Source organism: Plectrocnemia conspersa, unplaced genomic scaffold (assembly GCF_051122295.1).
Source record: "Plectrocnemia conspersa isolate PC_06_02 unplaced genomic scaffold, ASM5112229v1 ptg000001l, whole genome shotgun sequence".
NCBI classification, from domain to species: Eukaryota; Metazoa; Arthropoda; class Insecta; order Trichoptera; family Polycentropodidae; genus Plectrocnemia; species Plectrocnemia conspersa.
This window is the reverse complement of record NW_028277165.1, coordinates 23,391,283-23,454,630: the sequence shown is the minus strand read 5'-3', so window position 1 is coordinate 23,454,630 and position 63,348 is coordinate 23,391,283. Positions and strand designations below refer to the sequence as shown.

The 63,348-nt window shown below is 30.9% G+C and overlaps 6 protein-coding genes and 1 long non-coding RNA gene across 31 annotated transcripts in view; 2 read left to right on the top strand and 5 right to left on the bottom strand.

The window, feature by feature from the left end:
• Window positions 1–8,634: 8,634 nt before the first annotated feature.
• RpL30 (ribosomal protein L30) lies at window positions 8,635–9,568 on the bottom strand. The gene is made up of 4 exons (XM_088189185.1): window positions 9,541–9,568; window positions 9,415–9,461; window positions 9,187–9,332; window positions 8,635–8,863 (listed from the first exon to the last, which is right to left on the bottom strand). The coding sequence occupies exons 2-4, from the start codon at window positions 9,433–9,435 to the stop codon at window positions 8,677–8,679; spliced, it is 354 nt and encodes a 117-aa protein (XP_088045311.1). The 5' UTR covers window positions 9,436–9,461; window positions 9,541–9,568; the 3' UTR covers window positions 8,635–8,676.
• Window positions 9,569–10,462: 894 nt separating this feature from the next.
• Window positions 10,463–11,148, top strand: mRpS14 (mitochondrial ribosomal protein S14). The gene is made up of 3 exons (XM_088183111.1): window positions 10,463–10,623; window positions 10,687–10,910; window positions 10,977–11,148. Exons 1-3 carry the CDS (start codon window positions 10,549–10,551, stop codon window positions 11,074–11,076), a joined length of 399 nt encoding a protein of 132 aa, XP_088039237.1. The 5' UTR covers window positions 10,463–10,548; the 3' UTR covers window positions 11,077–11,148.
• A 1,913-nt stretch (window positions 11,149–13,061) lies between these two features.
• Window positions 13,062–13,926, bottom strand: RpLP1 (Ribosomal protein LP1). The gene is made up of 3 exons (XM_088187487.1): window positions 13,785–13,926; window positions 13,216–13,471; window positions 13,062–13,151 (listed from the first exon to the last, which is right to left on the bottom strand). Exons 1-3 carry the CDS (start codon window positions 13,854–13,856, stop codon window positions 13,138–13,140), a joined length of 342 nt encoding a protein of 113 aa, XP_088043613.1. The 5' UTR covers window positions 13,857–13,926; the 3' UTR covers window positions 13,062–13,137.
• Window positions 13,927–17,256: 3,330 nt separating this feature from the next.
• Window positions 17,257–34,603, top strand: LOC148239286 (protein MBD-R2-like). Of its 25 annotated transcripts, none has more exons than XM_088202061.1 (17): window positions 17,257–17,373; window positions 18,770–19,008; window positions 19,071–19,778; window positions 21,865–21,991; window positions 22,067–22,230; window positions 22,300–22,704; window positions 22,777–23,551; window positions 26,860–27,037; window positions 27,106–27,187; window positions 27,385–27,870; window positions 28,054–28,308; window positions 28,375–28,435; window positions 28,503–28,593; window positions 29,524–29,762; window positions 29,835–30,256; window positions 30,326–30,448; window positions 34,227–34,603. In XM_088202061.1, exons 2-17 carry the CDS (start codon window positions 18,777–18,779, stop codon window positions 34,349–34,351), a joined length of 4,473 nt encoding a protein of 1,490 aa, XP_088058187.1. In that variant the 5' UTR covers window positions 17,257–17,373; window positions 18,770–18,776; the 3' UTR covers window positions 34,352–34,603. The 25 variants fall into 25 exon arrangements, with proteins under 25 accessions (XP_088058187.1, XP_088058171.1, XP_088058243.1 ...); XM_088202045.1 differs by having other exon boundaries at window positions 19,071–19,922; XM_088202117.1 differs by lacking the exon at window positions 27,385–27,870 and adding an exon at window positions 17,506–17,627.
• Window positions 22,571–28,126, bottom strand: LOC148239287 (uncharacterized). The gene is made up of 2 exons (XR_015811977.1): window positions 25,267–28,126; window positions 22,571–25,086 (listed from the first exon to the last, which is right to left on the bottom strand). It is a non-coding gene; the product is annotated as an uncharacterized LOC148239287 (long non-coding RNA).
• Prosbeta1 (proteasome beta1 subunit) lies at window positions 34,595–36,543 on the bottom strand. Its single transcript, XM_088202200.1, has 4 exons — window positions 36,473–36,543; window positions 36,008–36,305; window positions 35,802–35,936; window positions 34,595–34,941 (listed from the first exon to the last, which is right to left on the bottom strand). The coding sequence occupies exons 2-4, from the start codon at window positions 36,288–36,290 to the stop codon at window positions 34,664–34,666; spliced, it is 696 nt and encodes a 231-aa protein (XP_088058326.1). The 5' UTR covers window positions 36,291–36,305; window positions 36,473–36,543; the 3' UTR covers window positions 34,595–34,663.
• Window positions 36,544–62,572: 26,029 nt separating this feature from the next.
• Window positions 62,573–63,348, bottom strand: part of hb (zinc finger protein hunchback) — a 6,335-nt gene continuing 5,559 nt past the window's right edge. Inside the window, exon 3 of the mRNA XM_088185761.1 lies at window positions 62,573–63,348. This exon is cut by the window's right edge and continues 979 nt beyond it. Within this exon, the coding sequence (XP_088041887.1) occupies window positions 62,705–63,348 (644 nt within the window). The 3' untranslated portion in view covers window positions 62,573–62,704.

Here is a 63,348-nt window from a genome sequence, read left to right as displayed (position 1 = left end):
TAATATAATTTGACGCTTAAATCAAGCCGCACTGAAAGAATTTAATATCCTCAGAAGGCAGCTAAGTGGATAGAACAATATGCAAAAGACAAAGTATATACCCGTCACAAAAACAAAAATACACTAAGACCACTTGCACGGCAATGAATAAACTATTGGTCATTATTCAGTGATGAGGTCCAATGAATAAAAATTTCTACAAATAGATGCTATGTATGTCAAGAAGCGCTAATATACGATTATATAAAATCTTGATAAGGCCAATGCCAGGGCCAGTGGAAGGAAAAGATCATAAGAAAAATTATGAGAACTATATTTTATAAATTTTACGAGCTTCAAATATTTTAACTTATATTAGAAAATTTGCATAGCTTTTTCATTAATCACTTCATAAATTCTTAGCACCTCTGCAACTCAGTGCTTAAATTTTAAAAATATTAGTTTCCATCCATTTGTTCCCTTAAAAATTTTTTAATCATAAATTTTAATATGAGTGTTTTTTAAAAATGTCTTCTAGTTATTTTAAATCAGAAATACACACGACTTTATGACTATAGAGCCATTTCAATAGGCACGGCAGATTATTGAAAATAATAATATATGTATATATATATATATATATATATATATATATATATATATATATATATATATCATGAACCGTTTACACCATAAAATAAAATCTCATTTCAAGCCCTTTCTACCGACGTGACACACAAATCCGTTTTAAATAAGCTATCCATAAAAAATGCAAAACGGCAATATCTCGTAATTTATTAAGCCCAACAAAAAATGTATAGGATCTGAGTGTACTATTTAAATTAGAGGATCGCTTTAGATATTATTTCTTTAATTATAAGTCCTCAAGGTAGTTGTTAATAGGTATTATAAAATATAAATCTGTGAATCGTTGAAATGTTTCTTAGCAATTGTAAAACATAGCTTTCAATCAATATATATATTCATTGCTACTCAGACCTACACCTTACAGATTACCTATTACGCCATTCCGGTCCTTTAATCCTGCCTCAAACCTTTTACTTTTAATCGCAAGCCAAATTAGCTCTTTCGTATTGGCTTTGAGTCGCAGACGAGTTTCTGAGATAAATTTTAATATATGCTGGCCTGTTCGACTTAAGATCAAAAATATATCGTTTTTTGCTAAAAACCCAAAAAATCATTTATGCTTAATTTTAATAATTCAATACAATACTTATTGAATTTATCGGAAAAGTATTGTTATAAAATGTTTAAAGTAAATTATTTTAATCACATATTGACGAACGTTGCTATTTATGTAATTGATTATTATCTCATATATCAAAAACAATACGAGTAGTAAACCTTAAAGAGTTTTATAAAACTGTTTTTTCATTATGTGATTCCCTACAATTTACATTGCTGTTTGCCAGAACTATTCGTCTGTGATGTATAAAAAAGCATTTCTTAAATGGCCTACTACATTATTTATCTGAGCAGTAATAGCATCGTTTTCGGGAGTATCGCCTTAGAAGAAACTGAAATAGCCCTTTTTTAATACAATAAATCTACCAACTTTTTAATCATGCAATTGTTATTAAACAATTAAATTTACTTACTCTCATCCAATATATAACAAATGTAATATGTTTTTTAATAATTAATAATCAATTAATTAAAAATCATTTACTATATATATTTATTTACCATATATTAAATATTATTATTATTATTAATGATTTTTATACACATACATATGCGTGTGTTTAAAAAGTCACTGTTTTCGTTGCGCGCAAACTGCGTGTGTGTTCCGGGTTCCGGAAAAGCGGGTGCGCTTCCGGGTAAATGCGCCGCGGGCGCTCGTACCGGTGGCGCAGATCGAACTGGGCTAGGGGATACTAGCCTCTTCAGCCTCCGACCCGTCAGGGGTAGCAAACCCCGTAGTGACTACGATAGCCCGTTTTTCATTCTTAGTACCGCCTCAACCCTTTGAGTAAAATTTCGCTCGATATCAAAATCCTCAAACAAACTACTTTTTGGGACGGTCTCTAGTTCAGATGTGTGCAATTTATTTGACTATTTGTACAAAGTTATGCAAATATATGTTTTAAGAAATGTAAATAAACTACAGCAAGGAATACTTGTCATTTTGCTAAGCTCAGCGTTAAAATTATATTATACATATATAATAAATATACTTTTATAAAATTAAATATTGATATATATTTTTAAACAAAGCACTAGCTAATCAGTCATGATTTACGCTACTGTGAACATGAATACAGGCACATTACCTGGTGGCGCAGACCCTCAGCAACGCAGTTTGAGAAAGGCTTCACTCCGTGGATGCAGCTCTGAAGTCTCTAGTCTCTGTGGAGCACCGTCCAAAGTCGAAAAATTGCCGTTAGGACATATGCGGGTGGATTCTTCGAACAACAGTCCTCAAAAATCCTCAAACAAACTACTTTTTGGGACGGTCTCTAGTTCAGATGTGTGCAATTTATTTGACTATTTGTACAAAGTTATGCAAATATATGTTTTAAGAAATGTAAATAAACTACAGCAAGGAATACTTGTCATTTTGCTAAGCTCAGCGTTAAAATTATATTATACATATATAATAAATATACTTTTATAAAATTAAATATTGTTATATATTTTTAAACAAAGCACTAGCTAATCAGTCATGATTTACGCTACTGTGAACATGAATACAGGCACATTACCTGGTGGCGCAGACCCTCAGCAACGCAGTTTGAGAAAGGCTTCACTCCGTGGATGCAGCTCTGAAGTCTCTAGTCTCTGTGGAGCACCGTCCAACGTCGAAAAATTGCCGTTAGGACATATGCGGGTGGATTCTTCGAACAACGGGGATGAGCGGCTAAATTTAAAATTTTAGCGAATAGCGGCTCGTGGCTGTGAATAGCCAAAGCCAAAACCTCGGCGTCATTAGACCCTAGACTAAATAATTCGCTTCCTATTCTGATTGACAAATCAAAGTTCGTGATTCAAAACCATTGATATCCTTTCAGAAACGTATGACTAACCGATATTTCTCTCTATAATGTCGCACAGTAAACAAGTCTGTACGAGAAGATCCAGGCTTGTTGACTCGCAAGCTTTCTGCTGCTATAGCGATACCAAAATCAACTTTGCGTCGAATTTTGCAACTGGACTTGAAACTACACAAATATAAAATGTGCAACGTGCTATATATCCAATGTGACTAAGCCGGTGGTAAAGGAAATGTTTTCTAGTAAACTGATATTGGGTAGATGTGCTGTCCCATGCCACTCCCTCCACAGCTCTCTTGATTTTTTTATGGGGCTATCTCAAAAGTCATATTTACTTGAATTAAACAGCAACCTAGATGCCAGATTCGAGGATTGCCAGCCGCGAAATGATGAATTGTTTCTAAGCCATGATTTTCCGAATTTAATTTTTAAAAGTGCAAAAAAATATGGCCCACCCTATGCAAGGGATATACAAAGATAGTAAAAATGGCAGTGTGTTTATAATAGCTTTGTCAATTTCTGTTTCTGAAAAATAGAATATTCTTCAGATAATTTTACGGGGGTTTCTAATCCCCGAACATTAGTCACAATATAAAGGTCACCATCACGATCACTTGAACAACAAAAAAATAAATCACTCACATTAGATTATCATCAATCCGTTACGAAAAATTAGACTAAATATTACAGAAGAGAAATATTGTTAATAGGGTTCTCAATCGAATATTTTATTATTCAAATTATTTGTACAATTTTCAACTATATGAATATTTGAATAATTGATCAAATATTCGAGTATACTATCTCGAATCTTAGAATGAAACAATGCGTATACATGAGCATTACAGGTAGTCGTTTTTTTGTGCGCTCCAAAATTAATGATATTTTGCTTCGAAAAGCGAAACAATGAGACGCGTCTTCTTAATAATAAAAATGCTTTTACGCCTTTGAAAAATATTTATGATTAGTATGTTTATCGGTGGTATCTACTATGACCGAAATATATAGAATTTTTTTGTTGATCAAAACAAAATTTTAAAAAGCCCACCCTTTATTATCGTTTAACGCTTATCTCAAAAATAGGTGTGCGTCGCGAAATTTTTGTATTTGTTGATTCAAGACGCAAATATTTTATTTCAATCCATAGTCACTGAAGAACTTATTACTTATTCACAGATTTTTTAATGATTTCTGTAACTCTGTGCGCGTTTGATGTGAAAAAAAGGATGCGTAAGACTTCAAGGCTCACCAAATTCATTGAGGTTCAATGTTAAAATATCAATAAAAGTATCGTAAGTCAATCACAAAATAAAATGCTTTTTTTTGCACTCTGTAATGTAAATGAAAAATCTACACCTTCGTATTATAAATAATACATATCACAAAATAAAGTAAAAATTATATAAATAAAATAAAAAAACTTTTACACTTTATCGCAAATATCATATGTACATTTACACCCTCATCGAGCTTTTGTCCATTTATATTTTTATCCATATATCTTTTAGAGCTGGAGGCGGATTACGTTTTTCAATTAGCTTATAATATTACATTAAAACACATATAGCACTTAATGTGCGATGCACACAAATTTTCATTTAAAACGTCCCTTTTTCCAATGGTTTTCCACGCATGTCAGAAAAGTTTCGCGGGTATGAGGTTTGATTTTCCGAGCAGCTCGCGCAAACCTTTTTGTCCGAGCATTGTGAATGAAATCTTGTTGTTACTATTACACAATATAGTAACTGGTTTTCAAACTTCTGCTTGACCCCGGGTTATTTATTAATTGAGATGAAATGAAAATTTTAAACAGTGACTACTCGACGGATGTTTGCATAGCGGCTGTAAACAACAAAACAAAATATAGCTGTACCGAATAATTTCACCGGAAACTTTGAAATCTGAATATTCAACAATATTTTAGATTAGATTAATCAAAATAAAATATGATAACACCCACACCTCACTTTATATGGCACAAGCTTTATCACCCAGATTCGCCTACAATTTAACATTTATATTTCACTGAGATATACACACTCATAAGTTCGTCATACTCATCCATAAGGAGGCAACCATAATAATTACATTTTAAAACATTTATTAATTTAAAACACGTCCGCTCGCCTTTAAATTCACTCGCGGCTGATTTAATTTACTTCTAATATGTTTTATATTTCGTTATACAATTATTGATAACGCAATTCCTTGATTATTCAGGAACTCGATATCGCACTATTATCAAATATAGATTGCTAAATTATACAGTTAAGAATATATATTAAAAAAATAGTATACGAAAATGTTTTCGCTTTCACGTTATATTATCTTCAATTTCAAGAAACCGCAAATTATTTCATTAATCAATTATTGAAGCGAGAATGGCCTTGTTTGTATATAAATAGCAAGGTTTTCAAATTATGAAGATAAATTGCTATGACGGTCGTATTAATTAAGTTATTGTATTAATCTAAATGTCTTATTATACTGATTGAATATCTTATTGTACCAAGTTAATTGTTATAGTGTTATATTAATGAATACATATTATATTATAAAAAAATATTAATATAAATAAAATAAATATACAGAACATAATTTGTATATATCGTAACGGATGGAACCTTGGTCGGAAATTGTCGGAAAATCGAGTTGGTTAACATCGATTTTCATTGCTCATGAAAGAATAATGAGAAAGTTTTAACTTTAGCCTTAGCCATGTATTACTTTACTAAAAAATAATCAGAAATTATTGCCTTATGACTACATTAAACGAATAAAAATATCCCAAAATATATAAAACAGTCTTTATGATTTTTAGATGATTTCTAAATAAGACATCAAAAAATATTTTAATACAAATAAATATTTTGGATAGAACTCGTAAATAAATTAACTTCAGTATTTTTTTATAAGATTTTTCACATGATAATTGCGTTAATTTTATGACTAAAAATAGTTTACTTAGTTCCAGTGTACATATGTCACATGTCTAATAAATCATTAACCGTTGCTTCCAAATTGAAGTGTGGTCAATGTAGCAAAACATCGTGATAAAACTACTTATTACTAAATGACATTCGATAATATGTATCTTACTATACTGTGATGAACTAAGATACAATTTAAAACAATTATTTTAACACAAATAAAAATATATGCCTATAAGTTAGAATTTTATTTTCATTTCTCCCTCAAGCGAATTGAACACAATAATAAATTAGGATTTTTTTATAATAATAATTTAGGAAAATTGTATTCAATTTACATTCATGAGTAAAAATACAAAAATTTCATTGTGCGGCAAATTTTACATATTTTATAACTAAATATTCATACAAACTTTGCGCCCAAATGCATTTCTACACTTTATGCAATTAGAAATTTTTATTTCTGGTAAATATCAGTTTACGTGTAAAATATAGTAAATTTTCACGATTCGTGGATTATAGTATCTTGGCATTAGCTTTATTTACATATTTAATTAATGTTTGTGAGGGTCCAACCAACTGCAACATTAACTGTAAGGTTACTCAAACGAAAGTTTCAAACTTGTGTAGAGGTAATAAACAACTCGTTTTGACAAAATATCAATCAATATATTAAATAACTCAATTCTAAACATTTGGTAATAATTGGAGTATTTCAGGGACTATCTGGGCTTGCGCAGCTCTCTTTTACTACTCGCAAGTACCGGAAATACTACCCTTTTATGCATAAAAAATGCGCAATAGACAAATTCTGCCCAAAAACCCTTATAACGACGATCTTTGAAAGTTTCATTTTAATGCATAAACATATTTAGTTAGTAGAATCAACATGCGACGCAATTGGCCCACTAACATCCTCATATGTGATTCGCCAGAACTATCTCGAATCAATAGTATAAAAGATGTGATACTTTGTCATACCGGCAGATGACCAGATAATTTGAAATGATCTGAGTCGAGCCCAAACATCATTGAATCATCCAGAGGACGTCACGGTGACAATCTCAGCTTCTAAAAAATAGAACTAATAATAAAAATAAACTATTTCCAATTATTCTGGTGTCTTTTTGGCTGCAAAGTCACAACCATTCGAACTCAAAATCCAAAGTTAAAAACCTGCATCTGCAATTACTTGTAATTAAATTGCTTCGCCGTATCGTTTTAAGATGAAGGATAAATTTTCCTTTTATAATAAAACAATTCTCAAATATATTCATAATACAAAAAAAAGTTTTTTACGTAGCTTGCAAAAACTAAAATATACCTTCGCATACATAAATCTACCTGATTATTGCAAACGATGCCGGAATGAATTTAAGATACTGAAAATCGATAAAACTTCAATCCACAAAAGTTTTTACTTACGTTATGTAAAGATTATTCTTTAAAAGTTATACACTGCACAACTTCAAATTAAATTTTTCATAAAAAATACATTGTGCTCAGAAGTAAGTAAAGTTGACAGGTCTGACGTTTATTTTAAATATTTTATATAATTCGTATTTATTATGCCAATTTTTATAATAACAGCGACACTCCTAATTTTCTTTATAATATTATTTATATTTATCATTTAATAAACTAAATATTTTAAGGAGTAAAGTTAATATAAAAATTTAATTCAAATTAGATTTAATGCATTATATTTTAATTAAGTGCTAAATTGTCCCTGTGAATTCACCGTTATTTTAGTCAGCGATTATTAATATGAACATACCCAAACAAAAAAATAAACTATATTGCTGTGAAAAAAATATGATCTCTCTCTCTCTCTCTCTGAAAATATACATTATTCATCAAATGACAGATGTACCTAAAACATTTCAAATAAAGCTGTAAATAAAATACTCAATTTAAGCCTTCAAGTTTTCATTAAACCTAATTTCCAAACCATTTATTCTGTTCAAAACTTTGCTAAGCAAATTATAATAATGAAAAATATATTTTAGCTGATTTATTATTACAACAAAAAAATCCTAGTACTAATACTGTATCACTGAAATGGTAGATGCTCATCTTGCTGCCACCGTATTATATAATATATAGCTATATATATAGAACAGGAAGCACAAAATGTGGATATCCGTTCTTCATAAACACGGTTAATATTTTCCTGAATAGAATCTTCCACATATTTTCATAAGAGTTTGTTTAATAATCCAAGCAACACTGTCAATTTTTATTTTAGCAAATATCTTAAAAATGTAAATAAATAGATTAGCTCCAGACATTCTTTTAGTGATTTCGATTTAAATCCTTGCCTATTCATCAAACGTGATAATTCATATTTAATTAATCATACCGAAAAAAAAATATAATTAACCACTCCCAACTCTTTACCATTATTTTTGATTAATGAAACAAATGCGTTCCAATATACAGGAAGCAATAGCTATAGATCACTAATATCTACTTTATAGCTGTAATCTTAATTCTCGTGACTGGTTAAATTTCAAAACTCAAATAAAATATTCACCGTTGAACCTCTTAAAATTACATAAAACCAGAGTTAAACCGACTAATGATGACCATAGAGAAACAACTTGCAGCCCTGATAGCGATAACTTAAGATAAATAAATACTTTTATCGGACTCAATTGTAAAATATTAATATGGTAGATGTATGATGATTTTAATTTAAAAGACAAAAATTGTTTTTCAGTTTTTATTAATCATAAAAAAGGATCAATAATTTATGACGTCGGCGCAGCCTCCTTCTTCTCCAAGGACCTAATGATGTCAGAATCTCCCGGGTCCGTGATTGACATTGTGCACACACGGTAATATTTACCACAAGCAGTGCCTAACTCAATATTATTTCCGGTGTAATGGTGAACACCGGTTCTGGCGAGCATGGCATAATACTCGATCTCAGATTTTCTGCAATAAAAACAGCAATTACTATAAATGCACAAAAGCTATATTCATTTATTTCACAATATCATCGAGTAAAATCAATTACCCTTTGATGAAGTACCAATACATGAAGCATTTGAGTCCGTCTACATCGACCACTCCATAGATTTCCCATAATTTGATCAATTTATAATAACACGCGTGATCATCAAACGAGTATTTTAATTACACGATTGGTGATAATGCGCGATTCAAATAAAGAAACCATACTTCTTAGTCCTACGACTCCATATGCTTTCATATACGTAACAATTTCAGTGGGAAAGTCTACTTCTTAGTAGTCTCACCTTAGCGGGGGGGTGTTATTTGCGATGATGACGAGCTTGGTCTTTCCTTGACGAAGCATCTTCAAGGTCTGTTTGTAGCCGAGGAAGTACTTGCCGGACTTGATGACCATGGCAAGTCTGGAGTTGATGGACTCCTTATCCTTTTTCTGCAATGTGCAAAATCAATCCATTAAATGTCATTCTCATAAAAAGTTAGGTTAGGTACACGTGTCTCGTGAAAAAACTCGCCTCTTTTTTTGGGGCCACCATTTTGAGTTTAGTTGTCTGACTGAGCTCTGGAATTAAAAATAATGATATGTTGATTGAATTTGAATAGAATTTACGGATAAACAAGAAGAGCCGACGCCAACGTACCACAGTTAGCCGAACCGAAGGTGGAAAGGAGGAATGACGCCGAACGCACAGTGTTGCTAGAATTTAAAACGAAAAAATTATTATTAATTTTAATTAATATTATTTACAATGCATTCCACGCCTAATTATGCGTATTATTCACGAACGTTTCTACTTTTTAATATTAATAATAATAATATATTATTAAGCATATTAAATTGAGCCATTGCTGTTGCAATCAATATCTAGATTTTTTATCTTATATTTCTTTAATATGCACTTCTGGTACTAGCGCCTCTTTACGATATTGATTACCATATTAATGAGCATTTATATGGTAATTTATACCGTTTCCGGTTATTATGTATTGTAAAATTTATTTAAACGCATATTATACATTCTTTATGTGGTGTGTACTTAAAAATTACATATTTCCTTGTGGAAAAACGAGAAATTGCGAATGAAAAAAGTGATTCACAAACTGTAACTTGCAATAGTTATATTAATCCGCCTATATGGCTCACTACATCACTCATAGAATATTTTTGTTCAGATAAATAGTTTTATTATGCCAAGGCGGCATCCATAAATTATGTCACAGATTTGAGTGAAATTGTGACAGTGCGAAACAAACAGGAGTCTATCTCAATGACATCTTGTAACATAGGGGGGAGGGGTAACAAAATTACTAAATACCTGTGACATCATTTATGGAAGCCGCCTAATGAAAGATTCATTGCAACTGTAAAAGTTACATGTATTATGGGGCATGCATTTTTATAGGCAAATTCAAAGAGGGGGAAATGACCTAACTGCCTCCTCTTAATGACGTCCCTGAGTATAAGACAAAATAATTTGACATTGCTTTGTAAAATGCTAGTGTAAAAATATTTTATTTTTTGTCAGTTTTGGATTAATTTAGTATAATAAAAAAAAAACAATATTCTTTATGCTCACTTAGTTAAGTGCTTTGCCTTTGACGTTAACATATTTTAGGTTAAACATTTTCGCCGCGATAGTCTCTCCAAAATGAACCTCTCCAAGCTGATATCGGCTTCAAAGTTCGTCGTTCAGGCTCCGACTACAATTTTAAGTGTATTTGGGGTAAATTTTTCTATAAACGTTTAATATTATGGCACTGCTTCTCTTTTAATGAAAATATTTTAGTCCCAACAAGTGAGAAACAAAGTATTCGATTGGAGGACGATCAAGGACGTGAAGAGACGCAGAATGAACGTCGAATACTTCAACGATCGCTTAAGAGTCAATTCGCTGAGGAGAAACAACATCCTGCCGATAGAGTTGCGGGAAATTGCCGATAAAGAGATTCACGCGTTCCCTTTGAACTCTACGCGCTACCGAATCAATTCTAGATGCGTTATCACATCCAGGTACTAGTATACTTAGTAAATTGATGTAGGTTTTCTTTTTATGATTAAAATTAAATTGTTTTTTAGACCCAGAGGTATCGTCTATCCATGGAGGATGAGTCGAATTATTTGGAGACATTTGGTAGACTATAATAAAATGAGTGGAATACAAAGAGCAATGTGGTAAATTTAATTTGATATATATGTAGTATGTATTAAACGTAATCGTTTATTTAATAAATAAAAAATCTTTAATCTACTTTGTAATTATTATAATCGACATTTAGAATATAATTTCCCTTTAGCTTATAATTAAGATTTGAATTGTTGAATTTCTAAATACCGAGTTCAATGTTGCAATCAAATTAATTTTTACTTCATTAAAAAACGAAAATCTCGAGCTCATCTTATTTACTTTTTTCCATTAATGAAAACGTCATTTTTGTCTAAATCAGTTCAAAAGAATCTTTATAAAACAGTAGTGAACATGTAATAAAATTAATCCCTCACTCAACTTCAAGCAATTTTTTTCTATTTTTTTGCCTATTTCCATCACTAGATAGTTTTACGTTATTTTTTAGATTATAGAATTATAATATTAGTGGTTACGTCGGATTATGGTGTATTTCAATATATAAATGAAGATATAAAATTATTATGAAGCAGATTACTACACCAGTAACAAACTTATATCATTAGTTATTAAAACTTGAAATAATAAATAATCAGTAGTGTTTTTTAAACGTGGAAACCATTTTTTTCTTCAACGGTGAAAAATGCTTTCATCAAAAGTGGAACTGGCCCTTTTTATTATGATATGAGTTAATTATTCCGTCCAATTATAGATAGACGAGTGGCTCAGTTGATGAAACCAACAATCTCTTTAGCTATCGAGTAGTATTCAAATTAATATATGTAATCCGTACTTGTACTAATTGCTCTGCATATATGATTTTGCAAAATTCTTTCCCCGATTGATTCTCGTAACCATAGATCATATTTTTCAACAAAAAGACTAAATTCTAATAAAATCTGTTTCCAGTTGATTTGGGCGTGACCACACAAAGTCAAATTCTGTTTAGCTAGGAGTCTTTCTAAATTATTTGTTCTTAAGATTTATTTTATTTAACTTAAAATAATAAAAGATTAATTTCATAAAAAAGTAATTATAAAAGTAATAAAAACAGGTCATTTAGGCAAGACAACCGAAAAAATTGTTTGAAGTTACGCAAGAGATTAATTTTATTACATATTTAAGACGATCCTTTCGAATGAATCTCATAAAAAATGAGACTTTCAATTATGGAAAAATGTAATCAAGACACGCTCAATGTTGTCATCAAAATATTTAATACATCATAATGCATTTTGGGCACATATTTGGGAATGAGTGAATAACAATGCACAAATCGGAGGGTAAAAATTTAACACGCATTGAATCTGTACACAGAATTAATTTTTTTGATCACATCCGAAATTTGCTATTTATTTTCATAAAGGCCGCCACCAAAGTCCTAATTTTTAGTTATTATTATCGACATCAAAATGTCGACAAAGGCTGTTTTGAAAAATTCAACGATCCCAGTGTTTTTTATAATATAATATTAAAAATAAATTTTGTCCGGAATTATCAAGCAATAACCATCTTAGCTTAATATATTGGTGACATATTTAGCTAAAGGGTTGAATAATCGACAAAACATAGAAAATCGTGCACACTATTCAATGTTATATATTGTATTAACGTTTCTCTCACCCTCGAGGCTCGACTATCTGTATAGACTTGTCCGGCTCTAACATAATATCTTTTGGATAAAAAATCTGTTTGTTAGTTTAGTGTTGAAAAAACAAAATTGTTTTATTCGATTTAATATTTCCTTAATGAAACTTGTCACTAAAGGAAACGTGACACAATTCAGCACAGTAAAATGAGAATTATTTCAATATATTTATTTGGTGAATATACCAAATGGTGATCCGCTTGGATCTTTAATCGGTTTGCAACTGATCAGCTTACAGTTCGCCGGAATACTACACAACATGCAGTGTATGGGAGCTGAGGAAAATCTCTTATGTCTAGGCCTCATATTAACCGCTCAGAAAGAAATAGAATAAAATCGTTGAAAATATGTTCAGACAAATAAATTACTTCAGTAATATAAATAAAAGTCATTTATCAGTTTTTTTTCTTATTTAATGTACATTAGAACTGTACAAAGTATAAAACCGGCGATCAATCATGAGGAATTTAATCGAAGAGACCTGAAAATAACAAAAATAATTAATAACATATTTTTTCACAAATGAAGTTAATTGATATATTTACCGAAGCCCATATCTTCATCGGACTCTTCCGGCTCTTCTTCCTTCTTTTTCTCTTCTTTAGCGGCTGCGGCTGGCGCAGCAGCTGCAGCTGCTGGTGCAGCCGTAGCAGCCGCCGCCGGTCCAGAGCCTACTCCCGAACCGATGTTGGTGATCAGGTCCTTGACATTGACACCTTCCAGAGCCTTTGCGAAGAGACCTGGCCAGTATGGTTCTACGGTTACATTTGCCGCCTTCAAAATGGTGGCAATTTTTTCACCCTGTAAACAATGATAATAATAATGTTATAAAATAATTTGTATCAAAGTTCACCTAAAATATACTATTGCGCATTCTGCCAACAAACGTCATCTTATTTTGAGGTTATGAATACACGATATAAAAGTTGCATTATTCCACCGAAATCATCAATATGAATCATCATATACGTTCATCGAATATCATTGAAGTGATTCGTGATCAAACCCGTCGTTGATGATGACCGGGAAGCCAGATTATGTCGGATTCGGCGAGTGTGAATACAACTCTTAGGAATGTAAAAGTTGGTAAAATAATTTCGCGAGTAAAACTAACCGTGACGGCGACATCATCATCGACAAGGATGAGCGCGGAGTAGACGCAAGCGAGTTCAGCGGCGGTCGACATAGCGTGCAAGTTGCCGGGAGGCCTTAGCTGCTGGAGAACAAGCACGCGGCGGAAAGACCGAACGGTAGAGACAGGGAGGCCAACGTAGCGCTATTACCAGGCTTGCCACTCGAAATAAAAATGCAACTTAATGTTTCATGATATTTTGTAAAATAAATATCGGCTATTTAAATTAATAAACACTTAAAATTATGAAATTATTGTTAATAAAGCTAAATAAGAAATATTTATTTGTAATAATTTTATATTTTTTCGTATAGATAGAAAAATAAAAAAAATCCAACTGAAAAAAAACGAGCGATAGCTAGTATGATAAATACATCATAAAATAAAATATAATAAATTATTAAAACTAAGATTAATAAACAATACTAATTAAATGTATGTAGTAGAAAGTAGATGATCCAATTCGAGCTTCCTATATTGCCAGCACTGTAAATCAGCTGTCAATAATCCCGCGTGTTCAAAGTGTCAAATTCTAGTTTGCAACAACACATTTACTAAATGAGTCGCTTAACCACCACTCAACGCGATAAAATTATTTTACAGAAATAATAATTCTGTACGACTTGTGTATCGAAATTTACAGGAAGATTGTGATCAGTTTCATTTTTCTACTGAGCGAACAATTCGTAATGTAGTGAAAAAATTGAAGAAACTGAATGCATTGGAGATAGAGTAAGGCCCGCAAGCTTTTGTACTTTTCTTATGGTTCTCTTTGGCCTATTTTGCATCTAGACTTGCACCACCTACACCCGTATACAATTTAGTTATCACAAGAACTGAAGCCCAGAGAGCATGGATAGCAAAGAATTTACACATATTGTGTGTTCTAACACATGCAACAGAAAGCTTTCAAAGAAAATGCTATTCTCTTATGAGACGCATTTCCACCTCTGGATGGAATTGCCGCATATGGGGCAAGAAAAATCCTCATGTGATTCACAAGAGACCATTACATGCCTTACATGCCCAAAAAGTGACTTACAGAGGCCCAACTAGAATAAATCTCAACAAGAACTTAGGGACGGTGATTGTGACAATTATACACAGATTGAGCCACTGCAGTAGTATTTTATTGATGATACGACTTTTTTACATTGTTTTTAAGTACGGGGCGCGCGTCAGAATCGCCTGAAGATTGCTAGTCGAGAGAATTACTGTCACGCAGTGCTACTCAAGTGCCGACCAGTTTTGCCCATAATAAATCTAAATCAGCCCCCACAAGAATATATTTAAAAAAAAACTAAAACCGACCTCAAATAACGAAACTGAACTAAATTAGTTGTTTGCAATGTATGTACTAATGTATTTAAGGTATAAGTTCCTTTTGCTTTTTTTTATTCAAATATGAAATAATAGGAACGAAACATTGCCTTAAAAAGTATTTTAACAAACAACAAACGTTCATTTCATTCTATGTACAGAACACGTTGATCGGCTAGAATTAAAAGTGTAAAACCATTTGCGTTAAGTCTTCCTTCAATAAAGAAGGCAATTAACATGGTACTAGAATTAAATTTAACTGTAGAGACTTGAACCGATTTGAATAGTATAAATACATACATAGTCTTTTAAGTGCCTTGTTCAAAAATTTCGTTTAAAATTCTTTTAAACATTAAATTACTGAAGCGCAATTTTACAAGCTCGAAATACCACAATTGATGAAGCAATAACAAATCTTTTTAGTGTTTCAAGAGACTTGGAAAAAATATTCTTATTTTGGAGGTTATATTTAGCGAATGTAAATTAGTAGCGGTAAATTTTGATATTCGATCTGAATTTTCAGTCTGACGAAAAATAAAGAAGCCAAGAAATAACGAAGAATTAACTACAACACCAGCTGAATTGTATAAATTTAATGTTTTCATAGATTGTTTTATCGGTAATTTGACAACTAGATTTGATGCAGCAAAATAAATAAATAATACACTCAGCTTCGTGTGGTAATTTTGTGACTAGAATAACGACGAGTTTCAGCAAAGTACAAAAAACTACGAAACAAGTTTGACGACGGGAGGTGACGGGTGCCAATTTAAAACTAGCAAAAAATATTGAATATTAAAAAGTAATAGAAGATAAGGCTCCTTTATAATTTATTAAGAAAACAGCAGCTCATCGGTTTTATTTGTTTATTATTATGCCGTATTTTTAATAGAAAAAATAATTGTAATTGATTTATGTTTTATATTTGTAATGATTATTGAACATTTTTACTTTTTGATAATTGTGTTTGGCGACAGGATGTGACGGGTAGTAATAAAGATACATATTGAGCAGCTGCGGCAGTATTTTTTTGAAAATTTATGTAATTACATGTTAGAATATATGAGTGTGAGTGGAGGGCGCGCAAAGCCCGTACCGGCCGTGCGAGCTCGCCGAAGCAACACCACCTAGATACAGAAAGGTGTTGGCCGAAGTCTTCAAGAGAATGTGCTTACGTCATGCCAGTGTTATCAGAGTGCCGCCAAGTTTTGGCCATAATAAACCTTAATATAAATATATATAAATGGCCGCCCTACATATTTTTAATTAATTTTTATTTTTAATTTCTGCTGTAAACTAATATTTGTTATAATTTTACACTTTTTATATGTAATATCTGTATTTAATTTTTTATGTAATTTATTGTATTTTTCTATTTTGTATTATTATTAAATATTTTTAGTATTCAATGACTGTGTTTAATTCCTTTATATATATATTTGATTCTGCTTACAGTTAATATTTGTCGTAAACATACACTTTTTTTTATATATGAAGTCTATATTCAACCTTAAATTGATTTCTGATTTATATTTGTTGATAATTTGCCATTTTAAATTTTTGATAGTTGTGTTTAATTTATTTTTAAATTTGATTTCTGTTTATTAATAATTTAATTGGTATTAATGTATAATTCTGCACACATCCTTTCAAATAAGTCTCTGTTAACTCGCACCTATTATTATTTACTCAAAAAATGGTATTATGATGTTGAAAATATGTTTTGCGTGAAAAGTTCTCAGGTCGCATTATTTTACGGTTTGGTGACGTCAACTAGCCGTTAAGATCATGCGATTTATCACCTTTGATTTTTAGCCGAGATACCGCCCGAAATGCACGAAAAATTTATCGAAACTATCAGCTGCTACAAAAGGTTTAGAAGAGGTTTGTAATGTTTAAAATATAATTTAGGCAGTCGGTAAATAATTTTAAAGGTTCTGCTAAAACGGAGTGTTATTTTACTTGGCGCTGAATAATGTTTTTCTAGTTTGTAAGTTATAGTGTATAAAAATAAAATTACTCGAGAAAATATTAATACGCAATAAAATGTAGCTATTCCGCATATTACGTAATGGCTCGTAATTGCAGAGCTAGCTCAACCACGACCGCGGGGAGGGTAGGCAACATTGGTTCCAGTCGCCGCGTAATGGCCGCGTAAGGAGGAGTTATGGCCAATCGATTAACAACAACATCGGCTGGGGCTGCGTCGTTCTCGTCCTCCCTGAGGGACGCCGACTTCGGCGGCGCTGCCGTGAGTGTTTTCCCTGGGTGCCCGCTCTCCCCGCACCCCGCTCTCTTTCGTTATCGTCTAATCTCGAGCGCTTCAGTTGTCTAGCCTTTCTACGCATAACCTCTAACCTTGCAATGACTCATTCTTTGTTAGCGCTATTGTGCCTCCGATGTTAGTTCCTATTGCGCATTTGCATCGACGCCCGGGTTGCGGATTTTGCCTTCTTGCGCAAACGAGCAACAATGGCGCGAAAAACAAACGTAAAACCGTGCGCGGTGAGTGAAATCATAATACGAATGACCTAACCTCAAACTAATATAAGCTTAAGACTCTCCGAACGCCTAAACATAAACAACACCAATGCGAACCGATGGGTCGATCTCAATACTCGATACTGCGAGTTCTAACTAATATTTTCTAATATTGAGTATGATGGGATGTTTGTTTAGGTCAGTAATTATGTTAATTAATAATATTGATTTTGCTCTTATAGTGTAGTTTAATTGACATATTTTTTTTTAAAATAGTAGATATTTCAAATTTTGCACTACGCTATTAATTCACTATCCACATTATTTAAGGCGAGTAAAATTTGGTTTGTTGCCAATTGGCAACACTATTACATTAAGGTTTATAGAATGTAAATCACTTCGCCGTGCAGATGACCTTAAAAAAATCTTGTAGCTGTTGCATCGCTGGTGCTCAGTGTCTTGTGATTTGGTTAAAATTGTAACACCCTGGGCTTGAAAATTTATTTTTAAAACTTCTTATATGCTAAATTATCTAATATTGTAAATTTATTCTTTAATAGTTAAACCCTTCGAGTAGTGAGTTAATTTTACACATTTCTTAATAATTATTTGTGTTATTTTTTTATTATTTTATTGCTTTGCTTTATTTTACTTCTTTTTTATATTAGTATGTTTTAATAATTTAATTTAACACTTTTCTATTATTATATTTCGTTAATTTATATTACATATTTTTTAATATTATATTTGACTTTTGTAAAAAAAAATTGTATCAATTTAGAGGCTCTCAATATTTTTTGTAATGTTCATTTATTTCGTACTCCTGAATTTATTGGTATTATTTTCTATAAAATCATTAACATTATTAAATCAAATTTAAAAAAATACTATATGAATATAAGGTTTTTTATTTATTATTTCTTCAGTTCTGTATGTAAATATATAACTATCTAGGGTACCTCAAAACAGTGAAAGATCGATCACTGTTTATGTACAGAAAGGGTTAAGTGTGTATAGGCTCTTACACTTAGAATATACTTATCTACACTTTAAAGTATCGATTGTATTGGGAAACCGTCTATGCTAATAATGCATGCGCTTGATTCACATTTCTTCATTGTTCATCTTAAAATCCATAAAATAATTTTAGATCTTGTATTTTCCAGGATCAATATGAGCATAAGGAAATGCTATGTTGACACATGTCAATCGTCAGCAGACAGAGAACAAGATAAAGGAGTCACATTTCACAAGCTACCGAAGAATTCTGTTCTAAAAGCCAAATGGTCAATCCAAACTCGCCTCAGTCCAGAAGTTGATCAAAAGTGGTGTTTCGTATGCTCGAGGCACTTCAGAAAAGTCGACTTTGAACCGTACAAAGCGTCAAAGTTTGTTTTGAAATCAGGTATGTTACTCTAATGTTCCATAATGGTTTCCTATTGTTAATTATTTAAATTTTTTGTTTAGATGCGATTCCGACCATATTCTCGTGGGGTGTGACGCCACTAGAAGAATTGGATAAAGTTTTTTCGTCTATGGACTCGAAAATATTATCGGAATCTATTGACTCGAATAAAAAGGAACAAATGGAAATGGACAGCTCGGACAGAAGAGAATCGGCCGATGAAAGAAAAAGAGATGCAAGCGGAGAGAATAACATCGAAGATGTTAATGTTAACAGTGATGCATTACATAATGCAAATAATAAGAGTATCGAACCTCATACTAAAATAGTAACTGATACGGATCAGTTCGAAACGTTTTTAAAAGAAACGCAAGAATCTATGGTAGCCGAGTTCAATCGAAACGATTCGAAGAATATAGATAGCGATAAGAGTGCTTGTTTTAGTGGCGAGTCTGATTCCGAGAACAAGAAGATACATGAGAGCAACGGAACGAGCGCTGACGACAACATCATCGATTCGGTCATACATGAAGAGAGAATCGAGAACGGTTCATTGCAAAATCAAAACTCGACCCTGCCCGAGATCGAGAGTATCTTTGAAAACTTGTTCGAAAAAGAAAAAGACAATTCTGAACAATTAAAAGAGAACTCTGTTAATTTAGATCATACGAACTGCGATAACGTCTTAAACGATGACAGAAAACAAGAGTCGAACTTGATTTTAAAAGGTTTGATGACTGGCCCCTCGAAGTCGATACCAAAACAACAACGTAAGTTACCCGCCGGCCGGCCGAGACGTCGGAGCCCTTTTAGAAATAAGAATCTTAACCCAAAGACAAAATTTGCAAAGCGTAAAAAGTCTAGAACTGTAAATACAGATAGCGATTCAAATGTATGTCCGCAAAATGATAGAGGTAATAACTTCTTATTTGTTTATTTTTAGGATAAGTTAGGTTTAGATTTTTAATATACCGGTATAGCCTTTGATCTTATTCTAATTAGCTTAATTATTTGATATACAATTATGCATACATATTAGGTCACTGCATAAATTCTGTCCTTTCCAAATTATGTACTAAAAAAATTAATTAACCCTTCAGCACATGATCTTTTATGGTTCCTATTAATTATTAAAATAACAAAAAAAAGTTTTATATTTAAATTTTATTAGCTAAAATACAGTTGATTCATATTTGCATCATTATGTATTTTGACACACATTTCAGGGTAAAAAATGGATTCAACATATATAAATGTTTGGGAATTGCAATGTGGATGTTTACACCACAATTGAGTGTCATTCCAAATTGGAAAATGATACGTTTTGTCTAGTCGTACATCTTGAGGTTGTGGCATTGATCTATTTGGCCTTTTTTGATTTCAAATATGTACACATAGATGGTCTTCCCCGCTTTGTCTTCCCCGCTTTCTTGAAGTCAAATTACCAATTGTACACAAGTGTCTGATCATTTTTCTACCAACAGTTTCATTCCTATAAAGTCGCATATTAGATATTAATTCTATTGACGTTATATTACATATTCTTAAAAAAAAAAAATTCTATTTTCGGAAATTTAAATGGTTTTGTTGGATTTTTCTGAACACTTATCTAATATTTTCTAAAATAATAATATCGGCAAATTAGCAAAATATACTCAACATCGCACAGTAGAAACGGACTTAATTTTTAGTTTATGTGCTGTTTGTGTCACGCTGTGCTGTTGACGGGTGATTCATATATGAATTGTCATGCATTTGCACACACTACATGTCTTTTGATACGTACGTCGTAGCGTAGTGTGATGCATATATGCATCACCATGTCCTGTATGGTTAATATGTTATTTTTTTTATTGATGAAACTGGGGTCACCGAAAAGACTCGGGTATTATACATCATATCAGTAAACTAAACTATAATGAGCATGATCATTATTATTTATTAAAAATGATGCATACTGTATACTATGAATTCTTATACATATTTCCATAAATTGTAATCAGTAAGGGAGATTCCTAAATTATTTAATTTTTATTTCATAATTTTCCACCCTCGTCGAAGCAGAGTTGCTGTCCTAATTATTTCTCTGTATTTATTTTGTTCGAATTTTTAAGTCTAATTCTGTTTCAACTTGTAAAAAAAATATTAGGCATATTTAGAACTACTCTTGGATATTCCTATTATATCTATATAGTCAATATGATTCATTCATTTCTTTAAATACCTATATACCTTAATTTCTAGAACCATATTCCCAAGATTTTTGTACTACTTTATTGAGTATATTTGATCCGTCCGATATTTTAGTGTAAATCCACAATGGTAGTCTAAAGTTGAGTTCTACGAAAGGAAGGAGGTAACCCATCAGAATTTTATTTAGGACTTATCTGTAAGTAAATAATATATTACTTTGTAAGTCAGTATTTTTTGGGCTTCAATTTATGGTAATCAAAGTTTCGAAAAAATCTGAGATTGTGTAATCCATTCTTCTCTTTTATACAAACGTGTGGATGTAATATGTTACTGAAAAAATATTTAATTATTTCAAACCTAATTTATTCCCAAATATACTACAATACTAAATAGTGTGTAAAACTCACTTTTTACAACCTTTACGGTGTATTTTAAAGATTAATAAAAACGGATAGAAATTATGTGACTACCTGTATGTTTGCTTCTATATTGTCTGATTTTAATTTGAGTATACCTGTATATGATTTCCATTTGATGTAATACAGAGGAATTGTTATGTAAATTAAATAGTTGACATGTTTTATATTTTTTTTTTTAGATAAAACGTATGTGGATAATACAAGAGATAAGTTTTAAATATATTATTTTTTTCTTTTAATTCAGCTATGCTTATACCGGGCGCTCGAGTTGAAGCTAAGGATTTCAACGACACGTGGTACTTTGCACGGGTTTTGGAAGTCGACCAGGATGAAGATGAGGTGCTCATACATTATGATAAATGGTCATCAAGGTATGTATTAATAGTTACATATAATTTTTTATTAAGACAGTGTAGATATATACTTAAAAATTAAATGTTTTAAAGGTTCGATGAATGGATAAACATAAGCAGTCCTCGGTTACGGTTGATTCAAGGACCACCTCCCACAACGTCAACGGAACCTACTTACGCAGTAGGGGAACGCTGTTACGCTCGTTGGTCTAATAATCAACGATTTCCTGCAACTGTAAGCAAAGTCTTACAAAGCGGTTCGTATTTTGTATTCACGTGTTTGTGATAATGTCTGACATTATTTTAAAAATATTATTTATATTTAGGGAAATATGAGGTTATGTTCGATGATGGCTTTAAACGCACCATGAAATGGATCATGATGTCGAAAGGCGGCAATCGGCGAATATCTTCGAATCCACCGTCGCCTAGTGCGGCGATATCTAAGTTATCAGAAACCATAAACGAAACCAACATTCCTGTCCCTCCTACGACTCCTCCGCCTCCCTTACAGAATCATCTCTTCGATCCTAAACGAGACCACTTGGGCACGAAAGAAGAACGAAGGTCAATGAAAAAGCGCATCGATGTTAAAACCTTATTTTTCAATCGTAAAAAGAAGCGAGAACTCGAAATGGATAAAAGTATTGAAACCAGTCCTGAAATCAAAGACGAAGTGAAAAAAAAGAAAAAACCAAAGTCTCCCCCCTCCGATGAAGAAGAATCGAAAGGTTTGTATATATTATTTTATATTCACATAATCATAGTATGTACTATTAAATGTATTTATATGATAATTATAGAAAAGATTAAAAAGAAACCTGGAGCACTAAAAGGCTTCACCAAAACAAAACAATTAGACTTAGACGATACGGATTTGACTGACGTACCAGCCGACCTGAGCGTGTCTAATTTAGATTCCGATAACGTAACTTCTCCCCAACCTTCAGATTCAAACGTTGATACGTTAACAAAATTAATTCCTCCAGTAATAAGCAGCAATTCACAAACGAATCCGTCAAACACAAATTCAACAATAACATCACCGCTTAGTACAACACAATCTGATTTATCGGTATCGAGGCCAATTTTGAGTGAAATATTAAGTCAATCACCGATGAAGTTAGAAAATTTGCAAAAACCTGATGTTGCTCCTAAACTGCTAAATAGTCCCACCATACCTAACAAATTACCTGTGCCGGTTTCCGTCGCTTCGCCTAAACAATTTAGCAGCACTTTGTTAAGCGAAATGTTGAGAGACAGCTCCAAAACGATTCTCACCATGAAAGAGACCGAGTCGGGGCCGAAACTCGCTCTCACAAGTCCGTCGCCGATAGTCGCCAAGCCTCCGCCGATAGATCCTAATCAGTTGCGCGCCGCTGAAAAAGACTGGTGCTGCTACTGGGTCAACAGCCAACCAGTCGGTCCACTTTTGGACACGCAGCTATCTAAAGAATCGTCAGTTAATAGGATCACTGTTCAAGTCGAAGATGCGAGACTGCCGCCTGGCTGGACTAAGCTTTTGACGAGGAAGAGTGTTGGTACCGCTGAGGGAAAATGGGACGTTGTTCTCGTTTGGTTAGTTTGTTTTATTTATGTGTTTATGTTTATTTTTTAGGTATGCAAATTAGTAATCCACTATTTTTCATCAAATGGTTTAATATTAATATATATATGATTTTAATAATCATCATAATTATTTTTTAAGTTTTCCTTGGAAGTAGTATATTCTATTCAATGAAATAACCCATGTTTATGTTTCTCTAATTAATGTTGCAATTAAAAATTCTCAAGAATAATCTATGGGATATGGGAATGTTTACAATAACGTTGTTCACTTGTTTCGGTTTTAATGATTCGAGCGGTGCGTGTACATATGAGTGAATTATTGTTCAGTGTGGTTTTATACCGGTTGGATCGAAATATTTTTTTAATTACAGATTAGTACCGTTCTTAATTCGAGTTAAATCGAACAATTTGAGTTAACCAAGTGTAGATAACTTGTTGAGTGTATATTGAGTAGCTTGATGTTATATTTATTAATTTTTCAATTAAAAAAAGGTGAAATTTTTAATGTAAAACGTGTCTCAAAAGAAATGTTTTTATAGTATACTTTGAATAATTATTAATTACTAATAATCAAATTACTCTATATAATCACTATATTTTTTGTGCATTTTTGTCATGTAGATGTTCATTCCTGTAATTTGTTTTTCACTAGCATGTATATGTGTAGTATTGGTTATAGTAATTTTTATACATTTTTGCTTTGTGTGGTCCATAGCTATTATATGTTAAATTTCGCTGGGATTGTAATCCTTTGGTGAATCCAAATCTAAAAAACATATATGGTTGCTGATTAGATCAGCATTCGCCACCTTTCGTATCTCGCGGACCACTAAACTCAAAACGTTGAGTTCCGAGGACCAAAACCATGCTTTTTTTTCATAAAAGTAATATTCTAAATATTAGGTTATTCGGAAATTAATGTCGTTTTTAAAATGATACAATAAAATGCTGTTTTTTTATTCCTGGTTAATTATGCAAAAAAAAAGAATCGCCCTCTTTAGATAATATAAAACTTTAAGCCACTTCTCCTTCAACTTTTTTATGCCTTCTTTAATCATTTTCCATCCAAATAGTGTTTGCATGGGAACCAGAAAAGGTGATAATCGCAAGAGTATAGCATGTAAAGTTTTACTTTCCAGCCTAATATCTTTATTTTATCCATCGTCACTTTAGCAACATGTGGTTGCATATTGCGGTGTTGTAAAATCTCTTGAGTTCTTTCGATAATCAATTGTCTTTTTCTTTTTAATTGATTCTTTAAATGGTTTAACTGCTCACAATACATCATTCCTGTAATCGTTTGACCGGGTCGAAGAATTTCATAGTGTATGATTCTTACACTATCCCATCAAATACACAAAAGTAGTTTTTTGCAGTCAATCCAAGTTTCGCTGTTGGTTTTGCTACCTGCTTCTTTGATAACAATTATTTTTTACATCTACGGTTGTCATATAGCACCCGTTTCTTGTCTCCGATCAACAGATGGTGTAAAATTTGTATTTTTTCTTCAAGATCTAGGATTTCTCGGCAAATGCGCACACGTGCTGCTTTGTTCTAATCGCTCAGTCTGTGCAAGATCCACATGCCTTGCTTCTAATTCTTCCCGGTTTTTTCATATGATCATGAATGGTGAATTCGGAGAATCTGAGTTCCCTGCCAGCTGATGAATATTTTGGGTTGGGTTATTTTCAATACGCCTTCATCCAATTTTGCAGGTCTTCCACGTCCATAACTGATTTTAACTCTTTTACTGCAGATGGCTCCTACAAAAGTCATCAAGAAAATCGCCAGTACTCATTGGGCACCTAAATGTGCCATAAACCTAAGCCTAATAATATGGTTATTTAGTATAATTTTAGACTAAATCACTTGAATTTATTGAACCATAATATTATTAAAAATATGACATGAATAGCTGCCCCCTCCACATATTAACAAATTTCAAAATGGCGCACAAAAATATCAGCTGCAGTGAAAGAGTTAATATCGAAATCTCCCATACAAATTTCGTTAAACCATCTGGCACTTTTGAAGACCTAATACATCCTCCAATACATTACAAATGTTTTTTGTTACAGTAGTTGCACGTATTAAAAAAAAACTCAAACAGCATGCAATTTCGTTAGAAATCTTGTCGGTATAAATTCTATCATCGCAAATCGGTGAATTTTAATTTTATTTTTTTGTTCAAATAAATTACCCAAATGTTGATGAACTGAAAACAACAAGACACGTGTTGACAACGACAGGCAGAATGTGACTAATCATTTAAACAGACCCATGTAAAAAACGACATTAATTTCCGAATAACCTAGTATAAAATAGTACTTGTATTGATGTGAGGGAGGTTTAGTGCTCGCACACTTATTGCCGCCACAGCCAATTACAAAGAATTGGAGTAACGATGCGCTATAGCTTAAACAAGCTGCAATCTGTCATCTAACCAAGTTTTGAACAATAATAAGATTCGGTAACTTTATTAATAATTACATTGCTAATACTGGATAATTGCATCACTAATACGCAAGTTTATTCAGCGAAAACTGAATTAGAATTTAATAAATAGATTTCAAATATTTTCAAATTATTCCACGGACGATCAGTGGTCTGCGGTTTACTGGTTGGCGAATGCTGGACTAAATCACTTTTGATAACATCATGTGTTTAATCTAATGATTAAATCTTCATTTGTCTGAATATATAAAAATACAATGACTGAAATTCAATGGGCTTCACTACTTAAAAATTAAATGACAGAGACTGTTGCACTTTGAAAGTGTGGCGGCCATTTTATGCTACTACTGTGTTTTTGTGATGCATGCCTAATTCATACAGCACCCGTTGACCATTTTTCAAACTATATGTAACAGTTGCCAATCCATCTTCTTAGATAAGTTATGCTAGACCATTAATAATTTTACGGCGGTTTACCCAATCGCGACAACCCAGGTAGGAGATCAAACCTAACCTCAATTTCAGTGTGATGAATCCTGACTAGTTGGGTCGTGGTTAATAATGAGCCGAAACTCCTAATGATTTTGCTGATGACTGGCTGCTCTATTTATGTAACTATACAGTGGTGTTTTGAGTTTTCACCCCGCTTTAAAGGTTTTCTTGATTCTTGTAATGTAAATCGGTTTATTTTGTTTATTATTATTGATTAGGTTTTTATTTAAAGTTTAATAATGTACCATTGTTACTCATTTATTGTAACAGTTTTACTCATCTGTGAGAAGTTGTGGATTATTTATTTACGTACTTAATATGTTTTTTGGTTTATTATTTTATTCATTATTAAATATGTTATTGCATTCTAGTCCTAGTGGACGACGATATCGGACAAGAGGCGAAATGGTGGAGCGTTTCAGTGAAAACGATCGTGACGAACTGCTCCCTTACGCGCTCGGTCTGATGGACTTTAGCGCGCATCGGAAGCAAGCTCGTCGACGCGGTTGGGACGTTACATTACCGACATATAATAATTTTAATCATCAGGTTTTAATTTTAAATAAATAAAATACTTTGCGCGTATGATAAATAATGACGATGAATTGCCATTTTAGGGTGAAAGTGTGAATAACGGACAGTTACTGGGGAACCAATCGAACGTATCTTCGAATAATTTGAATCATGATAATAACTTTGGTACGTCCAGTTTTAAAATACACGGATACTCTTTATGTATAAGCGTTCTTCCTTCACGTTTTAATCTTGGCTTTGGATGGATCTATATATATTTATATATTATACTTTGAATATATATTGCGCTTTTTAACAATTGTTTGCTTGTCGTTGTATTGAAAATGATGTATTGAGTGGTTGTTTTTCTTTTTAATTTTCAGTGTATATCGGATCACTGAAAGTACAAATTATTGAAAATTTATTGCGATGCCCGAAAGAAGGCTGTTTTAAAAATTTTCGCAGAGAGAATCTCCTGCAAATGCATATCAAACATTACCATCCTGAGATGTGCAGGTTCTTCGGTGACACTCCGAACGTGGCGGACTTGGCTTACGCGAGAACAGTCATCGAAGAGCCGCCGTCGCTCCCTGTTAAGCCCAAAGCCGATTACGAAAAATCTTCCGGCAAAAGCAAAGACAAACACAAGCACATAGTTCCATATATTAAGTCAGAACCCGACACGGCTGCTATAAAAGTAGAACAACTAGACTTTGACAATTATCTGTACATAAACCAAGACCAGAATACGTATTCGATGGATTCTGAGACAAACTCGTACAATCCTACCGTTCCGGTGAAGGAGGAGCCGATCGCGGCACCGGAAGATATAAATACTACCAACATCGGAGAAGAATACCAAATGTTCGGTCAGTGGAATTTGAATAAACAGAAATTTAACCGACACAACTTTACAACATTCGACAGTCATACGAAAACATTCACGCATTGTAAAAAGCTAACCACCAAAGTGCATTCCGACAGTGAAGAAGATAGCGTTGTAAAACAGCACGAACAGACTAGCAGTTTTATTTGTGCTCAATCTTTTGCAGGTAACGTTAAAAAGCCAAACAAAAAGAGACCGTTAGAGGGCGGCGGCGACGAAAACAAGTCAAAAAAGAAAAAGATCAACTCGTATAATTCGTGGAATTATTTCACACCGGAACTTGACGAGACACGGTCCAGCTTTGGAGTGTTGGAAAAGATAAACGACTCCGCAGGCAACTTTGGCGCCGTCGGCGAAGATATCAAAGATGGTATAAAGAAAGAGAAGGATAGCAGTAACCAATCGATGATTGTAACAGAGGGTATTAGAGATTCATATAATTGCTTTATAAAAAAAATATAATTATTAACTTAATTATTTGTTTTAGGCGGTGAAAGAATTAAAATTGTGCATATGAAGAGAGAAGAAGTTATTAATTGTCGTTGCGGGTAAGTTTTTTATTAAAATATTTGTAAATATATTGAAAATTTAATACAACGTTAATTTTTGGCATAGATTTGGTGAAGAAGATGGTCTAATGATTCAATGTGAGCTTTGTTTATGTTGGCAACATGCTATTTGCCATCATATTGAAAGAGAATCTGAGGTTTGTAATGTTTTAAATTATTATATACTAGCTTCTATGCTAGCTAGCATTCGAGTTATTAATTTTAACCCTTTGCACTCCAAAGACGTTTTCAGAAGTTTTTCAGCAACTCCTCAGAACTTGTTTTAAAAAAATAATCAACAAGCGACTCAATTGTGAGTCGCTGGCGTTTAAGTGGTTAACCCCTTCTCAGTCATGCCCGAGTTAACTCAGAAAATTGTAATTTGTGAATTCTCATTTCGAAAATCAGCAAATTTCTCGAAAAAAATTATCTTAGCCTTTTTTTTTGTTAAAAGTTAAATTTATATGAATATTTTTAAACGTATTACAACGGCTGCATATTTTTATACCATTGCATAGAAAAGGATGGGTCCTTGCAAGAAATTTTTTGAGTCATTTTTAAAAAAGTACTGTGACCTTTACCTTTCACTGAATTATTTTTGAAATAAACATTTTAAAAACAAACCATTACCTGGTGTTTCCAAAATAAAAAAATAGCAAAATTGACCTAAATTATTTAAAAAAACAGCTTGAAAAATATGTCGAGTCCACTTTGACATTGGAGTTGCTGGTAAAACAACCAAACTCAAGTAAAATTTGAAATGGGAGTTCAGAGGGTTAAGGATTATTCTGTAATACAGTAATCTGCTTGGATTTAAGGAATTTAAAACTCAACTGGATTAATAACTGCCAAATTTTTCGCACCAATTGAGTTAAAAAATGTGCTACAAGTGTCATTATTACATTGTTCGTTTTTAAAGCCAATTTTTACTACTAGAAAAGTTATTTAAATTACATTATTATGTTTAATTTCAATAATTATCCGATTTAGCAATTCACAGCAGAAAGTTGTAAAAAAAACAAGAATAATAGATGCATATTGAACATTATTGTGTTGACCATTTCCTAATTATTCTAATCGAATTTTAGGTTCCAGAAAAATACATATGTGATATTTGTCTTAATCCATTAAGAGGTCGTCGCTCACAAAAATATCTACACGAACAAGATTGGCTTTACGAGGGTAAACTACCTAGAGCATCGCCCACACCTTTACCTATAGACGCGACTCGTGCCAGTTTACTGCGTAAAAGCCACGAACTTGCCGCTAACCTCTTGCAATTGAGGGACTTCATGCACTCTCTGCGCTGTAAGATCCAAGTTGCCGAGTGAGTATTTTCAAATCATAATTTTTAACATATCACCATTACGGAAACTTATGGATATGTTGTGCGATTTAGGAAAAAGGATCATCCAAAGCTATATTTATGGTCGACACCTTGGGATGATAACACAGATACAAAGGACTTTAAATCTATCCAGAATATTAAAACCAAAGAGTTAATCAAAATGGAAGATATAAAAATTGAAACAAATTCCATGGATATCAACAGATCTGAACCCATAAACGAAGACTGCATTAATCGATTGCCGAACGACATTGTCAATTCGGATTTAATGGCTTCGGCCATTTTGGACAATAATCTCGTTAAAGAAGAAGAATTGAAGACTCATACAGTTGAAGATATTCTCAAAGATCCGAAGTTGGAATTGGTAAATGGTACAAACTTGTTTGGCAATCTGTTGGCGAGTCCCGGAGGTACCACTATCGATTTGCCGATTACTAATTCGGAAATTGAGGCTTTGACTAAAGCTGTTAATTGTGAGTTGAATTTTTAACTGTGTTATAAATTAAAAATCGATGTTTTAATTCATCCGTTATGTTCAATAGTTGTTCCACAACCGGAGGCTGCAATAGAGCCGGCCGATTGTAGGCTACGACTTTTACAGCATGTGGAAAAGTCACAATTGTTATTGGAGGCTAGGCTCGATTCTATTGAAGCTCAAATAGCTGGTGAGTTATTGGTTAAAATTATATCATATCATATACTATCAGTGGTATCAAAAGCAGAGAAAAAATCCACTGTAAGTACAATTTCCATGTAAATCAAATGTTTTGGAGATCCCCTAATTTAAAAAAAGGAAAATGGAGAATGCTTGATGTTGAGGCATCAAATGTGGTAAAATAATTTTGTTCCCATATTTTGTTAGAATCTTAAAATTTATGACTAAAAATCTTTATTATGATTTTTACGAGGATGATTCAATACAAATTTCCCAATTATTAAAATTTTATTTTAGACCTTTGTGATCTGATTTCTGTGGGATTTACTTTTTTCACTACTCGAAACAATCAGATTCATATTCTGAATTGGTTTGCAGAGAGATAGCTTTACACACTCGACTAGAACCTCTGTTATGTAGGGTTTAATAGGAGTGTGAACTTTTGCCGCATTGGTATGTGCATTTGTGTCTCGTGAATTAGTTTTTAACACACTAGAAGCAAGTCAATCAAAACATCTTAGCTGTGAAATATTTTAAATCGGTTTTAATATTAACATTAATCGACATATCATTTTTTTTACCACATGATGTGTTACGATAAGTTGTTTCTATTATACAAAAAAAAATTTTGAACTATAATGAATTAAAAAACAATAATTGCCTAAATATTTCGACTTGTATTGGTACATATATATTATCAAATTATTTCCTCGGTAGTTTTCAATCGGTGGGTTAAATAAAATCAAAATTAATTCATGAAATTTTAAATATTTGCAAAAAAATTGAAAGTCTTGAAAGGTAATTTTGAGATCATAATAATATATATATAAATAATAAATTAAATAAAACGCATATAAGTATTTTTTTGCATGCACATATAAATTTCCATAACATTGAAATAATTATGAATAATTGAAAATAATAAAATTCCCTTACCAAATCAGCAAATTAACGGATTATATTCACCAAAGTAACAGTAGCAACATCAGTAATTTAGAATATAACTAAATAATATTTAATGAATATAAGTTGTTTAAATATATTTACATTATCACTTTAAATTGAATTACACATAGTATTTTATAATATTTAATTTTAACACTTAACCGGCGGGTCGTTTTTTTTCCGCATGATCTGTAAAAACTTAACCGGCGGGTCGTTTTTTTTCCGCATGATCTGTAAAAATGGGCTGTTTCGCGAGAACTTTGCGCAACACAGATTTATAACAAAAATATATGATAACTTTTGAATTGAACGCAATTAAAAACCAAAAATTTATCAAATGCTCTGCATTTTATTGGTTCATATGTTAAAATTATTTTATCAATGGTTTTCAATCTGTGGGTTGCATAAAATAATAATTAATATCATAAAATTTGCTTTATTCTACTTTATTATATCTCTAGTTTAAAAAAATAGATAATAATTAATTATGTAAATAAAATGAACTATGTGAATTATCATATGTAAATTATATTTCGGTCTTCTGTGGGTTAAATTTGTTATGCCAAGCTTTGTCACGCTATAAAAATAATTTAAGATTGTGTTTTATTACTTTAGCTTGTTATGCAAAGAGTTCTTTGATTGTCCCTCACATGTGAAGCTGTGGCGACAATAAAAATATTTTTGCCTTGGAATATTTTTTTTCTTGTAGTACAAACCTTCATTCATAGATGTCATCACAAAACACTTAAGTTTTTGTGGGTAGAAACAACTGGATCCCTCCTTAAACTTCAGAAATCGTAAAAGGTAGTTATTACCCCCCCCCCCCCCCGCTGGCTACCATCAGTGGACGAAATCGGTAAATACTACCCGACCCGCCAGTTAAGTGTTAATATGATATTCATTGAAACAGCTACCTACCATAAGAAGAGCTACTTCACAGCATTTACACACGATGCAGGTCAAATTTTTCGGCTTCTTTATTAGATGCATTTCTCAGAATATGCAATTAAAAATAAGTTCAAAAATTAACCAAAACCTAACGCTATAATTGATTATTATGGGTGTACCCCCATAACATTCAAATTTATAATTTAAAAATGTCACCCTTATTTTTTGGCTTCTTTATTTGATACTTTTCTCAGGAGATATATATACAAAAATATGGTAAAAAAACCCAAAACACGAAACAGTCTCATATTAAATTTCATTCAATACTGGTTAGAACAGATTAATGCGTGTTAAATTGAGTTTTATAAAATAGTACTTGATTTTTTGCGTTCATTAAAGAGATTCGTGGTATATTCATGTCAAATGCATACTAATATAGAATTCAACTTCTATATGATCTTAATGAAATGTATAACATATTTGTTATTCACCTTTTTTATTTGATGATTGTCTCAGAATATACACTAATTAAAATATACATAAAAAAACAACCATAAACTTTTTTTGTATGAAAAATATAATTTAAATATTAAATTATGGTCATCTGCAGACTCAAATCAGAAGAGGCGAGAATATGACTCGTTTATGACATGTTTTATTGCTTTGCGCAGCTTGCTTGAAATTTCCGGTTACATTTTACGATTTCTATATAAAAATATGAAGAACTACAGTAGACCCCCTAATAACATGGTAAATTGGGGACGTGCTATTTGGGTGCGTGTAGTTGGGGGACTAGAAAATATTCATACAATTTTTTGCAATACGTATGTACAAATCAGACGCGTGTGGTGAAATATCCTCCCTTTGGTTCACTCACACATAAAGTAATGGGCATCCAAATAGCACGTCCCCAATTAACCGTGTTATTGGGGGGTCTACTGGACTTATATTTCCATAGAAAAATTATATGACTTGTTTATGACGTGTTTTATTGCTTTGCGCTGCTGACATTTTACGATTTCTATATAAAATATTAAGAACTACAGGTTGACCAAATTCGAATTACCTGTGTTGCAGCACTGTAAATCAGACAGCTGTCAATAATCACGTGTGTTCAAAGTGTCGAATGTTAGTTTGCAACAATACATTTATGAAATGAATCGCTTAATGTTTAGTCGAGATTATTACATGCGCAAAATGCGACAGTTTGGTGCGCATTGTGTTCAGGAAGCGTCATTGGGCCTTACTTTTTTTTAAATGATAAAGGTCAGACTGTAACAGTCAACGGTGAACGCTATAGGCACATGATAATTGATAATTTTTGACAAGAAAATAAAGATTTTGATGTGAAAGACATGTGGTTCCAACAATACGGTGTAACTTGATACGATAATGTTGGATCTTTTGCATAAAAAGTTCCCGGATCGCATTATTTCATGTTTTGGTGACGTCAAGACCATGTGATTTAACACCATCGGATTTTTTTGTGGAGTTACGCTAAAGTCGTGTACACGAACAAACCCGAACGTTGAAGCACCTAAAAACAAACATCGCCAAGATACCGCCTGAAATATACGATAAAGTCATTGAAAATTACATCGAAAGGATCGGTTGCTGCAAAAAGTCCAGAGGCGGTCATTTAATTAATATTATTTTTCATAATTAATGAAATACATCAAATATTCGATTAAAAAAAGAATCTGAAGAAGTTTGTTTTTTTTTTTAAAAAAAATTATAAACTGAAGTTGGATCACCTTTTCTACCCAATACGTTAGAAGGCTTAGTGAGAAGGAATACCTGTCCCGATGATTAAGTGTTAATATTAATCAATCGAAATAGGGTTTAATTTCAAAACTGCACTGGCTCATTGCTACTAAACCCTCATGGAAATAGTTATATCTGTACCTTACTCAATTCCATATATCATGATCGATGTTTTTTTTATATTGTTTTAGAATTGGAAGCTCAAGATGTACCAATAAACGATTCTGAAACTCCAGATCAATGCCCACGGACGAAACAGACCATACAAATGCTCCTCAGAGATCTCACGACATTGGAAGAATTGGGACTTAGTTAGTCACAAATCTGGCGTTGAATTAATGAAACTAGTGAATAATTTTATATAAACGTGAAACAAACAAAAAAATCTACTGTGTAGTTTTAACGGAATAAAACAAAAAAGCTTTAAAAAATCACAAGAAAAAAAAGAAAGAACTAACCAAAGGACATGTTTTTTCTGTGGCCATTATTTTAATTTTGTACATATATCTTAAGTTTTAACTGTCATTTCACCTGTCGATCATAAATAAAAATTAGCACATTGAAAAAATTGTTTATTAATTAATGAAAATATTACAAAAAATGTTTTATAAGTATATTATTATGTAGTCTATCCTTCATAGAACTTGGGCAGGCTCTCGCCTAAATAAACCTCCCTCTTAATGCCAGCTTCTGTGATGATTCCGATTCTTACGACACCACCCGAAGAACCATCCCTTGACATTGCTAAAGCCAACGAATTGACTACGAGATCCACGGTTTCCTTTTCCGACATGCCTTGCTTGTAATGTGCGTCAACGTAACCGTAAATGTATGATGAGCCCGATCCTCCGATTGAAATCGATTGCCTCACACACATACCGCCGATTGGAACGCAATATACTTGACCTTGAAAAATAAAAACCGATTACTACTTACTTTGGCGTAGGATACAGAATATATTAATTATATTATCATAGTTAAGGCTTAATGTTAAAATTTAATTTGTATTATATAAACAGTAAGATTGCTGGTTCAATTTTATCCTATAATGTGTTAATATAATAATGGATTTTTTATATATATATATATATATATATATATATGATTAATAAATGACATAAAATACTGAAGTTTTATTATTGAATATTTATCGAGTTACAAAATGAAATGGAGCTTTAAAGTATTATTTAAAAGCTTTTTAGTTGTGTGAACCAAAACCATTTTTGTGATCTAGGAATACCCTGCCACAAGATTTGATAAGAAAGGGTTTCCTTGGGCTATTAGCCTAAAATCTGAAAAAATAAAAATTCAATAGATTCATTTTATCAGTTTATCATGAGATTATGCTGTTTTTATCTTCATTTTACACTTAAAATAAGCTATAGAAAGTTATAAAATGAATGGAGACTTCTGTGTTGTCATTGAAAATAATACTTGCAGACTGCTTATAATCTCTTTTTCATAATGTACTTTTTGTTTTGTAACAAAATAGTGGATTAAGCTGGTATTTACAAGGGCAATTTCTATCAAAATCTATATAATATACTTGCCAATAAATTCTACATTATCTAGTAAATTATATTTTTTTACATCTGATAACATTTTAAGCACAACTCAATTCTTCCAAAGAAGAATCTGAATATTACTATATATTGTGTTTTGATCTACCAAAACTCATAGTTATCATTATTTACACCATAAGAAAATAAGTTCATAATATGTCAACAAAATTAATTTAAGAAAAAATGTTTAATCTTCATTTTTACCTCCTTTACGTTTATCCCATCCGGCGATCAAAATTCCGGCTACCAACGAGTCGCGATAATTGTAGCACAACTCGCGAAAGAGGGAAGCTCCTGTTTCAACCAAAGGTTCCTCGTCCAGTTCCATCTTCAGCATCTCTATAATACATTATACATTAGATAGCTCATATTATATTAAATTAATATTTGGTCGTGAAAACGTAACCCACTTAGATTATATTTGACGATATCAGCGATGGCCTGCGTATCAGCAGCCGAACCCGACCGACAGCAGTAAATGTTGTCGGTGATGTGAGTCAGCTTGTCGGTAACCCTATTAGCGATGTACTCTCCGGTCGTGGTGCGAGAATCGGCTCCGATGACGACGCCGCCTTCGAATTCCACGGCCATGATGGATGTACCGGTGCTCACTTCGGTCTTCGTGAAGTCCGTAGCCTCTTCGAACAGAGCCTGAGGCTGCGCTGAATGCGTCATCGCGAAGGGTGATTGCATTTTGTTCGTTTTAACCTAGAATTTAATGATTTTTGTTAACGATTGATTTTTAAGTTTGGTGGATGACAGTTCACTTTACGATGACACGTAAATCTGACTAATTCAATATAATTTATTAGTATATAAGAGCAATTTCATCTAAATGATCTAATTTTTAGTTGTATATTGTTTAAGAGACGCACCAAATTATTGTAACGATCAAGAGAGATGAGCCGCTAAATGACTGGCAAACTTGAAGGATTGAGGTTATGTCGCAAACATGTCGTTCATGGCCGGCTTATTGTACACTTGTTCCGATGACTTTATTATTGTTTATATATTATTACTTTTAAATATATAAAAATAGTTTTACATATTAAATTTAATATTATAAATTTAAAATAGCATGTGAAACTATTAAAATAAAATTTCCCCCGCAGTAAAGAGCATTTTTTGTGCAAAAGGAGGAGGGAATTATTGTAGTTAAATATAAATTTACTACTGTGAAATGACAATATTAAATGAACGTATCAGAGGAAAGCAAAAAGGGAGGTAGCCCTGGGATCTTCATCGTGCAGTGGGGCCGGAACGCACCGATTTATATTCCGTAGGGAATACTTACAATAAATAAATAAACAAAATACTCTAAAAATTCAAATAAATAATAAGAAAACTGTATATATTTTTCTCTTAGTCGATTAAGATTTTACGGTTTTAAATAAAGTAAATCAAATCTAATATCTTTATCTTCGTCTCTTTTCTCATTTTTGTTGACGCATCTAAAGGCGGCCATACACGTTATGGTAGACCTGCGCAGATTGACCAGACGCTCCAGAAAATTTACCCGCCCTCTTAATTAATTGTATTTTTCTTGCGAACGTGACGTACTTGAATGTCTAGAGTCAAATTTTAACAAATAACTGAGAGGGCAGTTAAATTTTCCTTATCCGGTCTCCAGTCAACCTGCGCAGGTCTACCGTAAAATTATTACAAAATAAATAATAAAATTAAGAATGAATTTGAAGGTGCTTCGTATTTTTAAAACTATATCCGCAAGTGCGGTTGAATGGGAAACTATTTCTACATTATACAATGGATCTTTTGTGGTCAAGAGCGATTAAATAGTTTGGCGACGCTCAACATTAAGTCGCACATAACGTTGCTAGTGCTAAAATAAATCGCAAAAAATGCTAAATATATTTTTTTAATATTAATACATATAAAACACCATTGAATGAACATTAACATTTAATGTTTTCTTCCCAAAGATTTCATTTTTTAAGAATCTCAAAAATATCACGTGGTCTTGGACATGAAAATCAATTTTACATCATAATTTTGAAATATAACCAGCTTAAATGATATGTATGTGCCACACAGCCCATATCCGTGACTTACATATTGCGAAGCAATTTTTTGACGTTCAACAAGCTGCTCGACAAATGAACTTTATTGGGACTGATTACTTATTTTTTAATTAATTATTTATTGAATTTACTCAAAGTAACTTAAAAAATGTAATTAATAATATTAATATAAATATTATATATCACGATAATTAAAATAAATAACAAATATACCACTCACTAAGTATACATGAAGCGACAGTTGCAAAAATCTGCAATAGATGAAAGAAAAAATGAGCAGGTGTTTTGTAGCAACGTATCTATTATAATATAATATGAAAACATCTTCAACCATAAAATTCATAACATGGATATCATTTTTCTTCGAAAGTCTAATACATATAATTTCTATATTATTCTTTTTTGTGTAAAAAACATTAATGTATTGAATAATTTAATACCACACAACACATGTCGACACCCACAAGATGGTCCAATTTTTTCGTTAATCCTTTGCAAATGGTGACGATTCATTCACCCAAATCGTTACCGTGCCAATTCAATAGCTATTGTGAGATTCTACAAAAAAAATATAGTCCGAATTGATAACTACATCAACATATTTTTAATAAAATACGAATTAAATTAATATTTAATTTTAATAATATTTTTTTACAAAATGGCTGTTTCGATATCAAAATATATACATTACAAATATGGATTCAATTCACACAATAGTTTCGATAAATGATATTTAATCAATAAAGAAGAGTGTCGCATTCATCAATCATGCAACAATGACTATGCCAGTCTCCAACAATACACCCACCGTGCAAATTCAATAACGTCCAAAAAAGACACCCTCGCCTCCCCTAAAACGGGTATTTTTTGTAAGAAACAGATCGAGGCAAAAAAATAAAATTTTATTCATTGTACACGCGACGATTCGGAAGAAGAGAAAACGGAAAAAGTGCAACCGCATCTTGGATTCATCCGTCAAAAAAAATAGAGGAACTTCAGGAGTATCAAATGCGTATTTAACGAATACGCGATCTGACGGGCCGTTGCTAATTTCTACAAACACTCGAAAAAAATGCCGTATCATTCGTTCGACTTGTGATCTCATTGTGTGTTCGTATAATAAATAATATAAAAATACATTTTTATACATACAACAAATAAGAAGTAAAGAATGATGCGGTTCAAAACAAATTTGTAGAACATTGAATACATAACGAAATGATAATTCTACTATCAATAAATAGATAAATACCTTGGACTATTGAGATTTTTAATTAGTTTACTTGATTTAACAAAAAAATCTGTTTCATTTTTATGATTTTACTAACTTACTCTCGGGTTTTAATTTAATATATAAGGACAATAAATAAGATGCTGTCATTTTTTGATAAAAATGAGTCAATTAATTGACATATATTTTATCAATTACAAACTATTAATACAGCTTACAATCAATTGATTTTATTTTATTTATTTGAGATTAGGAAAATCTAGGAAAATCTAATCTGTGATTATCGATTTAAATTATATTTATACAATAATCATTAATACCGATCTCTCAGACACGTAAAAAATTGAAAAATACTATTATCCATATAATATTCAAACTCGGGTCTTTCAGGTATTAATCACCGACTTATACCACTGTTTTAGTTATAGCTAATATGTTATTATTATATATGTGTTTTGCCATTTAACTCTGCAGATTCGTGCATGTTGTTTTTTATGATCGAAAATTATTTTATGAAAAGAACACATATTATATTTCCTGAATATGTGAAAGAATTTGGTAAAATATGTATTTATTTAAATTTAAATGTTATTTTACCGAAAAAATAGATAATAATAATTGAGGTTATGTATGTATGTCATAACGAAAATATCATTAACTATTTCTTATGAATTTAATTTTTCAATTTAAGAAATTATTCAATTATCTATCGTTGAACCAAATACAGTATAAAACTATTCGTCTGAATTATTATTGTTTTAATTTTTTTATAAATGAACATCTAGGATAATTTATGTTTATTTGTAAAAAATATAAACATTGATTAATTAAGTAGTAGTTAAAGAAAATACGCAGCGATTAAAAATAAAGAAAACTTTTTTTGTATATAAATTTTGCTATTTTTTGCTCAGTGTATCTTACACCGCTAGATAAAAAATCAGGAAGAGTTGTATTTTCATAATGAATAGAGAACAGCCACAAAATTGCATTGTTACAAGGAGTTTCTAAACCATAAAGCATTTTCTAAAAAAACTCAAACAAAAAGAGATGCCGTAAATCTTTTCGGGATAATACTGAAATGTAACGGAAATAATATTAACGGGTTACAACATTGCATAAAAACAGAAAACCCTCTTTGAACGGTATTTTGATCTTAAAAAATATTTTCGCTTCTCTAATTAATTTTAATAGTAATATTACATAATGCTTTTTGTTTCGGAGAAAGCGTATTTCAATTTGCACTGTTGTCAAAGAGAAAACCACAACTATGAGGTTATATATTTGTTAATGTTACAGTAATAATCCATTACTTGTTTATGTAAATAAAATATCATATTCATTCTATGACAATTTATCAGATAGAAAAGCCGAGAAAGTGTTTGTTTACTATTTAGTCTCATGTAGCAGATTGCTGATTTATGACGAATTTTGTTAAATACAATTAGTCACATATTACTTTTAAATGAACAGTATCATTAAAAAGAGAAGCTTTATCCTTAACATTCATTTGAGGTGTATCATCAAATAATGTAGTCATACAATTTTTAACCTGCGACGGCGCTGACACGAATTTATTGCTTTTGACGTGAGTTTTTGCCTTCTGAGAAGTGATAATTGTTTTTGTGCCCTCCTATTGACCAAAATTCGGTTTGAATACATTTTGATCAATACTCTCATATAATAAGTCCGTAGTAATATCGGTGGATAGCTATCATATTTTTATAACAAAGTGTAATATTTAAGTGAAGACAAATTATAGAGCAAAATGCGAGATGTGACGTCTGTCTGTACTTCTTCTACTTATTTTATCCTGAGAGTTCAGCTGGCTTAGTTTGTATTTTAGACTTGACATAATAAAAGTTCTAAAATTATAATTAGTTTTAGAATTTTTATTAGTTCAAGATGGGTTTGATTAATTCGTATAGGTTAGGTTTGGGTTTGAACACCAAGTGTACGTTTCATAACTGTCAAATTGATTTTCATAGAAATTTTAGAGCAGCATATAATTCTATTAGCATTTATCAATTGAATTATATTTTCTCTAGTAGAAATATATATCTACTGGTAAAAATATATTTGAGCTTCACTATTGAAAATATAACTTAACCAAAAAATAGACATTCACAGTAACATTTATACATCGAATGTAAGTAAATACTGATAAATCTGGAAATGTATATATTATTATTTACTAGTACCTGTCATATAAATTATATTTTCACTGGTAAAAATATATATACCGGTGAAAATGTATTCTGATATGATTTTACTAAAATGACATATTTAAAAAAATATTTTCCGGATAGATCAGGGATAACCCGTCAATTTCTGGTTTAGAATCAGGGAGGTCATGTCAGGAGGGGGCAAAATTTGGCCAGTTAGTGGTCGTTTCATTAATATTTCGATTTCATTAAAATATAATTAATTTCATAAAATGACTAAATTCAAAGGGGGTGGGAGGCAAATGCCCCCACCCGTCATCCCCTCCCCCCCAAATGACGTCCATGATAATAACGAATTGTTTTCATCATTTACAGTGCACACAAAAGTTATATGTAAAATTTACCTACAGTAATATTCTATGCTTATTTTTTGTTTTTTTTTTACGAGAAATTTATTGTTGTATTTTTTTAAGCAAATTGAAGTATAATTCATAGACATGGGGTAATACGATTATAATATACATATTTAACATATTTAATACAGTAAAACGGACTTTGGATATAACTAGGGTAACCATATTTTCCAGAACTCAAAACAGGACGCTTCGAAAAAGGATCCGTATATAAAAAAATGTTGTACGTTCAAAATTTTTATAGCTTTTTCCTCGAAGAAGTATTAATATCGTCAAGGAAATATATTTTTTTAGGAAGTACAATTCTTGTGTACAAAGAAAAAAAATATGTTTATATAAAAATAAATGTAGTACCGCAGGCCTTTTTTATAAATATCCAATTTTTTGTTAATATATTTTATTACAAATCTACTTACTCTTTAATATATTTTATTACAAATATAAAAATGGGACTACCTAAAAAAATAATAATTAAAAGTATATAAATAAGATTAAAAAGTAAATAAATTATTGGAATTATTTATTTTATTACACACGCGCGAAACAAATTAGCGTTTACCGAGCACTGACAGGGTTTAGGCCCTAAACCTAAAGTTTAGGAAGAAAACGGGACAAATAGTAATACGGGAATCAGTAGTGAAATACGATGAGTAGTGAAATAGAGAAAAACCATATATATAACGGATAAAATATCCGGTCAAATGTGAAAATTGTTAAAAACATCCTGTTAATGTTATACATTTCACCGCTTGTAGAAAATGTTCTGCTGATGATTATTACGTCATACCTCTATATTTGTACCTACGTAAAAATAAAGTGAAAATCATGAATAGTATTTCAGATTGTTGACTCTATTTATGGTTTTAACAATACAATAAAATCAAACTCGTTTACGTGTGCCACATAATATAAAGGTAATGACGAGGTAGCTCGCTGACGCGCGCGCACCGGTCATACCTATAAAACGGACGAGGGCGATTCATAATCGGAGAGCGGATGAAAAAAATCTATCAAAAAAATATGGTAGATGTTGGTAGACTGTGATAGAGTTTTTAGGGGTTACTTTGAGGTCGCAACAAAGCGTGTGCTCGAAGTGTGCCGGCCGGCCATTGTGTGCCCGCCCAGCGGAAAGCTGCGCCAAAAAACATGAATATAACCGTAGCCGACAATATACCGCCACCTTTTGTCGAATAGGGTGCTTTTTAGATATCAGGGGTACGCAATATTATTCTACTCCTTACGCAATTGCAAACTTACAATCTAAACTGAAGATGAAATGTATAAATTTGATCCATGAGTAAGTCATTCAACGGTTTAGAGCTCTATCCTTATCGCTTTTTTTATCGCGGAGATTAAAATCTTAAATATTTTTTTTTTCATTTTAAAATTAAGCTTGTAAACAACATGTATAGTAAAAACGGACAACTTTCATTGAAATTGAAATTTAACGGTGAAATAATTTTTAATGAACAATTTGGGATAAAGATGTACATATATCGTACATTATCTGAAGAACTGGAATGTAGTATTTTCAATTTGCATGTAGTATAGCTACATGTTTATACTTGAAATATACTTTATTCTGAGAAAGTTATCTTTAGATATGAAAGAATAGTAAAATGTCGTTTTTATTATAAAAAATACTTTTCAATCGCTTGGAAAACGGATAAAGATAAATTTGAGATTAGTGTTTTAGTCAGTATGAAAAATTAGTAACTGACATTTTTTTTTAATTTTCCTTTCTATAAATTTTTTGCTTTATTTTATTCAATAAAATTCAGGAAAAATCAGTTGCCGTATATTGAAAATTAAGATTATGTTGAACCAGCCGCCCACATACCTCCCACATGTTCGGCCCTGCATAGACCTAGCAAGCATAAAAATTTGCTCTCTTATGTCTGAAATATTATAGAACGAGATAAGCTCAGTGTTAACATATTTTGTATGAAACAAAAATTAATATTTTTTAACAGAAACAATTCACCATACGAGGTTAAAAATTTGATTAATATTATAATGATTCCATATTTTGTATCTGTCTTTAAGAGGTGTTCTAAATTATGAAGTAAATGTATTTTTAAAATGTATTTTTAAGAAAAATTCTTACAAACGATTAAGGAAAGTAATTACTGAAGACAGTCATTATGGACTATTTAAGTTATTTGATCATTATACATGTTTTGATAATGAAAAAAGTATAAAATCTGATAAGGAAGAAGCGAGTTAAAAACTTTTAAGGATTAAGTTAAAAAAGATTCAGATAAAGTTTTTATAGTATTCTGAAAACTCAGGTATCCCAATTTAAAAATAACAGGTTTTTCTCTAAAAATTGAAAGTGTTTTACGATTTGGCGCCACTGCCAGTACCTCGAATAGCGTTTCGCCTTTTTTCTCGCTCTCGACCGATTGTCGGACCCCCATTGTGCCCGCGGATTTTTGGGGGATAGATTACTTATGTACTTTTTTCCTCGATGGCCATCGAAGGTCAGTTTTTATCCGAATTATAAAACGAAATTCCTTCTCCCCTATATGCCTACATTGTGCGATTTTGGGCCGTTTGATGAAAAAATTGCAACAATATGTCTATTTACCGTCGTTCGTTCTGCTGTTTCCGCACCTTTTGCATAACCGTTGAGACGAAGCGGAGGTCCGATTGACCCAAAAAAATTTTAAGAGAATTTTGTTCAAAAACAAATAAAAACTACATAGCAGAATGGCGGGCTAATTTTTGTGCTAACATGAATGTCACTTACTTAAAATTGTCATCAAATAAATTGTTTTTTAAAATATTGTCTAATTATAATAAATAGAGCTAACAAAATAAATAATTTGTCAAGATTCTCAAGAAGATAAAAAATGTAAATACAGGATTCGCAAAGAAATTTTGAACATGCATAACATAGCTTGGACTATATTTGTATTTCGATTTTTATTATGCATAATATATATTATTATACAATGAATAGAGTAGTCCGTTAGGACTAGACTAGTAATCCAGAGGCCGCGGGTTCGAGTCACGGCAGCAGAAACTTAATTTACCAGTTATAAAACGTTCATTTTCTGCTCAAACCCAAGCCTAACATAAACAAATAAAGTTTAAAAACCATATTTTTAAAACTTTCATTAGGTTAGATTTGGGTTTGAACAGCAAATGAACGTTTTGCAATTGATACAGTGAAAGTATATTTTAAATAGTATGAATATAATTTTACTAACTAGACCAGTTATATCAAACAATTGACTTCACTTTGTGAATAAATACAGTTTCACATGTTAATATCAGTGAAACTGTATTTATTCACTGCGTGGATAGTAAAAATAATACATGAAAAACCTTATTTTAAATTTAAAACGATCAATACATTTATATAAGTTATATGTATTGTCTGACAATAAAATATGCTAGCGATTATTTGTAGGCTATAAATTGTTCATGCGATCAATTAACGCGGCGGTTAACTGCTAGGGAATAATTGCTGGCAGTGAATTGCGGGTGATAAATTTTCCGGACTCCTGTCTATAGTGATTTCTTTAATTTTAATTTTAAAGCACATCTATAAAATTGTATTGTCCATGTATTAATTCGGAAAAATATTTTTTTTTATTAAAAATGAGTAAAATTCTGATAATTATTTGACTTTCAATAAATTTTTTTAATAATGTAATTGGAATATATAATTTTTTTCTTAAAAAAAAACACACGAATGAACGTTTTACGCCTGGCAAATGACAGTTTTGAGCACCATGTAATTTTACTAGCATCCTTTATTTAATTTATTTTTTTATAGTACATAGTATATATTTTCTAGTGAAAATTTATTCTCATAATTTCATTAAAATCAGGTGAAATTATATCTTCACTGTGACACATTAAAACTATTTAGCTTCTATGCTATAAATACATAATCAGAAAAGCTTTATATGGCTAAAAAAAGAAGCGTCAAAGTTTAGCTGGTATATTTTACAGCAACTATTTTTTTTAGTTATATTATTGACAGAAGTGATGCTTTGCAGATAACTAATGACATTGATTACTATTACTAGACTGTTTACTTAGTTATGCTGATACAAGATTTTTTGGAACCTATCTCCTTATTTTATATGGAGTTTACTTCTCGGTTAATATAGATTTTTATTTTATGTTTTGTATGCATTATATGCCTAAACTTTGGTTATTGTATGGTGAAGGCTTCATAACGAGACACATTGATTTATTTTACCGTTTAATAATCATACATATTATAAGACGTTTACAGGACTGATCGGTGAGGCGCCGATCGGCCGAAGACTGTCAGCCAGTCTTGGTATTGCCACCATAGGTCCAAGTTCGCTAACTATATCGGCCCCTTAAAAAATCTCCCACCACAATTATTTGACTCGGTCTGTCGTGATAAGACTCACACAGATATTTTATTATAAAATAATATGAAGTTTATATAGCCATGTTTGGATATATAGCTCTAAATTGACATTTTAGACATACTGTATTGTTTTCAGTGTCAAGTCAAAAAAAAACTTGCGGACCTTACTCGGATTGGGTGTGGTAAAACATGTAAGATAAAATTAATTATATTATACCTAAAAAATACTGCAACTTAGTGAATATTCAGATTTATTTGAGTCATGAAATGATTTGACCTATGATTGATCCAGTCCATTCAGAGCACTGAATCAATGATATTTAAAATTATCACTAGAAACTACTCATATATAATTATGTATATTTTAAATTAATTTATATTTTTTATTTATTTATTAAATATACTTGAAGTAAAACATCCAATAAATAGTTTTGATTTTATTTGGACGTCTGATGCAACAAAGCATAGTAAAATACAATCAGGAAGTTAGATCCTCTTCAAGCTTTGTACATTTTTTGTAATACAATATAAACCCAACATTTTAAAAATAAAATGGATTTGGTGGTTTTTGTATTATTTATTCTTTGTGCTTAGAATAAATCTTTAAGGTCTGAATTTGATACCATAATTTGGCACACGCTGTAACAAAATAAGGGTAGATGTATGTATTTACGTTTTACAAACTATATATTAAATAAAATGATAATATTTTATTTTGAATGTATTATTAAGTAAATATATATTAAAATAAGTTTAAGTTTTAGTTAAGCATTGTATACATTGATAAAATATTACTATGAATTTATTTTTTAGACCCATGTAGAGTAATACTATTTTGAGAATCTTTGTAAATATATACTATTTTGAGGTCTCTGGGTCATATTTTTTATATCGGCAATCTGACCGCGTGCCCAACAATAGGGTGGTATCAGATTTTTTCAATTCTTTGTGAATGAATATTTTTTTGTGATTGTAAATGCGGAAACCACTTTGCAGGAACCGAATTTTTTGCAAGTAACACGTGCAGTGTTTTTGTAGCATATTGCTTATAAAATAATTCAATATCAATTATTGCTCTATTATATTTTTAATATTATATTTAGGGGTTAAGCATTAACTGATTTTTCTCTCCTATCGCTCCGATCGAATTATTTGAGTGTCTCTTTCGGGTCATTTTTCATTTTATGTATTTTTTTTATTATGAAAAATAATCTTTCGGCGTCCATCTGCGCACAACGACGCTCGATAATAATTTATGTCCAGTCGTGTCCAGTGCTGGACAATAGGGGTTGGCGGCCATCGAAACGAACGTAATAACGGGGAGGAAATACATAAAGGAAATAAAATAAATTTACAAAATCCGTCGTTGTGCTCGGGATATGTATCAAATACAAGTACTGCATGTGCCAGAAATTTATAAAATTGATAAAGGATTGCACCCAAAAAGTATTTTTTAGTTGTAACATCTAGGTTACACATACATATCACATCATGAAATATTATAATAAAATTATTGAATTAATATAATGAAGTATATATCTACGAATTATATTAATCCTCTTATTCTTAATTATAAGAAAGACAGCAAGATTCTTTATTTCAGTCCCCTTAAATGATTTTTAATTACCAAAAGTTTTATTATATGCTTTTTAAGATACTTTCGAAATTAAAATTAATTTTGTTTTAAAACACAAACTAGGATTCTCGGAAGCTTTAAACATAAAATACTTAACAATATATTGTTATTATAATAAAAAAAAAATATTATTAGTAAATATGTGTCATATTTATGATACGCTCTGTATTTTGGGCATGACTCTGTGAGCAATCATAGAAACTGGGAGATTAATAGCAATTTGGAAAGGTCTCACCTATTTCCATTGTGGTCTTTGTTAGTTTTCCAACCCGGGGGCGAATTTTAACCCCAGGGTTAATGAAAATAGCCACTGCTAGAACACATCCCCCAATTACACATTAGCAGAATTTCAAAAATTTGCTTCACACGTTTTCGTCCTAAAAAAATAGGGTGGGTTTTTCTCACGTTTTTTACGCTGAAATCAACCTGACTCGCATTCCGAAACAAGTGTTTTGGGTGTTTTTTGTGCGTAACACCAAAAATAGCATCATCATGGGGAGTGTTTTTTTGTAAAAAAAATTCGACCCTCAAAAAACTTTCGCCCCTCATTGTCGAAGTATAGGGGAACTTACGCACACGAGGTTAATTTTTAAGGTGATGAACCAATGAAAGAACGCGAGGGGTTTTACGATTTTTTTATACGCGCTTCTGCGATGACCTTTTTTATTGGTGGATATATAACGGGAACCCTTATAAATGTGATTGATACAGTGCTTTCCAAACCGTAGCTTCCAAATCGATTAGGATATTATATCTATAGTATGGATTCTATACTATATAATATGATACATATAGATATTAATTATTTTTTAAAATTTTTATATATTTTTTCAGCTTAGAATATTTAATTGTATCTTATAAATATAACGACAAATAATTTAAATTATTATTGCCCTTTAAAACTGAGAACTTAAAAGTAATCTAGGAGTTTTTATAGTTAAAACAATAGTACGATTTTTTAGTTCCAAAGAAGTTTAGTTCAAAATTAGAATCTAAAAACAAATCTGCAAACTATAGATTGCGTAGCAATAGGGTGTTCAGAATCACCAAATATATATATATATTTAAAAAGTAAAAACGATGCAAATTATGAGAAAAATATGGTAAAATATCAAACTTTGTGACCTATATTTTTACCAAAAATAAAATTATGAAATTAAATTACGATTGTGTAAATCAAACACAATTTGATTTTTTTAGTATGCAGCTAGTATAAAAGACGTTGCAGAGTTAAATGTGATTTATATTGATAAGAAAATATTTTTAATGTATTTATTTTTTCTAAATAAATAAATAATTAATGTGTTTTTTAAAGAAAAACTGATTAACTATTTTAAATATTTATAACCAGCTCAATTATATTAATTTAATGTTTTTATAGATTATATTGTCAGTTATTTGACAACTGGATTTATTGTAGTAAAATAAATAAATAATACATTCAGTTTCATTTGGATATTCATAAAAGAAAATCTAGAAAAAATAGTCTCGAATCTATCCCGAAAATATTTTTTAAAACTTGGCATTTCAGTGAAATCATATCGAAATACATTTTCACTAGTAGATATATACTTTTACCAGTGAAAATATAAATTATCTGGCATGTGCTATTACAATTATATGATTTCATCGTTTCTATATGTAGTAATACATATATTTACATTATTTATTTACATCCAATGTATAAATGTTACAGTGAATGTGTATTTTTTGTTAAAATTATATTTTCACTAGTAAGCTCCAAACACATTTCACCATTAGATGTATATTTCTACAAGCAAAAATATAATTTAACAGATAAAATATTTATGAAGCGCGATTTGGCAGTTGCAAAACGTCCATTTGCTGTTCAAACCCAAACCTAACCTAATGAAAGTTCTAAAACTAATTATTGTTTTAGAACTTTTATTAGGTCAAGTCCAAATACAAACTAAGCTCCGGGGAAAATAAGCGGAAGAATAAGTATTGCAAATTTTGCTCGATAGTTTGTCTGCATTTCGATATTACACTATGTTTTAAAAATATGATAGCTATTCTAACCGATATTACTATAGACTTATAATATAAGAGGGCTGTTCAAAGTATATTTAAACAAAATTTTGGTCAATAGAAGAGCGCAAAAACAATTATCACTTCTCAGAAGGCAAAAATTCACGTGAAAAGCAATAAAATCGTGTCGGCGACGGCTCTTATTGGGCAAAATTCGGTTCAGATGTACTTTATTCGATTCTCACTCGTAATATTGTTATAAAAAGTCTTAATAATCGTGCGTTTACTGCAAAAGCATAATTTATTGCTTTTGACCTGGACTGGAAATTCACTATATGGCAACACTGAGCAACAAATAAAAGACGACTAATAATCATATAAATATTATGAGTAGTAGAAATATTTCGCATAAAATATATAGCATGGAAAGGGTTAACCTATTATTATTTATTCAAGAAATTATATTACGATGTTAAAAAATATATATTGTTTATATTACTTTCCAAGGTCGAAGTAGAGTAGTCCGTAAGGTCTAGACTGGTAACCCAGAGGCAGCGAGTTCAAGTCACGGCATCTCGACTTGAAAGAAACGCTTTCAGCTGTAAAGTAACATTACATAATTTATACATTATAATCAGGGACGTATGGTGATATACTTTCCCTTTCACTCGCGTGTTAAGTGACAAGAGCGAGTGAATGAAAATGGCATGCGGAACGCACGCACTTATCTCTCACTCATTCTCGTGAGCGAGCGAAAGCGGAGGTATCTCACCGTACGCACCTGATAATATGAATAATATAAATGTCAACGATTACCAAGCGTCCATCCTGGTGGTTAATTCTTACTTGTAGGTATTCATAATGTCTGATTGATTTACCCATTGGTACAGATTAGCACTGTTGTAATGCATTGGACTTTATGTAACGTAAGATTAAAATAAAAAATATTTTTGCTTAAAACGACTAATCAAGTAGGTTTTTGGTCTAGCGTTGTTTGCCTTGGATATTTTAGTTATTTTCTGGTTGCTACGAGAAAACAATTGAATATTACAATTGTTGTTTACTATATTTTTTCACAATATTATATTGTGTTAATGTCTTTTTTAAGACGCATAACATTTTGTGATAATACATGATCTGTATTAAGTCATTTTTATATGAACTTTACGATTTTAATTACATTGTTTTGTGAGTTGCTGTAATGGTTATATAATACAATGGATAAGAGAGAAGACATATTGTTAAAATAAACGTTTGAAGGTCATCTTGCCCAACTAGCAAAAATCGATGATCAATGTGATTCTGGAGAAGTCTTTGAGCCAGAAGACCACAGAATTACAAGATTGCGTTTCATGTGTTTATCAAGATTCTGCAGAAGAATATATCACCGATGCGAGATTGAATTGGTCAGAATATGACCCTCAAAAAATTTTCAATTTGTGCCAGGATTGAACGTTTTTTCTGATAATCCGTCAAACATAAGATATATCATCATATTACTATTAATTATGGCAATAGTTAAAAAATAACCTTTCCGATATTTAAAAAATCAGTGGGTTTACAGTGTTATAATATTTAATATATATAAATAATAATAAAATAAGTGTTTAAGTGTACGTCAATAATAATAATAAATACTATTTTTAAGTGTTCGAGTGTGTATCTCTATTGCTGGTGAGTTCGCATTTCTAATTTTTTCTGTTTAAAAGAAATCTGATTGTCTGTTACATTGAGAAAATTGTCGAAGTTGCACGGTTGGGAGCCGTGCGTATATTGACCGTTAAGTGTTAAAAAATCTTTTTTTAAACACATTTTTATTTTATTGTTACGCGATTCATAGTTTGATGATAACTGATTTAGCTATTACGAATATATTTATAGTATTTGGGTTCTCTTTGTGTATGTAAACACTGCTTTGGAACGAATTATTTGTACCGAGTTTTGAGCCTTTGGAATTAGGGATATTATTTTCTTATTATGCCTATTTTAGCTGATCTGATATTAGCAACACCTTTGGCTTTAGTGCTAAATAAATAAGTTACGTGAAATACACATAAGTTTAAATGACGAAAAATGATGAAACACATTCTAAATTTTATTTTTGAGATTTTAAAATTTAAAATTAAAATTTATTTTTGAGATTTTAAAATTTAAAATTAAAATTATAATTTTTTAATTTTAAATATTTTCATTTTTATGAGTTTTTACTTATTCGTGTTATATTTTTTTAGACAGCTTAGATTATCATTAGATGTATAGATTAGATGTAACAAGTCTAGATGTTGATGGCTTTCATAATTTATTCATGCAGTCAGGTATTTGAAATAGCTGTTTTTAACATCAAAAACACTAAATATCTAATTGATTAATTAAAATAATATATTTTTATAAAAATATATTTTTGTACATAATAAATAAATATACGTCCACAGTTTGAATACAAATATCTATTACAGGTAAATTAAATCCTCGATTATCATATTATAAAAAGGTACACAAAATAACATATTTACACTTCCGCTATTCGCAAAAAATCCCACAAAAACATCCCCTGCTATTTATTTGTATGTTTAAACGCTTTTTACCCCTCATTTTCTACTTGTTAACCGCTCACGAGGGTACGAAATTTAAAAAGCTACTTAAAAACTTGACATTTCACCCTCGAAATTACGATTCGTGTGTCGGTCGCGTGTCTCTAACCTTTATTTACCGCAAAACGTCATGGTAATCAGATTTAAGAATATAAAACGGGGAAAAAGAGGGGCGTTTTTTTATCCCCTTCTCGATTCGTGTACTTCCGCGTCCTTTTTCACATATATTAAAAAAAAATGTAATTTTAGTACAGTTCGGAGGGCTCATATATTTTTTTCAAAAACCCTTTTAATTTTTTCTCCCTTTAGTTTGGACATGCAGAAAAAATATTGCGGCATCTTTGATTTGAAATTTCTCTCGTGAAGTAAAACGGGAATTTTAGAGAGTTTTTCTGCCCTTTAGCCAGAAATCTTTTGTGTACATAAATACGGGATGAAGGGTTGAATATGTGACTGTATAATTTTTTGCCAACGAGCGCAACCATTGTTATTCTTAAATGAAATATTTGTTGGAAAAATTTCACGCCCAAGATAAATATTTTTTGCAGTAATACTAAACCTTTTTATTGTGTTGCATTGAATTTAATTAAGCTAGCAAAATAATAGTTATAGTTTTAAAAAATATCTAAATGATAAATTTTAGATTTGACGTATTCATTAATAATTAAATTTATATTCATGTATTATACCAATGGTTTCTAATACATGTAACTATTCAAATAGTTTTTGTCTAAGTAACGGGGTGAATAGCCATTTATCTTATCTGTATGAAACAGTTTTATGGATGTACAGTTTCTTAAGTTTTATTGTGAGAAAAAATTGCAAAAAATCTGTTTTCATAAGAATTTTGAAAAAATATTTAGTGACAATACAATTCACTCGGAGCTCAAAAGAGTTAGAAAGCGATAGTAAAAGTAAGCTAATGCTTATATTAACGGTTTATTTTTTCTTTGAAAATATTAATTAATTTTTATAGTAAAAATTAAATATTAATCTAATTATTGTATTTAATCAACTAAAATAAAATATAATACGTCAGTAAATTTTATTTATTTTGTGTTAGCTTACGATTTTTTTTCGTAGAATTTATGACTTTTTCTAGGAAATTAGGGGTTTCATTATCATACACACATCTCGTCAGATTGCAACTTGTTCGTTCAATTTACACCTCAGTGCGGCCACAGGTAAATGTGGATGAGGCATTCGTTTTTTTGTCATCCGCTTCAAAATAAACGCTATTGAATATACATGCATACCTGGAAAGATGCTGAATGGTATGATGGTAGCCAAAGAGATGCGTTTTGTTTGGTTGAATTTCTCGTTTTGAATAAAACCCGTACGGACGGAAAAATGCTTTAAAAAGATCGAGATGGATACACTTTTTTTCGCGTTAAACACCACATTCGCCAGTCCTTTGTGGCAAAAACCATTTCGCCTATATGCTCTTCTTGGCAAAGTAGGCTCGTGGTTGCAACATTCTATTTTTACTAATCTATATTAATCGTGATACAATAATGTTTAACTAAATTTTATCGATACTCAATATATCTGAAAATTTGAGTAATTTTTATAATTTTTTTTATTTATAAATAACATATTTAATTTTACACACATACTAATATATATATACAATACGTGTAACATGTTTATAACTATTTTCATGTTAACAGTTTTTTTATTAGCTAGAATAAAATAAAAATTTATTGGTTATAATTTAAGGGAAAAAATAAAAAACCTTTTAAAATTTAAGTGAAAGATAAAAACATCGAATCAAGTATACTTAGCTAAAATTCTGGAACCGTTTGTATGAGTTCTTCAGCCTCTAAAACACAGGTTCTCAAAGTGAATAACATTGCCTACACCCATAAATCGTACTAATACACCGGTCCGTCGCCCTCAATGGCTCTTCCATTGTTCAAAAATAATGTTCGAAAGTGTTTTACGCATTTTAAATTTATAATAAAGTATAAATCTTTTGCAAAAATTAATGGATTTTAGGATATTTTGAAAGTGGCCGCTGTAATCTTTTTTCCAGGTACCTATAGTTTAGGTCCGAACCCTTAAGATAATTACTTACTTACTTATTTTGATTTTTTTTAAATTACGATTAATATTTTTATAAAAAAAAACAATTCTTATTTTAAAAAATAACATTTATTATTTTATAAGTAGCACTGTATAAATAGCAAAAAAATATTATTTAAGTAGAAAAAATATTCTCTTTCGTCAATAATATTGGTGAAAATCTTTTGTAAAAGTGTGCATTTCTTATTTTATTTTGTAACTTGCTATTTGAAATTCTAAAATTGCAAAAGCAAAACAAAAAAAAATGTTAAAAAATTGTCGCTAAAAAATGTGCGATGAGCAAAATTTGTAAAAAAGTGGGCGATGAATCAATTAAGTTTGAGGATCTATGCTCTAAAGTAATATCTAATTTGGCATTTTGCGCTTATATTTACATTTAAAATTGTTTTTATCGTAGTCTCCGAAACATGAGATTAGTTGAAAGCTTTTTCTATATCTAACGTGTCGAACGCTTTTTCTAAATCTAACATTAAAAAGCCCGTACTCTTTTTATATTAAAATTCGCGCATATATGCTCCTTTTTGTCAAGTTATTTTCACGGAAGTAGAACTGTTCGTTATTAATTTTTTTCTTCAATAATTATTTTCAACGTCTAAGGATTATTTTTTCAAATATTTCTTGAGAGTCTTTCTTTATTCACATATGCCATTAGCTTCCTATTTTTTTACGTGAATTCTATATAAACTTTAGAACGGCGCCACCACTGCTGTGCTAATATTTGCAAGTGCAAAAAACCTTTAGAAAGAGAGCGGGTAAGCTTTGTTGCGAAGAAAGTGAAGTCCTTTTTAAATAACAAAACAGGTAGATAAACCTCAAGGACTATTTTTTGTAGGCCACATATGCCAGAAAACGTTCGCCAATTTTTTTCAATTTTGTCTGTTTATTATTGAGGAATATAATTTATTAATAAATATGTATTCTACAGATAATATTTAATACAGAAAAAAAAATATTTATGTGTTTTTTTATTGCAATAAATTACAATAAAGCAATCCATAATCAATATTTAATTTTATACAGTGCAATCAAAGTCTCAATCTATCAATAAGTGTTACTTGTAAAATAGTATTAAAATACACAATACATTCACCAAAACCATTCAAAGGCAAACCATCTCCAAAAAATAGGCACAAAGCATAAAATCGCTTTTACAAATCATCAAACACCGCTAGACTTGAATGATATCTGCGATCAATCTGAAGACCCATTGGTCGTGTGTTACGTGTTATTCAAGAGTTTATTATGTAGAAAATTGGAGATCAGATAAATCGACGATTTTTAAGTAGATAAAACGAAAAAGAGACATTTATATTTGTATATTGTTGTTTGTGTGTCAAGGCACGAGTTTTTTTCCAGGTGCAAAAACACATATATTTGGGTTAAAAATTCGCGATAAACAACAGATGGTTTATGAAAAATGAACGATTACTTTTTTTTCTTCAAGGGCTCAAAGAGAGCGTGCCGAAGGTAAACGCCTACTTATAATTCGAGAGTCGAAAATTAGATGTTTCGAATCACACCTACCGCGTATGGCGTGTGCTATTATTTTTTTAATTGATTTTTAGTTTTTCGGATCCTTCTCGAAAGTATCTATAAATGGCAAAAACAACTATATTTATTGCAAAAAAATGAATCAGAGGCGTGCAAAATTAATAATTGGTCATAATTTAAGAACAAATTTCTCTAGAGATTGCGCCGACACGATTTTAATGCTTTTCACGTGAATTTGTTGCCTTCTGAGAAGTGATAATTGTTTTTGCGCTCTTTCATATTGACCAAAATTCGATTTAAATATATTTTGATCAGCTCTCTTATATTAGAAACCCATAATAAAATCGGTAAGGATAGCTATCATATTTTTAAAACAAACTATGGAGCAATATCTGATGTCTGTACTTATTCTTCTGCCTATTTTCCCATGAGAGATGAGTTGGCTTAGTTTTTATTTTGGACGATAATTAGTTTTAGAACATTCATTAGGTTAGGTTTGGGTTTGAACAGCAAATTTACATTTCGCAACTATCAAATTAAATTTCAGTGACATTTTAAAATAGTTATTAACTAGCGCAGTTGAATTATATTTTCACTAGTAGAAATATATATCTACTGGTGAAAATGTATTTGAACTCTACTAGTGAAAATATAAATAAACATTTTTATTCAAAGGTATAGATTGTAATTTTTTGACGTAGCTCTGTTTGTGATAAATTTGTGTGCAAATTATTGTTGAATTTATTGTTTTTCAATTAAAAAAATGTAAATTAGACACGAGAGAAAATATTCAACGAATGTAAATTAGTAGTATTTGATTTAGGTATTTGATCTGAAATTTCAGATCGAATACCTAAGGAAGAAGCAAAATAAAACAGCATCAGTTAAATTATATAAATTTAATGTTTTAAGTTGTATTATCAGTCATTTTACAACTGGATTTAATGCAGCAAATTAAATAAACAATACATTCAATTTCGTGTGGTTATTCCTAAAAGAAAATATAGAAAAAATAGTCCCGAATCTATCCCGAAAATATTTTTTAAAATGTCTGTGAAACTCAAAAATGCCAAATCAAAAATTATTTAATTAATAAGGCTTTATTTTGCTTAAAATTTAAAATGTACGAATATTGAAAAAAAAATACAACTGTTGCATTTTGACATCGTTGCACAAAAAGGGTGGATCTGTGCCAGATGTTTAAAATTGTACATGCTTTCTTGGAAGCTTTTAATAGATGTCAGTATTATTTGAATAACGAAAAATTGTTTACGATTTTCTCAAATATTCCAATCAACCGTATGTTTGCTTTGCTAATCTTGGAACTAAAAAAATATTTAGATAAAAAGAAAGGACTGGAAAATTCAATAGCATAAAAGTTTATATGATATGCACATATAAACTGTTGTGGTTTTGCTTTAAAGCAATTAACATTTGAAGTTTATACTATTATGATATTTTATTTTGTAACATCATAATTTGTTATATTATTACTTATAAACCATCTTTTGATTGTTTTGGCTTATGTAATATCTAAATATATTTAATTATTCATTACTAAGGAATAATTAAATATTTTATAGTAATATACGTTTATTAATTACGAGCATAATAAATGTAAATATGAATTTTATTTCAACACTTTTCAATCCGCTGATTTTATTGAAACACTATCCTAAAATATAGACAAATATTGATAATAAATTATTATTATTGTTCTACTCTATATTTGTATACGCATAATAAGGCTTAGGCTATATTTGCAGTAGAATCCATATTGATTTGTGATTATTATAGGATGAATTGTTATTTTTATTAAATATATTATTACACATTTTATCACTCGAATTTGCCATAAAAAATCAACATGGCCGCCATGAATTACTGCATGAGGGTGTATTTTTATTATAATGTGCCCCATTTGAATGACAAAAATTAAGAAGGGTATAACAAAAAATGTTTTGTTAACCCCAAATCGTAATGACTATCGCAGATGCTTTATTTGCAATAATACAAACGCATTAGCAATAGTTCTAAATTTAACCATTTTCAAGCTAATCATTAATGCCATAGGCCAATGATAATCGATTTTAAATTAATTTTTTTGATTTCATATCTATCCATTAGTAAATAAATATGCTCGTCCGCCATTTTGTATGAGTATCGAACGTTATTTTAGACATGTGAGGGGAAAAAATGTAACTTTTTTTTTGTTCGAGACTCAATTTAAAAACGTTTCCCCTATTTGGTCTATTTTTAAAAGTAGGAAGCGCGTGCTTGGGGAGTTTGGACAAAAAAAAAACACACACACACGTTTATATACATATATGTAGATATGACGCCCATGACAATTTTTGCTAAGCGCTGTGTTCGGTTGGGGTTTTTTCACGCGAATTTTTATTTAGGAAGCAGTGTTGATCCAGGGGTTATAAACTTGATTAAATTCAATCTTAGTAATAGAGGAAAAAAACATAATAAAGTCACAACAAACAAGGTTATAAATCTAATATTAATTTCTTAATGATGTAATGATCGTGTTTTGAATAAGAAATTACGTTATCAATTAAATGTTTCATCGATGATAAATTTGTTGTGTATCAACTTTTTTTGTAAATTAACATTCCGTAGAATTAGACTTTATCAGATAGTACAAAGTACCATTCGAAAAGTAGATACTTTAAAAATGTATGTATGTAATAAATAAGGATTTTGTGTGAATTGATAGTTGTATTCTTAAATTAAATTAAAAATTTGGAATGTATTAATAATTTGTTTCATACAGTAGAATCGAATTACTGGACCTTTACTTTTTTTTAGAAATAGATTATTTTTATTAATGACCAAATAGTATTCACGTGTACTTTTTAACGCTTCTTTAAGTTATGAAATAATTAAATACATTTTTAGTTTTATTATAAACTCATCCCTTGATTTATGCGTAATAAGGCATAAAACAAAATTTGTAATATTTGAGGCAAAACGCTCAAAAAATATTAACATTTCTTTAAATTATGAAGTAAGCGAAAAAAATCTTCAGTGACTCGCGTGCACTACAAAAAGCAACTCTAACATACACTGCATGGGCAGTGAGTGAGTTCCATATGTAGGTCAAGTGTAAAAAGTAAGCTATGCGTTTGTACATTGCCGTGCTACATGCATGGAACCAAATATGTTTGATTTGGAGTATTTGAAAAAAAAATGTTTATTCTTAACCGCGTAAAACGACTACAGCGTAACTGCTGGTAGAACTACAGCATAGAAAGCAGTGCGTTTTTAGACGTGTATGAAGTGAATGGCTAAGTAGTCGAAGTAATGAATTTTTCAAGATTTTTTCATATAATTTCAATTTTATTTCGAATCCGACGGCACGATTTATTGTTTTTGACGTGGATTTTTCACTTCTGAGAAGGGATAATGTTTTTTCGCACTCTCCTATTGGTTTATATGTGCTTCATTTCATTCTCACTTATTGTTACAAAAAGTTTTAATTTAAATGTTAAATAATCGATCGTTCCCACTGCGATGGCCACGACACGATTTTATTGCTTTTGATGTGAAATTTTGACTTCTGAGAAGGGATAATTGTTTTTTGTGCTTTTTTTTGATCAAAATTTGGTTTAGACATGCTTCATTTGATTCTCACTTATTGTCAGTCGTAATATTGTTATAAAAAGTCTTAATATAAAAGCTAGATAACCGAACGTTTCTTAATTGTAACGGAAATGGTATGATTTTATTGCTTTTGACATGAATTGTAAGCAGGGATGTCAGTTTTATTTTAATTTTATTTTTACTAACTTTTGGCTCCCCCTTGGAAAAAAAATGAAATGACGTCCGTGATTTTAGACAAGATAAAAGTAAAAAATATATTAGTAAAAAAAAAGATTTAAGTTTGCCGAGAAGAAAATTGTATGGCAAACTTTGGAAAGCCCTCATACATTTTTTCAATCTGCCGATTCTCACGCAGATCGGATTCTTCTCATCTTACTAATAATTATGTTCTTAGATTATAAAAGGCTGATTAGAGTAGTTAAAAAATCGAATACGTTTAACCTATGTAAAAAGCTTCTAAGAAAACATGCATATAATTAAATATTTAGCACGAATGAAGCGGTTGTAGAATATTCGTACAAATTAAATATTTAGCAAGAAAATACTATAAAAATTATTGAGAAATTGGCAAATCTCTTGAGAAATGAGAACGCAACAGATCAAATGCAACTAAACACTTTAAAATTAATTATTTACAACAGAAAACTAAAATTTGTAACTGTCGTATTCTGAGTAGAGGGTTCAAGTTAAACCATTGAGGAACTCCCAAAGGATATAAATAAAAGTTACAGATTATATAAATTGAAATGTTTCTGTTTTAGTTTTGCATCTGATAGTCATATAACATTATGTAACTTTAATTTTACGTTTTGTTAAATCAACCATAAAAAACACTAAAAACATGCAAATATTTAATAATGAATTAGATGATCTCTACATATTTGGAACAATTTAAGTTTTCCAGTCACAACTTGCTCGATTTTAATTATATCACAATAATCAGTGAACTTAAACCTAATCTGAGATGATCGACCACAAATATAATTTTCATTTTTTCCAAAATAAATTGAATCCATATGTAGTTCGAACCAAGATCTTTCAAGTACATAATAGTCACCAATTTATACCAGTTATTATTTTTTAGATAGTTTACTCTTACAATTGTATTTTTTGCCCTGGTGGTAGGCTGATCTTTTATTTTTCAATAATTTGACTGTCACATTTTATATTAATCTAACAATAAAGTAATACAAGACAGTCTTTATTAGAGCCTCTCACCCATCAATCATTATAAATATGATTTACATTTGCTAAAATATTATGCTCATATTACATTAATTTATAATATATTAAGGTCGGTTGCTTTCCCCAGACTACCGGTAAAATATAGCACGTGTGTCCGAGGTCACATGTCAAGCAGATTTTGTCGATTTTTTTCGCCCGTGCGAGGATCCGTTCGAAACAGGAAGCGGTTTGGAAGTGGGAGGGGCCGCGAACAACCCTCCGGTTTTCACCCCGAAGATTTTTAAAGGCGGGGGGCGAAAATGTTTTCAAGATCGTCACTTTTTTTACGCGACCCCGGCATGTGCTAGAAGCGTGTTCCTTATTATCCGTCACAATAACGATGATAGGGAAACGCGCGTATTAAATTTCGATTTAACGCATAAATAAATATTGATGGAGAAGTTTTTTTTTCAAAGGTTTTTTATTTTAAAAATACTTTTAAAAACTTGATCATCTATCGTTTATTAAGCATTGTTTTTATTGATTGTACGGAAAATAAGGAATGATTTTTTTTCAAAAAAAAAATTTTTTTTTAGTCATTATTGATAGTCGATTCCCCTTGTATTTTGAAATGGGATATGTTTTACTTACTTATTTTTATGAAGTATATTATAGTATTAGAGCAAGGAGCAGGGTTAAGTTTAATAAATTATTTAGGAGTTGTAAGTAATTTTTGATTGTTAATTTGGCTGATATAACTTATCGCTTTTAGAAGCATAAAAAAATAACGGTTTTGCTTAAATATAGCAAATATGTTTGATCAGCGTAAGCTTAAGAATAAAAAAAAGAATTATCAATTTTCTTTGATTTCAATTACATATTATAAAACTTTCCATTAATTTATATTTATAATTGATTCCGACGTTTAATTAAACTTGCTTTTTCGTAGTTTCTCTTAAAATATTTTCGCTTAAGTAATTTTTCTATAAATTTACATTTACCAATAAGTTTCATAAGCATGTTATGTTACTCTAAAAATGAAACGAGTTTGCAAAATCAAATGCAAATAAACACAAAACTTGTTATGAGATTTAGTTGTATGACACAACTGTTCTATTAATTTATTAAAAAAAAAAATATAGCTAATTATAAATATTTTTTATGATAAATGAAAGATTTCATACGTTTCAAGAATATAATATTTATTTAATATTATTAATATTACAATATAATTTCTGTGTGTATTAATATTACTTTCTATGTCACACACGCCGTTTTTCACAATTTCTTACATAAGTAACTTTAATATAATTATTTATACATAAAAATGTCAAAATACTAAATTAAAACATATCATAAACTTTTTATACAATAGCGAAGATAAATACAAAACTTATCTTAAACACTCTCACACGTATTTAAGGGTAATTAAACTCGGAAAGATTATAAATTTACATTATACATATTGTCGATTTTATATACACGTCAAACTCGCTTATAGATAACTATAATAAAATATTTTTGTATAAACTCAAATCTGTTATAAATGATGAATATTTTACGCAATGTAATAACTATGAATAATATTTATATTTATATGTAAATTCTAAGTCACACAAAAATGTAAAAATAAACGTGTACAATAATAATTTATGTTATATAATATAATAATTGTATACAATTTAACTGGATCTAACACAGCATAATAATAATAATTAATGAGAATATTATAGGATGCGTTATATCCTGTCACGGTCAATCAGTCTTTTTTTGTATTTTATAATAAACATAGTATTTGGCCCCCAATCAAATAAAAATATAAAGGAAAACAATAATTATAAGCATATAAAATAAAGATTTACACTAAACTTTCAATTAACAACGTAAGATAGTAGTTTATGATATATTTAGTAAATATATGCAAAATATGCTTTTTATAGATGAATACTTTTTATACGCGAAGATTTTAGAGAATTTAATTAAATTCTATTTACAAGCGTATACGTAGTTATAATTAATAATACAATATATTAAATAAAAATAAATGTAACTTTGAAATATACCAAACCCGTTTTGCCCGAACTTGTTTTTTTTATAGTATGTACAAAAATATAATCTAAAAAGGGGATCCGGCAGACGAATAATAATTAATCTATTGTAAATATAAACTATATATATAGTGAGTAAAGAAAGGTGGCTAAAGTGATTTGTACTTAATTTTTTTATTAATAATATCCCATTTCCCCTAATAGCTATCACATTTTAACACTTTGGCCGCCCATCTCTTTTGAACTGTCGTGTATGACTAGCATTTTTTTATATTTATTTGCTGGCTCAAGAATGCTTAGATCTGGCGATGTGGACAAAGAACGACACTTTGTCGGTGCTGCTGTGTCCGCACATATTACAAGTGAACGGATCGTTGAATCCATGGTATCCCATGTGCATCGTGTACATGATTATGTCTTTGAAGACGATGTCGCAGAAGGTGCAACTGTAGCATTCCTTGTTTTCTTGGGCCGGAGTTTCGTCTTGCGTTTCCATCTGTTCCGGGCTTCCTATGTCCTTTTCTTTGGTATCCGAATCGAAAGAATATCTTGGAGGCAAATCTACAGTTACCTCGATCTCTTCTACTGGATTGTTTATCAAGCTCGGGATCTCATCGGGCGCGGTGGGACTGTCTTCGACTTGATCGGCGACCGGAAGTCTTTCGAGTTTGAAAGCTTTTCCTTTGCGTCTGTGTTTAGGAGTCAGCGGCGCTGCTGCGTCCTGTTTGCTCAGATCTAGAGCGTCGGAACGTCCGATTGGAGAAGATCGTCCAACTGGAGAGGATTGCTGCATCGGACGTGGCGAATAAGGAGAAGCTCTGGGAGAGACAGAATCGCGTGACGACGGTCCTCTGGGTATCGGTGCGAAATTAGCTGCTTCTAAGAATCTCTGCTGCATTAAAATGTGCGACGCTATCGGTTGGATTTGTC

Bases quoted from the DNA above. Each gene is read 5' to 3' on its own strand.
- RpL30 (XM_088189185.1), bottom strand. From the start codon at position 9,435: ATGGTGGCCCCAAAAAAAGAG. The intron at 9,333-9,414 runs GCGAGTTTTTTC...TGCACATTGCAG, and splicing joins TGGTGGCCCCAAAAAAAGAG to AAAAAGGATAAGGAGTCCAT. The intron at 8,864-9,186 runs GTGAGACTACTA...TTTTTATTGCAG, and splicing joins AATAACACCCCCCCGCTAAG to AAAATCTGAGATCGAGTATT.
- mRpS14 (XM_088183111.1), top strand. From the start codon at position 10,549: ATGAACCTCTCCAAGCTGATATCGGCTTCAAAGTTCGTCGTTCAGGCT. The intron at 10,624-10,686 runs GTAAATTTTTCT...AAAATATTTTAG, and splicing joins CAATTTTAAGTGTATTTGGG to TCCCAACAAGTGAGAAACAA. The intron at 10,911-10,976 runs GTACTAGTATAC...ATTGTTTTTTAG, and splicing joins AGATGCGTTATCACATCCAG to ACCCAGAGGTATCGTCTATC.
- RpLP1 (XM_088187487.1), bottom strand. From the start codon at position 13,856: ATGTCGACCGCCGCTGAACTCGCTTGCGTCTACTCCGCGCTCATCCTT. The intron at 13,472-13,784 runs GTTAGTTTTACT...CATTGTTTACAG, and splicing joins ATGATGATGTCGCCGTCACG to GGTGAAAAAATTGCCACCAT.
- LOC148239286 (XM_088201986.1), top strand. From the start codon at position 18,777: ATGAGCATAAGGAAATGCTATGTTGACACATGTCAATCGTCAGCAGAC. The intron at 19,009-19,070 runs GTATGTTACTCT...TTTTTTGTTTAG, and splicing joins AAAGTTTGTTTTGAAATCAG to ATGCGATTCCGACCATATTC. The intron at 30,449-34,226 runs GTGAGTTATTGG...ATATTGTTTTAG, and splicing joins TATTGAAGCTCAAATAGCTG to AATTGGAAGCTCAAGATGTA.
- Prosbeta1 (XM_088202200.1), bottom strand. From the start codon at position 36,290: ATGCAATCACCCTTCGCGATGACGCATTCAGCGCAGCCTCAGGCTCTG. The intron at 35,937-36,007 runs GTGGGTTACGTT...AATGTATTATAG, and splicing joins TATCGTCAAATATAATCTAA to AGATGCTGAAGATGGAACTG. The intron at 34,942-35,801 runs GTAAAAATGAAG...TTATTTTTCAAG, and splicing joins ATGGGATAAACGTAAAGGAG to GTCAAGTATATTGCGTTCCA.